Genomic DNA, 72,089 nt, shown 5'->3' on the forward strand with positions numbered 1-72,089 from the left:
TACACGCTACACTCTACACCCTGCACCCTACACGCTACAATCTACACCCTACACCCTACACGCTACACGCTACATGCTACACTCTACACCCTACACGCTACACCCTACACTCTACACCGTACACTACACGCTACACGCTACACTCTACACCCTACACCCTACACGCTACGCGCTACACTCTACACCCTACACGCTACACTCTAAACTCTACATGCTACACGCTACACTCTGCACTCTACACGCTACACGCTACACCCTACACCCTACACGCTACACGCTACACTCTACAACCTACACGCTACACTCCACACGCAACACGCTACACTCTACACCCTACACTCTACACGCTACACGCTACACTCTACACCCTACACTCTACACGCTACACGCTACACTGTACACCCTACATGCAACACGCTACACTCTACACCCTACACGCTACACTCTACACGCTACACGCTACATGATACACTCTACACTCTACACCATACACCCTACACGCTACACACTATACACCCTACACGCTACACTCTACACGCTACACGCTACACGCTACACTCTACACGCTACACTCTACACCCTACATGCAACACGCTACACTCTACACCCTACACCCTACACGCTACACGCTACACCCTACACGCTACACGTTACACTCTACACCCTACACCCTACACACTACACCCTACACGCTACACGTTACACTCTACACCCTACACGCTACACTCTACACCCTGCTCCCTACACGCTACACGCTACACCCTACACGCTACACGCTACACCCTACACACTACACGTTACACTCTACACCCTACACTCTACACCCTACACTCTACACGCTACACTCTACACCCTACACTCTGCACTCTACACCCTACACCCTACACGCTACACTCTACACCCTACACCCTACACGCTACACACTACACGCTACACGCTACACCATACACGCTACACGCTACACCCTACACGCTACATGTTACACTCTACACCCTGCACCCTACACGCTACACGCTACACCCTACACGCTACACCCTACACACTACACGTTACACTCTACACCCTACACTCTACACCCTACACTCTACACGCTACACTCTACACCCTACACTCTGCACTCTACACCCTACACCCTACACACTACATGCTACACTCTACACCCTACACGCTACACGCTACACCCTACACCCTACACCCTACACGCTACAATCTACACGCTACACGCTACACCCTATACGCTAGACGCTACACTCTACACGCTACACGATACACGCTACACCCTACACGCTACACCCTACACTCTACACCCTACACCCTACACGCTACACGCTACACCCTACACGCTACACCCTACACTCTACACCCTACACCCTACACGCTACATGCTACACCCTACACGCTACACGTTACACTCTACACCCTACACCCTACACTCTACACCCTACACCCTACTCTCTACACGCTATATTCTACACCCTACACGCTACACTCTACACCCTACACGCTACACGCTACACTCTACACCCTAGACGCTACACTCTATACCCTACACTCTACACGCTACACCCTACACCCTACACTCTACATGCTACACCCTACACCCTACACTCTACATGCTACACGCTACACGCTACATGCTACACGCTACACCCTACACGCTACACGCTACACACTACATGCTACACCCTACACCCTACACCCTACACGCTACACGCTACACTCTACACCCTACACGCTACACCCTACACCCTACACCCTACACCCTACACGCTACACGCTACACTCTACACCCTACACGCTACACCCTACACTCTACACCCTACACGCTACACCCTACACTCTACACCCTACACGCTATACGCTACACTCTACACCCTGCACGCTACACGCTACACCCTACATGCTACACTCTACACCCTACACGCTACACCCTACACTCTACACCCTACACGCTACACGCTACACTCTACACCCTACACCCTACACTCCACACCCTACACCCTACATGCTACACGCTACACCCTACACGCTACAAATTACACTCTAAACCCTACACTCTACATCCTACACCCTACACTCTACACCCTACACGCTACACTCTACACTCTACACCCTACACCCTACATGCTACACGCTACACGCTACACTCTACACCCTACACGCTACACGCTACACCCTACAAGCTAAACGCTACAAACTACACGCTACATATTACACTCTACACCCTAGCGTGTAGCGTGTAGGGTGTAGAGTGTAGCGTGTAGCATGTAGCGTGTAGGGTGTATGGTGTAGAGTGTAGCATGTAGCGTGTAGGGTGTAGAGTGTAGCGTGTAGGGTGTAGAGTGTAGCATGTAGCGTGTAGGGTGTAGGGTGTAGAGTGTAGAGTGTAGCATGTAGCATGTAGATTGTAGGGTGTACCGTGTAGGGTGTAGAGTGTAGCATGTAGGGTGTAGGGTGTAGAGTGAAGGGTGTAGCGTGTAGAGTGTAGCGTGTAGCGTGTACGGTGTAGGGTGTAGAGTGTAGGGTGTAGCGTGTAGCGTGTAGCTTGTAGGGTGTAGAGTGTAGCGTGTAGCGTGTAGGCTGTAGCGTGTAGGGTGTAGCATGTATCGTGTAGGGTGTAGAGTGTAGCATGTAGCGTGTAGAGTGTAGGGTGTAGCGTGTAGCGTGTGTAGGGTGTAGGGTGTAGAGTGTAGCGTGTAGCGTGTAGGGTGTAGAGTGTAGGGTGTAGGGTGTAGAGTGTAGCGTATAGCGTGTAGGGTGTAGAGTGTAGCGTGTAGAGTGTAGCATGTAGCGTTTAGGGTGTAGAGTGTAGAGTGTAGCGTGTAGGGTGAAGCATGTAGGGTGTAGGGTGTCGGGTATAGCGTGTAGGGTGTAGGGTGTAGAGTGTAGGGTGTAGCGTGTATGGTGTAGAGTGTAGCGTGTAGCGTGTAGAGTGTAGCGTGTAGGGTGTAGGGTGTAGCATGCAGAGTGTAGCGTGTAGGGTGTAGAGTGTAGCGTGTTGCGTGTAGGGTGTAGAGTGTAGCGTGTAGCGTGTAGAGTGTAGCGTGTAGGGTGTAGCGTGTAGCGTGTAGCGTGCAGTGTGTAGAGTGTAGCGTATAGCGTGTAGGGTGTAGAGTGTAGGGTGTAGCATGTAGCGTGTAGAGTGTAGCGTGTAGGGTGTAGGGTGTACAGTGTAGGGTGTAGCGTGTAGCATGTAGGGTGTAGGGTGTAGCGTGTAGCGTGTACCGTGTAGCGTATAGAGTGCAGCGTGTAGGGTGTAGAGTGTAGCGTGTAGTGTGTAGCGTGTAGGGTGTAGGGTGTAGCGTGTAGGGTGTAGAGTGTAGCGTGTAGGGTGTAGAGTGTAACATGTAGCGTGTAGGGTGTAGGGCGTAGCGTGTAGCGTGTACCGTGTAGCGTATAGAGTGTAGTGTGTAGGGTGTAGAGTGTAGCGTGTAGGGTGTAGAGTGTAGCGTGTAGCGTGTAGCGTGTAGCGTGTAGAGTGTAGTGTGTAGGGTGTAGCGTGTAGAGTGTAGTGTGTGGCGTGCAGGGCGTAGGGTGTAGCGTGTAGGGTGTAGGGTGTAGAGAGTAGGGTGTAGCATGTAGGGTGTAGGGTGTAGGGTGTAGCGTGTAGGGTGTAGAGTGTAGCGTGTAGGGTGTACGGTGTAGAGTGTAGGGTATAAGCTGTAGCGTTTAGCGTGTAGAGTGTAGCGTGTAGCGTGTAGCGTGTAGCGTGTAGGGTGTAGAGTGTAGGGTGTAGAGTGTAGCGTGTAGCGTGTAGCGTGTAGCGTGTAGGGTGTAGGGTGTAGCGTGTAGGGTGTAGCATGTAGCGTGTAGCGTGTAGCATGTAGAGTAGGGTGTAGGGTGTAGGGTGTAGAGTGTAGTGTGTAGAGTGTAGAGTGTAGCGTGTAGAGTGTAAAGTGTAGCGTGTAGGGTGTAGCGTGTAGTGTGTAGCGTGTAGCGCGTAGCGTGTAGAGTGTAGGGTATAGAGTGTAGCGTGTAGAGAGTAGGGAGCAGAGTGTAGAGTGTAAAGTGTAGCGTGTAGGGTGTAGCGTGTAGTGTGTAGCGTGTAGCGCGTAGCGTGTAGAGTGTAGGGTATAGAGTGTAGCGTGCAGGGTGTAGGGTGTACAGTGTAGGGTGTAGGGTGTAGCGTGTAGCGTGTAGAGTGTAGGGAGTAGGGTGTAGGGTGTAGCGTGTAGGGTGTAGATTGTAGCGTGTAGCGTGTAGCGTGTAGGGTGTAGCGTGTAGCGTGTAGGGTGTAGCGTGTATCATGTACCGTGTAGCGTGTAGCATGTAGAGTAGGGTGTAGGGTGTAGAGTGTAGCATGTAGGGTGTAGGGTGTAGAGTGTAGGGTGTAGCATGTAGGGTGTAGGGTGTAGGGTGTAGCGTGCAGGGTGTAGAGTGTAGCGTGTAGGGTGTACGGTGTAGAGTGTAGGGTATAAGCTGTAGCGTTTAGCGTGTAGAGTGTAGCGTGTAGCGTGTAGGGTGTAGAGTGTAGGGTGTAGAGTGTAGCGTGTAGCGTGTAGCGTGTAGGGTGTAGGGTGAAGCGTGTAGGGTGTAGCATGTAGCGTGTAGCGTGTAGCATGTAGAGTAGGGTGTAGGGTGTAGGGTGTAGAGTGTAGTGTGTAGAGTGTGGAGTGTAGCGTGTAGAGTGTAAAGTGTAGCGTGTAGGGTGTAGCGTGTAGTGTGTAGCGTGTAGCGCGTAGCGTGTAGAGTGTAGGGTATAGAGTGTAGCGTGTAGAGAGTAGGGAGCAGAGTGTAGAGTGTAGCATGTAGGGTGTAGGGTGTACAGTGTAGGGTGTAGGGTGTAGCGTGTAGCGTGTAGAGTGTAGGGAGTAGGGTGTAGGGTGTAGCGTGTAGGGTGTGGAGTGTAGCGTGTAGCGTGTAGGGTGTAGCGTGTAGCGTGTAGCGTGTATCATGTACCGTGTAGCATGTAGAGTAGGGTGTAGGGTGTAGAGTGTAGCGTGTAGCGTGTAGTGTGTAGCGTGTAGAGTGTAAAGTGTAGCGTGTAGTGTGTAGTGTGTAGCGTGTAGCGCGTAGCGTGTATAGTGTAGGGTATAGAGTGTAGCGTGTAGAGAGTAGGGAGTAGAGTGTAGAGTGTAGCGTGTAGGGTGTAGAGTGTAGCGAGTAGCGTGTAGTGTGTAGGGTGTAGGGTGTAGAGTGTAGGGTGTAGCGTGTAGGGTGTAGAGTGTAGCGTGTAGGGTGTAGCGTGTAGCGTGCAGGGTGTAGCGTGTAGCGTGTAGCGTGTTGGTTGTAGGGTGTAGAGTGTAGGGTGTAGCGTGTAGGGTGTAGCGTGTAGCGTGTAGCGTGTAGAGTGTAGCGTCTAGCGTGTAGCGTATAGTGTGTAGCGTGTAGATTGTAGCGTGTAGGGTGTAGGGTGTAGGGTGTACCGTGTAGGGTGTAGCGTGTAGCGTGTAGCGTGTAGAGTGTAGCATGTAGGGTGTAGCAAGTAGCGTGTATTGTGTAGGGTGTAGAGTGTAGCATGTAGCGTGTAGAGTGTAGGGTGTAGCGTGTAGGGTGTAGAGTGTAGCGTGTAGCGTGTCACTTTTTCCTCTGATGAAGACGCTTGAGTAGCGTCGATACGCGTGGGGTAAAGGGCTTCCTTTGTTTTTTTCCCGAGGGACAGGACTTGGGTAACTTATCTTTACAACTGCTATGGAATTACACCTATTTACTTCATGCATGGCCTGGCATTTTTCCAAGCCTTAGGACAATGGATCCTGATTCTTTGTATTTCATTTCAATTAGATTTTTATTGAGTTTAAACAAAGAAAACGAATAACAAAACATAACTGTATCTGTATAACTGTAGTAAATATTCTATAGCAGGTACAAGTGTACAATCAGGAAAAGAAACCGTCAAATTGCTTTTTTAATTGTGACTATTTACCCCATCTGGCATGAAAACGATCTTTGGATAGAAGATTAGTATAATAAATTTCCTCATATACAAAATGTCTATCGATCAACAATATCAAATGTTTCACGTTGGGCGGGCGAATGTTATTCCACTCTTTCACAATCAAATAGCTTGCGGACATTAGAACATGAGCTGCTAGAAATCTGTCCATTTTGAATTGATGTAGATTAATAAGCAATAAGGCCATATCAGGGCATGGCAATATAGTTTCCCCAGTCAGAAGTGAAATTATTAAGAAAATCTCAGACCAGAAATTTTTCAGAAGGGGACAGGACCAGAAAACATGTAGCAAATCTGCTGACTGACCACATTTCCTCCAACACATCCCATCATGACCCTTAATAAAATGTTTAAGTCTATTGGGAGTTAAATAATATCTCTGAATTAGTTTATAATGGGTTTCCAGGGTATTCGAGCATCTGGAGGCTTTCGTAGCTAATTTGAATGATTGTGTCCATTGAGATGGTGAAATTGTTTTATTTAATCTTTGTGCCCATTTCTCAAAGGAACCCGAGCTGCTAAAAGTATATTTGTCAGTCAATATATTATAGAAGGACCTCAGACAGCTCTTGTTTTTTAGAGGTGGGGTTTTGAAAAAATTAATGGCAGTTTGATTAAGTAATATTTTTTTGGGAGTGTTTAGTTCTAATCTTTTATACTCCTCTTTAAGCAAATAATAATTCATAAATTCACAACTCTCAATCCTAAATCTATCTTTCAGTATTTGAAAGGGAACAAATTTATTAGCTTCCAGCATATCATGGATATACTTAATCCCTAGTGTCGACCACTTTTCAAAACGAAATCTAAGTGTGGGCCTAACCGGGAGCAAGTATGAAATGGGGAGTGGGTAGACAGGATGAGGAGGTCTGTTGGATTTATGAGCTTGAAAATGTATCCAGCTTTGAACTGCCGCCTTGATGATGGGATTATGAATACTCTCAACTTTCTGATGCTTTATAAAGAATCTATATAGATATAAAAGGGGTTCCTGGTTGGGCATGGAGGTTAATTCCATTTTGGGCCATTCCAAATTTTCAGTATTCCTGAACCATAATTTGGTTTGGTCAAGGATACTGGAGTGGTAATATGCGCTTATATCCGGAAGAGCAATTCCCCCGTTCTCTTTAGAACGAATCAAAATTTGTTTTTTTATCCTCGATTTCCCCTTAGGCCATATAAATCTGTTCATTTGTTTAATCAAATTTTGTAAAATAAGATTGGGAAGTGGTAGGGGGACATTCCTAAAGAAATATAGAATTTTAGGAAGGAGAAGCATTTTATACAAGGTAATTTTTCCAAGCCATGAGGAAGGGGATTTTGAAATGGTTTTAATAGTTTGTTCTATTTCGTTATAAACGTGATCAGCGTTGATCTTGTATAGATTGTGTATATCATTCGTCAATAAGATGCCCAGGTAAGGGGTTTGGGTACGGTTCCATATGAAAGGGTAGGAACTGTGTAGTATCTGTTTCGTTTGAGTTGATAAATAGAGAGATAGTACAATAGTTTTGGAATGGTTCAATTTATAGAGAGAAACTCTACCAAAGTCCTTTATAATTTCCCAAGCGTATTTGATTGAGCTAATTGGGTTTGACAAGGTTAGGATAATATCATCCGCATATAATCCAATTTTATGATCTATGTTGCCTGAGGATATACCTTTAATCTCTTCAGAGTCCCTGATGTACTGAGCTAACGGTTCAAGACTAAGGATAAAAATCAGAGGGGAAAGTGGGCATCCCTGCCTCGTGCCGTTAGAGATCGGGAACTGTTCTGACATTATGTTGTTAACAAATACAGCGGCTGAAGGGGCAGAGTATAATGTTTGTATGCTATTGATTAGGTTTGGACTAAAATTTAATTTCTTGAGTACCGCAAATGCAAAGTCCCAGCTCAAACGATCAAACGCTTTTTCAGCGTCTAAAGTGATGAATAAACTGGGAATCTGCCTACGGTTACATAGAGAAAGAAGATTCAACACCCGTCTAGTGCTATCGTATGTTTGTCTTTGTTTGACAAAACCAACCTGATCAGGGTGAACAACATCTGGAATAATGTGTTGTAGTCTATTTGCTATGATTTTTGCATATGCTTTAATGTCGGTATTTAGTAGTGAAATTGGTCTAAAATTTTCAATTTTTGTTGTATCTTTATTGGGTTTAGGAATGACTACTATTGTGGCTTTGAGCATTTCATTGTCACATTTTCCATTCACTCTGATAAAATTGAGTGTCTGGGTAAGGTGGGGGATAAGCAATTTTTGAAACTGTTTGTAGTACTCACTCGTGAAACCGTCTGGACCCGGTGCTTTGTTAATTTTAAAGGCATTAATAACATTCATAACCTCTTTCTCGCTAAAGGGCATATCAAGTGTTTCTCTTTGCTCTGGCGTAAGGCTCCCCAGTTTTATTTTCTCTAGAAATAAATCAATTTGGTCTTGGGAGGGAGGTGAGACATCTATATTATCTTTCAGGTTATATAGTTTAAAGTAATAATCCCTGAAAGCCTTTGCGATGTCCTTTGGTTTTAGAACATCGCCAGAAGCCAATGATATTCTATCAACCACCTTTCTCATCTTTATAGGTTTGAATTTGTTGGCCATCAGCCTAGTTGGTCTATTATTGTCCGTATAGTATCCAGCCCCAAAAAAAGTGGCTTTTTTATCATACTGAGCAATTAATAGATTCCTAAGATCTAGCCTACAAATATGCAATTCTTTGTGTTTATCAAAACTACTATCATTTTGAGCAGAGGCTTCCAGGATTTTAATTTTTTCTATTAGTTCTTTCTGTCTAAACTCTCTTATTTTTTTTTGTTTAGCTCCAAGCTGAATTAATGTTCCCCTAATCACACACTTGTGGGCTTGCCATAATATCTCTGGGTTGATTTCTTGTGTAGAGTTTTCAACAAAATAGTGGGAGATGGTTTGTTCTATTAATTTGGAATTTTCCTGTGTATTGGTTATGAATTTACTGTATTTCCAATTGTATGATTTATTTTCTCTATCTGTATTTTTAAGTCTAAGGAGGATAGGTGCATGGTCTGACCAAGTGATTGGGCCCGTGACAAATTTTTCATATAGATCTAAAACTGAAAGACTTGTGAAAATATGGTCAATCCTAGTGAAGGATTTATTATATGGACAATATCTTGTGAATTCTTTTGAATTAGTATTCAGCACTCTACAGCTGTCTTGTAATCCAGATTGTCTTAGCCAGTAAGATAAATTTTGTTTTTTATAATAGGTCAGCGGGTGGGAGCAATCCAAATGGGGATCAACAATATGATTAAAATCCCCGCCCCATACAACATGACCCTCACTGAAGTCCTCCAGTTTTTTTTTGAATCTATTAAGAAAGCGAATTTGACTTGAATTAGGGGCATGTATATTAGCAATGGTGAAATTAACATCTCCCAATTTTCCCTTAATAGTGATTTGTCTACCTTCCTCGTCCTTCATTGTGTCTATTATTTTAAAAGGTAAATCCTTGTGAATGGCTATCGCAACCCCCGCTTTTTTCTTTTCACTGTTTGAAAAGAATATTTGCGAGAAATATTTATTTCGGAGTCTATGGTTATCAGATTCTAATAAATGAGTTTCCTGAAGCAGGACTATATCAGCTTTAAGTCTACGCATATCTTTCCAAAGAGTAAATCTCTTGTAGGGGTTGTTCAAACCATTCACGTTATAGGACACAATATTTAAAGACATAGTATTGGTGTTTGTAGATTATGTAGTGATGTCTGTATTTACAATTAGAATTGTCCACAGAGAAGATTAATAAGACCAGCAAACCCTGTAGAAACAAAAGAGGCAACCTACACAGAACCTGTATCCCCAACATGACGATGATGATGAACCCTTCCAGATCAGATGAAAGTGAAAGCAAACGACGGTCTCCGCTTAGTAGAGATGCACACAGACCTGCATACAGATAAAAGATAAAAATAACATAATTGCAACCAGCAAAAAAGTGGGTTATAAAACCAACAGTTGATGCACACCGAAGTGTGTGTGTAAATGAGTAAGTACTCATTCAAAGTTTAGGGGGTGAAATTAAGGGCCAAGTGAGTGGGGCCAGCCTAACACAGTTCAAAAACTTTATCTGTTTTTCTTCGTGATCCACGAGGGCTTGACATGTCTTGGAAGATGATCAGAAACTCCGCTGTCTTTGCGTCCAGAACTTGATCTCTCCATGGGTGGCAGGCCTAGATCATGAATAAATTTGTCAGAGTTATTTAAGTCAGTTAGCGCAAAAATGACATCTTCCTTAATCACGATCAATTTGGTTGGAAAACCCCATTTATACAGTATCTTGTTATTCCTAAGATGGTCCGTGACAGGAATATATTCTCTCCGTTTTTGTAATGTGGCTCTTGAAAAGTCTGCGAAAATTTTAATCTTGTTGTAGGGGGTCGGTAAATTTGGCAGTTGCTTGCTTTTCCTGAGAATTTCCTCTTTAATTTGAAAATAGTGGAAACAGGCTATGACGTCCCTGGGAGCTGTAGTTGGTGCGTATTTGGATTTAGGTAATCTGTGAATGCGCTCCAGTGTTAGATCACCCCTAGAAGCTCTAGGAAGAACTGAGTGAAGCATTTTTTGGGTGTATTCTGTAAGATCACGATCTTTGATTGACTCAGGTATCCCTCTAAATTTTAAGTTACTACGCCTGCTCCTATCTTCTTGTTCAATCTGTTTTGATTTTATTTGGGCCACCTCGTCTTCCAGGTTATAATGTGCGTCTATCAATTTATTATGGGACTCCACCAATTCTCCCATTTTCCGTTCAAGGTGGTCCACACGCTGTCCAAGACCATCTATATCTTTGCGGAGGGATAGATTATGAGATTCTAATTGTGACTGGAAAGATTGAGCCAAGAGAAGAATAATGTTCTTAATAAAGATTTCTGAGGCGTTTTTGGTGGAAGCATCCACCTCAGATAGAGCTTGTAAAAGGGTGTCAGCCAGTCCTGGGTTGCTTAGATCCTTAGGAGCAGATATATTAACTGACTCTTTATTTTGTGGGCCCCTTTGTGCTGCAGTAATGGTGATATTCTCTCTGGTGAAGGGAGTATCATGGGTAATAACCGGCACCGCAATAGGGCTGTTATTATTGTCATATGCGGCATTATATTTATCATAAGCAGCCTCCCCTAATAATGGTGGGGTAAAAGGAGCGTCCGAAATTAATGACATATCAGGGCATGATGTAGCCCCCTTAATCGGTGTTAAAGCCCCCTTAACCGGCGTTGTGCATTGGCTGGAAGCGGCTAATTTAGCCAGCGAGCGCTTAACAGTCTTACCGGCGCTGTGAATCTGAGATCGCTCGCTCTCCCTCTCAAGATGGCGGCTCTCGCGAGAGGAGGAGCGAGAACGGGAGCCCCGTGCAGGGCTTTCTCTCACCGGCTCTCCCCGCTTCTTATTACTCACTGTTGCCGCTGATTTCTTCTGCGAGGATCGCTGGTTGGTCCTCGCTTTAAAGGCAGCATGTTTCTGCCTTTGCGGTGTCACTTTGTAAAGCGGGCGCCCGCGGCTAATTCGGGACTTGCCTGCACTTCCTGGATTCGCGTCTTCAGTGTGCGGCGAGCTGCCGCCGCCATCTTGATTTTTCATACTTGTGCTGCAGCGGTCACTGTGAAAGCTTTTTCTCCGCGATTATTGCGGGCAGCCACGCCGGGATGGTACTGTTATGTGCAGCAGCTATTCCGGTGTCGGAGGCTGCAAGTTTTAGTGGAATCACAGCGGTATGCTTTATAGTATCGCTTGGTTAGGTGGCCCCAGATCGGAGCTCACAGCAAAGACGTCCTCACAGTCCCAGCGCTGGCCACGCCCCCAGGGTAGCCTATATTTCAGCTATGCAGTGTAATTACATTTGTGGAAGTCTCTCCCCGCTAGAGAGGCTTATCAGTATGATACACTTATTGTTATTATTTATACATATATTGAACAGCCGCAGTGTCCCCGGGTTATGGTGGGAATCCGGTGCTCGAACTCGTGATGCCTTGTAGTTCTCTGCCGAGAGAAAGGAGCCGCGCTGTTCACTTGTCACATCAGCGGCCGCGCTGCTGCAGCCGTGCGCGAAGGAGTCCCGGCGCGCGCATTGATCTACATTACCGCACGTCAGCAGCTGCTTCTTCTCAGCAGCGCCGGTGATTTCCCCGCTCTGCGCGACTCCCGGTGAGCGGTGCCGCTGTGGAAGTGGTGGTGGGAGCCTCCTGACTCCCACCAAGGACCAGTGAGAGCCGAGTTTAACTTTTAAAGTACCGGGGGTAGCGGGGAGCAGCGGGGACCGTCGGCGGATGTATCAAGCTTACTGCCGGTGTATGAAGAGCTTGATCCCGGCGGGCTTCAGGTGTTATAACACCCCTTTGGTGGTTCGGTGGGCAACAGCTGGGGTCTTTAGGGTCCGGTCAATGAAGGGAGCCTGTTTCTTCTTTATGGATGTCCGCAGGCAGGCCATCTTGGATTTTCATCTCAGTGCTGCAGCGGTCTCTGCTAGTGCCTTTTTCTCCGCGATTGTTGCGGTCAGCCATATCAGACTTGTATCAATAGGTGCAGCAGATATTCCGATGCTGGGGGCTGTAACTTTTTAGTGGAATCTCGGAGATGTGCTTGATATTATCGCTTAATTAGGCGGCCCCAGTGCAGAGCTCACAGCTAAGACATCCTCTCTGTCTCAGCGCTGGCCACGCCCCCCCGATTCTTTGTATTTCCACAAGGCGTCTGTATGCATACATTTATCCAAATAACTAGGATTTTGTAGTACTGCAGCATACCTATTTCCCTGATTACCTTTCTATAGGGGTCTGCTTTCATTTGCTTACCAACTGTGCGCACGCATGCTGTGTTGAACAAAATAGGATCCATGATGTATTTCTTCCAGATACTAGGCTGGAGTATATGTTTCCTGTCATAGTACTCAGGGGGTCACAGTTGGCAGTAAACAATAGGCTTCTTATATGTAGATTTGACTAAGATTGGTGTACCCGCATACCTAGCAATTTTTTCTCTCTGGTTATTTCTCCTGTCTCACATATGCTGTAAAGTATTAGCTTCCTTCATTCCCTCGGGTAAAATTACTTATGGCCTATTCAGCCATACTAGTGTTTTAAATGTTTTTAAATGTATGTTTTGCCTGGTTCTGTTTGTGGATTACTATTTTTGTACAATAAAATTGACTATTTAACGTGGATCCCATTGGTTTGCATATCCTTTTCTTTTTGTGTTTAGTGTGTAGTGTGTAGCTTAACCCTACACGCTACACGCTACACGCTACACTCTACACGCTACACTCTACACCCTACATGCAACACGCTACACTCTACACCCTACACCCTACACGCTACACGCTACACCCTACACGCTACACGTTACACTCTACACCCTACACCCTACACACTACACCCTACACGCTACACGTTACACTCTACACCCTACACGCTACACTCTACACCCTGCTCCCTACACGCTACACGCTACACCCTACACGCTACACGCTACACCCTACACACTACACGTTACACTCTACACCCTACACTCTACACCCTACACTCTACACGCTACACTCTACACCCTACACTCTGCACTCTACACCCTACACCCTACACGCTACAGTCTACACCCTACACCCTACACGCTACACACTACACGCTACACGCTACACCGTACACGCTACACGCTACACCCTACACGCTACATGTTACACTCTACACCCTGCACCCTACACGCTACACCCTACACGCTACACGCTACACCCTACACACTACACGTTACACTCTACACCCTACACTCTACACCCTACACTCTACACGCTACACTCTACACCCTACACTCTGCACTCTACACCCTACACCCTACACACTACACGCTACACTCTACACCCTACACGCTACACGCTACACCCTACACCCTACACCCTACACGCTACAATCTACACGCTACACGCTACACCCTATACGCTAGACGCTACACTCTACACGCTACACGATACACGCTACACCCTACACGCTACACCCTACACTCTACACCCTACACCCTACACGCTACACGCTACACCCTACACGCTACACCCTACACTCTACACCCTACACCCTACACGCTACATGCTACACCCTACACGCTACACGTTACACTCTACACCCTACACCCTACACTCTACACCCTACACCCTACTCTCTACACGCTATATTCTACACCCTACACGCTACACTCTACACCCTACACGCTACACGCTACACTCTACACCCTAGACGCTACACTCTATACCCTACACTCTACACGCTACACCCTACACCCTACACTCTACATGCTACACCCTACACCCTACACTCTACATGCTACACGCTACACGCTACATGCTACACGCTACACCCTACACGCTACACGCTACACACTACATGCTACACCCTACACCCTACACCCTACACGCTACACGCTACACTCTACACCCTACACGCTACACCCTACACCCTACACGCTACACGCTACACTCTACACCCTACACGCTACACCCTTCACTCTACACCCTACACGCTACACCCTACACTCTACACCCTACACGCTATACGCTACACTCTACACCCTGCACGCTACACGCTACACCCTACACGCTACACTCTACACCCTACACGCTACACCCTACACTCTACACCCTACATGCTACACGCTACACTCTACACCCTACACGCTACACCCTACACTCCACACCCTACACCCTACATGCTACACGCTACACCCTACACGCTACAAATTACACTCTAAACCCTACACTCTACATCCTACACCCTACACTCTACACCCTACACGCTACACTCTACACTCTACACCCTACACCCTACATGCTACACGCTACACGCTACACTCTACACCCTACACGCTACACGCTACACCCTACAAGCTAAACGCTACAAACTACACGCTACATATTACACTCTACACCCTAGCGTGTAGCGTGTAGGGTGTAGAGTGTAGCGTGTAGCATGTAGCGTGTAGGGTGTATGGTGTAGAGTGCAGCATGTAGCGTGTAGGGTGTAGAGTGTAGCGTGTAGGGTGTAGAGTGTAGCATGTAGCGTGTAGGGTGTAGGGTGTAGAGTGTAGAGTGTAGCATGTAGCATGTAGATTGTAGGGTGTACCGTGTAGGGTGTAGAGTGTACCATGTAGGGTGTAGGATGTAGAGTGAAGGGTGTAGCGTGTAGAGTGTAGCGTGTAGCGTGTACGGTGTAGGGTGTAGAGTGTAGGGTGTAGCGTGTAGCGTGTAGCTTGTAGGGTGTAGAGTGTAGCGTGTAGCGTGTAGGCTGTAGCGTGTAGGGTGTAGCATGTATCATGTAGGGTGTAGAGTGTAGCATGTAGCGTGTAGAGTGTAGGGTGTAGCGTGTAGCGTGTGTAGGGTGTAGGGTGTAGAGTGTAGCGTGTAGCGTGTAGGGTGTAGAGTGTAGGGTGTAGGGTGTAGAGTGTAGCGTATAGCGTGTAGGGTGTAGGATGTAGAGTGTAGCGTGTAGGGTGTAGTGTAGCGTGTAGAGTGTAGCATGTAGCGTGTAGGGTGTAGAGTGTAGAGTGTAGCGTGTAGGGTGAAGCATGTAGGGTGTAGGGTGTCGGGTATAGCGTGTAGGGTGTAGGGTGTAGAGTGTAGGGTGTAGCGTGTATGGTGTAGAGTGTAGCGTGTAGCGTGTAGAGTGTAGCGTGTAGGGTGTAGGGTGTAGCGTGTAGCATGCAGAGTGTAGCGTGTAGGGTGTAGAGTGTAGCGTGTTGCGTGTAGGGTGTAGATTGTAGCGTGTAGCGTGTAGAGTGTAGAGTGTAGCGTGTAGCGTGTAGAGTGTAGCGGGTAGGGTGTAGAGTGTAGCGAGTAGCGTGTAGGGTGTAGGGTGTAGAGTGTAGGGTGTAGCGTGTAGGGTGAAGAGTGTAGCGTGTAGGGGGTAGGGTGTAGGGTGTAGAGTGTAGCGTGTAGGGTGTAGCGTGTAGCATGTAGCGTGTAGCGTGTAGCATGTAGAGTGTAGCGTGTAGGGTGTAGAGTGTAGCGTGTAGGGTGTAGCGTGTAGCGTGTAGCGTGCAGTGTGTAGAGTGTAGCGTATAGCGTGTAGGGTGTAGAGTGTAGGGTGTAGCATGTAGCGTGTAGAGTGTAGCGTGTAGGGTGTAGGGTGTACAGTGTAGGGTGTAGCGTGTAGCATGTAGGGTGTAGGGTGTAGCGTGTAGCGTGTACCGTGTAGCGTATAGAGTGCAGCGTGTAGGGTGTAGAGTGTAGCGTGTAGTGTGTAGCGTGTAGGGTGTAGGGTGTAGCGTGTAGGGTGTAGAGTGTAGCGTGTAGGGTGTAGAGTGTAACATGTAGCGTGTCGGGTGTAGGGCGTAGCGTGTAGCGTGTACCGTGTAGCGTATAGAGTGTAGTGTGTAGGGTGTAGAGTGTAGCGTGTAGGGTGTAGAGTGTAGCGTGTAGCGTGTAGCGTGTAGCGTGTAGAGTGTAGTGTGTAGGGTGTAGCGTGTAAAGTGTAGTGTGTGGCGTGCAGGGCGTAGGGTGTAGCGTGTAGGGTGTAGGGTGTAGAGTGTAGGGTGTAGCATGTAGGGTGTAGGGTGTAGGGTGTAGCGTGTAGGGTGTAGAGTGTAGCGTGTAGGGTGTACGGTGTAGAGTATAGCGTGTAGAGTGTAGTGTGTGGCGTGTAGGGTGTAGGGTGTAGCGTGTAGGGTGTAGAGTGTAGCGTGTAGGGTGTAGAGTGTAACATGTAGCGTGTAGGGTGTAGGGCGTAGCGTGTAGCGTGTACCGTGTAGCGTATAGAGTGTAGTGTGTAGGGTGTAGAGTGTAGCGTGTAGGGTGTAGAGTGTAGCGTGTAGCGTGTAGCGTGTAGAGTGTAGTGTGTAGGGTGTAGCGTGTAGAGTGTAGTGTGTGGCGTGCAGGGCGTAGGGTGTAGCGTGTAGGGTGTAGGGTGTAGAGTGTAGGGTGTAGCATGTAGGGTGTAGGGTGTAGGGTGTAGCGTGTAGGGTGTAGAGTGTAGCGTGTAGGGTGTACGGTGTAGAGTGTAGGGTATAAGCTGTAGCGTTTAGCGTGTAGAGTGTAGCGTGTAGCGTGTAGCGTGTAGCGTGTAGGGTGTAGAGTGTAGGGTGTAAAGTGTAGCGTGTAGCGTGTAGCGTGTAGGGTGTAGGGTGTAGCGTGTAGGGTGTAGCGTGTAGCGTGTAGTGTGTAGCGTGTAGAGTGTAAAGTGTAGCGTGTAGTGTGTAGTGTGTAGCGTGTAGCGCGTAGCGTGTAGAGTGTAGGGTATAGAGTGTAGCGTGTAGAGAGTAGGGAGTAGAGTGTAGAGTGTAGCGTGTAGGGTGTAGAGTGTAGCGAGTAGCGTGTAGTGTGTAGGGTGTAGAGTGTAGGGTGTAGCGTGTAGGGTGTAGAGTGTAGCGTGTAGGGTGTAGCGTGTAGCGTGCAGGGTGTAGAGTGTAGCGTATAGCGTGTAGGGTGTAGGGTGTAGAGTGTAGGGTGTAGCGTGTAGAGTGTAGCGTGTAGCGTGTAGGGTGTAGGGTGTACAGTGTAGGGTGTAGGGTGTAGCGTGTAGAGTTTAGTGTGTGGCGTGCAGGGCATAGGGTGTAGCGTGTAGGGTGTAGAGTGTAGGGTGTAGCATGTAGGGTGTAAGGTGTAGGGTGTAGGGTGTAGCATGTAGGGTGTACGGTGTAGAGTGTAGGGTATAAGCTGTAGCGTTTAGCGTGTACAGTGTAGCGTGTAGCGTGTAGGGTGTAGCGTGTAGGGTGTAGAGTGTAGGGTGCAGCGTGTAGGGTGTATCGTGTAGCGTGTAGCGTGTAGGGTGTAGGGTGTAGAGTGTAGGGTGTAGCGTGTAGGGTGTCAATTTTTCCTCTGATGAAGACGCTTGAGTAACGTCGATACGCGTGGGGTTCAGGGCTTCCTTTGTTTTTTTCCCGAGGGACAGGACTTGGGTAACTTATCTTTACTACTGCTATGGAATTACACCTATTTACTTCATGCATGGCCTGGCATTTTTCCAAGCCTTAGGACAATGGATCCTGATTCTTTGTATTTCCACAAGGCGTCTGTATGCATACATTTATCCAAATAACTAGGATTTTGTAGTACTGCAGCATACCTATTTCCCTGATTACCTTTCTATAGGGGTCTGCTTTCATTTGCTTACCAACTGTGCGCACGCATGCTGTGTTGAACAAAATAGGATCCATGATGTATTTCTTCCAGATACTAGGCTGGAGTATATGTTTCCTGTCATAGTACTCAGGGGGTCACAGTTGGCAGTAAACAATAGGCTTCTTATATGTAGATTTGACTAAGATTGGTGTACCCGCATACCTAGCAATTTTTTCTCTCTGGTTATTTCTCCTGTCTCACATATGCTGTAAAGTATTAGCTTCCTTCATTCCCTCGGGTAAAATTACTTATGGCCTATTCAGCCATACTAGTGTTTTAAATGTTTTTAAATGTATGTTTTGCCTGGTTCTGTTTGTGGATTACTATTTTTGTACAATAAAATTGACTATTTAACGTGGATCCCATTGGTTTGCATATCCTTTTCTTTTTGTGTTTAGTGTGTAGTGTGTAGCTTAACCCTACACGCTACACGCTACACGCTACACTCTACACGCTACACTCTACACCCTACATGCAACACGCTACACTCTACACCCTACACCCTACACGCTACACGCTACACCCTACACGCTACACGTTACACTCTACACCCTACACCCTACACACTACACCCTACACGCTACACGTTACACTCTACACCCTACACGCTACACTCTACACCCTGCTCCCTACACGCTACACGCTACACCCTACACGCTACACGCTACACCCTACACACTACACGTTACACTCTACACCCTACACTCTACACCCTACACTCTACACGCTACACTCTACACCCTACACTCTGCACTCTACACCCTACACCCTACACGCTACAGTCTACACCCTACACCCTACACGCTACACACTACACGCTACACGCTACACCGTACACGCTACACGCTACACCCTACACGCTACATGTTACACTCTACACCCTGCACCCTACACGCTACACCCTACACGCTACACGCTACACCCTACACACTACACGTTACACTCTACACCCTACACTCTACACCCTACACTCTACACGCTACACTCTACACCCTACACTCTGCACTCTACACCCTACACCCTACACACTACACGCTACACTCTACACCCTACACGCTACACGCTACACCCTACACCCTACACCCTACACGCTACAATCTACACGCTACACGCTACACCCTATACGCTAGACGCTACACTCTACACGCTACACGATACACGCTACACCCTACACGCTACACCCTACACTCTACACCCTACACCCTACACGCTACACGCTACACCCTACACGCTACACCCTACACTCTACACCCTACACCCTACACGCTACATGCTACACCCTACACGCTACACGTTACACTCTACACCCTACACCCTACACTCTACACCCTACACCCTACTCTCTACACGCTATATTCTACACCCTACACGCTACACTCTACACCCTACACGCTACACGCTACACTCTACACCCTAGACGCTACACTCTATACCCTACACTCTACACGCTACACCCTACACCCTACACTCTACATGCTACACCCTACACCCTACACTCTACATGCTACACGCTACACGCTACATGCTACACGCTACACCCTACACGCTACACGCTACACACTACATGCTACACCCTACACCCTACACCCTACACGCTACACGCTACACTCTACACCCTACACGCTACACCCTACACCCTACACGCTACACGCTACACTCTACACCCTACACGCTACACCCTTCACTCTACACCCTACACGCTACACCCTACACTCTACACCCTACACGCTATACGCTACACTCTACACCCTGCACGCTACACGCTACACCCTACACGCTACACTCTACACCCTACACGCTACACCCTACACTCTACACCCTACATGCTACACGCTACACTCTACACCCTACACGCTACACCCTACACTCCACACCCTACACCCTACATGCTACACGCTACACCCTACACGCTACAAATTACACTCTAAACCCTACACTCTACATCCTACACCCTACACTCTACACCCTACACGCTACACTCTACACTCTACACCCTACACCCTACATGCTACACGCTACACGCTACACTCTACACCCTACACGCTACACGCTACACCCTACAAGCTAAACGCTACAAACTACACGCTACATATTACACTCTACACCCTAGCGTGTAGCGTGTAGGGTGTAGAGTGTAGCGTGTAGCATGTAGCGTGTAGGGTGTATGGTGTAGAGTGCAGCATGTAGCGTGTAGGGTGTAGAGTGTAGCGTGTAGGGTGTAGAGTGTAGCATGTAGCGTGTAGGGTGTAGGGTGTAGAGTGTAGAGTGTAGCATGTAGCATGTAGATTGTAGGGTGTACCGTGTAGGGTGTAGAGTGTACCATGTAGGGTGTAGGATGTAGAGTGAAGGGTGTAGCGTGTAGAGTGTAGCGTGTAGCGTGTACGGTGTAGGGTGTAGAGTGTAGGGTGTAGCGTGTAGCGTGTAGCTTGTAGGGTGTAGAGTGTAGCGTGTAGCGTGTAGGCTGTAGCGTGTAGGGTGTAGCATGTATCATGTAGGGTGTAGAGTGTAGCATGTAGCGTGTAGAGTGTAGGGTGTAGCGTGTAGCGTGTGTAGGGTGTAGGGTGTAGAGTGTAGCGTGTAGCGTGTAGGGTGTAGAGTGTAGGGTGTAGGGTGTAGAGTGTAGCGTATAGCGTGTAGGGTGTAGGATGTAGAGTGTAGCGTGTAGGGTGTAGTGTAGCGTGTAGAGTGTAGCATGTAGCGTGTAGGGTGTAGAGTGTAGAGTGTAGCGTGTAGGGTGAAGCATGTAGGGTGTAGGGTGTCGGGTATAGCGTGTAGGGTGTAGGGTGTAGAGTGTAGGGTGTAGCGTGTATGGTGTAGAGTGTAGCGTGTAGCGTGTAGAGTGTAGCGTGTAGGGTGTAGGGTGTAGCGTGTAGCATGCAGAGTGTAGCGTGTAGGGTGTAGAGTGTAGCGTGTTGCGTGTAGGGTGTAGATTGTAGCGTGTAGCGTGTAGAGTGTAGAGTGTAGCGTGTAGCGTGTAGAGTGTAGCGGGTAGGGTGTAGAGTGTAGCGAGTAGCGTGTAGGGTGTAGGGTGTAGAGTGTAGGGTGTAGCGTGTAGGGTGAAGAGTGTAGCGTGTAGGGGGTAGGGTGTAGGGTGTAGAGTGTAGCGTGTAGGGTGTAGCGTGTAGCATGTAGCGTGTAGCGTGTAGCATGTAGAGTGTAGCGTGTAGGGTGTAGAGTGTAGCGTGTAGGGTGTAGCGTGTAGCGTGTAGCGTGCAGTGTGTAGAGTGTAGCGTATAGCGTGTAGGGTGTAGAGTGTAGGGTGTAGCATGTAGCGTGTAGAGTGTAGCGTGTAGGGTGTAGGGTGTACAGTGTAGGGTGTAGCGTGTAGCATGTAGGGTGTAGGGTGTAGCGTGTAGCGTGTACCGTGTAGCGTATAGAGTGCAGCGTGTAGGGTGTAGAGTGTAGCGTGTAGTGTGTAGCGTGTAGGGTGTAGGGTGTAGCGTGTAGGGTGTAGAGTGTAGCGTGTAGGGTGTAGAGTGTAACATGTAGCGTGTCGGGTGTAGGGCGTAGCGTGTAGCGTGTACCGTGTAGCGTATAGAGTGTAGTGTGTAGGGTGTAGAGTGTAGCGTGTAGGGTGTAGAGTGTAGCGTGTAGCGTGTAGCGTGTAGCGTGTAGAGTGTAGTGTGTAGGGTGTAGCGTGTAAAGTGTAGTGTGTGGCGTGCAGGGCGTAGGGTGTAGCGTGTAGGGTGTAGGGTGTAGAGTGTAGGGTGTAGCATGTAGGGTGTAGGGTGTAGGGTGTAGCGTGTAGGGTGTAGAGTGTAGCGTGTAGGGTGTACGGTGTAGAGTATAGCGTGTAGAGTGTAGTGTGTGGCGTGTAGGGTGTAGGGTGTAGCGTGTAGGGTGTAGAGTGTAGCGTGTAGGGTGTAGAGTGTAACATGTAGCGTGTAGGGTGTAGGGCGTAGCGTGTAGCGTGTACCGTGTAGCGTATAGAGTGTAGTGTGTAGGGTGTAGAGTGTAGCGTGTAGGGTGTAGAGTGTAGCGTGTAGCGTGTAGCGTGTAGAGTGTAGTGTGTAGGGTGTAGCGTGTAGAGTGTAGTGTGTGGCGTGCAGGGCGTAGGGTGTAGCGTGTAGGGTGTAGGGTGTAGAGTGTAGGGTGTAGCATGTAGGGTGTAGGGTGTAGGGTGTAGCGTGTAGGGTGTAGAGTGTAGCGTGTAGGGTGTACGGTGTAGAGTGTAGGGTATAAGCTGTAGCGTTTAGCGTGTAGAGTGTAGCGTGTAGCGTGTAGCGTGTAGCGTGTAGGGTGTAGAGTGTAGGGTGTAAAGTGTAGCGTGTAGCGTGTAGCGTGTAGGGTGTAGGGTGTAGCGTGTAGGGTGTAGCGTGTAGCGTGTAGTGTGTAGCGTGTAGAGTGTAAAGTGTAGCGTGTAGTGTGTAGTGTGTAGCGTGTAGCGCGTAGCGTGTAGAGTGTAGGGTATAGAGTGTAGCGTGTAGAGAGTAGGGAGTAGAGTGTAGAGTGTAGCGTGTAGGGTGTAGAGTGTAGCGAGTAGCGTGTAGTGTGTAGGGTGTAGAGTGTAGGGTGTAGCGTGTAGGGTGTAGAGTGTAGCGTGTAGGGTGTAGCGTGTAGCGTGCAGGGTGTAGAGTGTAGCGTATAGCGTGTAGGGTGTAGGGTGTAGAGTGTAGGGTGTAGCGTGTAGAGTGTAGCGTGTAGCGTGTAGGGTGTAGGGTGTACAGTGTAGGGTGTAGGGTGTAGCGTGTAGAGTTTAGTGTGTGGCGTGCAGGGCATAGGGTGTAGCGTGTAGGGTGTAGAGTGTAGGGTGTAGCATGTAGGGTGTAAGGTGTAGGGTGTAGGGTGTAGCATGTAGGGTGTACGGTGTAGAGTGTAGGGTATAAGCTGTAGCGTTTAGCGTGTACAGTGTAGCGTGTAGCGTGTAGGGTGTAGCGTGTAGGGTGTAGAGTGTAGGGTGCAGCGTGTAGGGTGTATCGTGTAGCGTGTAGCGTGTAGGGTGTAGGGTGTAGAGTGTAGGGTGTAGCGTGTAGGGTGTCAATTTTTCCTCTGATGAAGACGCTTGAGTAACGTCGATACGCGTGGGGTTCAGGGCTTCCTTTGTTTTTTTCCCGAGGGACAGGACTTGGGTAACTTATCTTTACTACTGCTATGGAATTACACCTATTTACTTCATGCATGGCCTGGCATTTTTCCAAGCCTTAGGACAATGGATCCTGATTCTTTGTATTTCCACAAGGCGTCTGTATGCATACATTTATCCAAATAACTAGGATTTTGTAGTACTGCAGCATACCTATTTCCCTGATTACCTTTCTATAGGGGTCTGCTTTCATTTGCTTACCAACTGTGCGCACGCATGCTGTGTTGAACAAAATAGGATCCATGATGTATTTCTTCCAGATACTAGGCTGGAGTATATGTTTCCTGTCATAGTACTCAGGGGGTCACAGTTGGCAGTAAACAATAGGCTTCTTATATGTAGATTTGACTAAGATTGGTGTACCCGCATACCTAGCAATTTTTTCTCTCTGGTTATTTCTCCTGTCTCACATATGCTGTAAAGTATTAGCTTCCTTCATTCCCTCGGGTAAAATTACTTATGGCCTATTCAGCCATACTAGTGTTTTAAATGTTTTTAAATGTATGTTTTGCCTGGTTCTGTTTGTGGATTACTATTTTTGTACAATAAAATTGACTATTTAACGTGGATCCCATTGGTTTGCATATCCTTTTCTTTTTGTGTTTAGTGTGTAGTGTGTAGCTTAACCCTACACGCTACACGCTACACGCTACACTCTACACCCTACACCCTACACTCTACACCGTACACTCTACACGCTACATGCTACACTCTACACCCTACACCCTAAACGCTACACGCTACACTCTACACCCTACACGCTACACTCTACACTCTACACGCTACACGCTACACTCTACACCCTACACTCTACACGCTACACGCTACACGCTACACCCTACACTCTACACGCTACACGCTACACTCTACACGCTACACGCTACATGCTACACTCTACACTCTACACCCTACACCCTACACGCTACACGCTATACTCTACACCCTACACTCTACACGCTACACGCTACACTCTACACTCTACACGCTACACGCTACACTCTACACCCTACACGCAACACGCTACACTCTATACCCTACACGCTACACTCTGCACGCTACACGCTACACCCTACACGCTATACTCTGCACGCTACACGCTACACTCTACACCATACACGCTACACCCTACACTCTACACTCTACACCCTACACGCTATACCCGACACCCTACACCCTACATGCTTCACCCTAAACGCTACACTCTACACTCTACACCCTACACCCTACACGCTACATGCTACACCCTACACGCTACACTCTACACCCTACACTCTACACGCTACACACTACACGCTACACGTTACACTCTACACCCTACACCCTACACGCTACACGCTACACCCTACACGCTACACGTTACACTCTACACCCTACACGCTACACTCTACACCCTGCACCCTACACGCTACAATCTACACCCTACACCCTACACGCTACACGCTACACGCTACACTCTACACCCTACACGCTACACCCTACACTCTACACCGTACACTACACGCTACACGCTACACTCTACACCCTACACCCTACACGCTACGCGCTACACTCTACACCCTTCACGCTACACTCTAAACTCTACATGCTACACGCTACACGCTACACCCTACACGCTACACGTTACACTCTACACCCTACACGCTACACTCTACACCCTGCACCCTACACGCTACAATCTACACCCTACACCCTACACGCTACACGCTACACGCTACACTCTACACCCTACACGCTACACCCTACACTCTACACCGTACACTACACGCTACACGCTACACTCTACACCCTACACCCTACACGCTACGCGCTACACTCTACACCCTACACGCTACACTCTAAACTCTACACGCTACACGATACACGCTACACCCTACACGCTACACCCTACACTCTACACCCTACACCCTACACTCTACACGCTACACCCTACACGCTACACGCTACACCCTACACACTACACGTTACACTCTACACCCTACACTCTACACCCTGCACCCTACACGCTACGCGCTACACCCTACACGCTACACGCTACACCCTACACACTACACGTTACACTCTACACCCTACACTCTACACCCTACACTCTACACGCTACACTCTACACCCTACACTCTGCACTCTACACCCTACACCCTACACACTACACGCTACACTACACCCTACACGCTACACCCTACACTCTACACCCTACACCCTACACGCTACATGCTACACCCTACACGCTACACGTTACACTCTACACCCTACACCCTACACTCTACACCCTACTCTCTACACGCTATATTCTACACCCTACACGCTACACCCTACACCCTACACTCTACATGCTACACCCTACACTCTACATGCTACACGCTACACGCTACATGCTACACGCTACACCCTACACGCTACACGCTACACACTACATGCTACACCCTACACCCTACACCCTACACGCTACACGCTACACTCTACACCCTACACGCTACACCCTACACCCTACACCCTACACGCTACACGCTACACTCTACACCCTACACGCTACACCCTACACTCTACACCCTACACGCTACACCCTACACTCTACACCCTACACGCTATACGCTACACTCTACACCCTGCACGCTACACGCTACACCCTACACGCTACACTCTACATGCTACACCCTACACCCTACACCCTACACGCTACACGCTACACTCTACACCCTACACGCTACACCCTACACCCTACACCCTACACGCTACACCCTACACTCTACACCCTACACGCTACACGCTACACTCTACACCCTACACGCTACACCCTACACTCCACACCCTACACCCTACATGCTACACGCTACACCCTACACGCTACAAATTACACTCTAAACCCTACACTCTACATCCTACACCCTACACTCTACACCCTACACGCTACACTCTACACTCTACACCCTACACCCTACATGCTACACGCTACACGCTACACTCTACACCCTACACGCTACACGCTACACCCTACAAGCTAAACGCTACAAACTACACGCTACATATTACACTCTACACCCTAGCGTGTAGCGTGTAGGGTGTAGAGTGTAGCGTGTAGCATGTAGCGTGTAGGGTGTATGGTGTAGAGTGTAGCATGTAGCGTGTAGGGTGTAGAGTGTAGCGTGTAGGGTGTAGAGTGTAGCATGTAGGGTGTAGGGTGTAGAGTGAAGGGTGTAGCGTGTAGAGTGTAGCGTGTAGCGTGTACGGTGTAGAGTGTAGGGTGTAGAGTGTAGGGTGTAGCGTGTAGCGTGTAGCTTGTAGGGTGTAGAGTGTAGCGTGTAGCGTGTAGGCTGTAGCGTGTAGGGTGTAGCATGTATCGTGTAGGGTGTAGAGTGTAGCATGTAGCGTGTAGAGTGTAGGGTGTAGCGTGTAGCGTGTGTAGGGTGTAGGGTGTAGAGTGTAGCGTGTAGCGTGTAGGGTGTAGAGTGTAGGGTGTAGGGTGTAGAGTGTAGCGTATAGCGTGTAGGGTGTAGGATGTAGAGTGTAGCGTGTAGGGTGTAGAGTGTAGCGTGTAGAGTGTAGCATGTAGCGTGTAGGGTGTAGAGTGTAGAGTGTAGCGTGTAGGGTGAAGCATGTAGGGTGTAGGGTGTCGGGTATAGCATGTAGGGTGTAGGGTGTAGAGTGTAGGGTGTAGCGTGTATGGTGTAGAGTGTAGCGTGTAGCGTGTAGAGTGTAGCGTGTAGGGTGTAGGGTGTAGCGTGTAGCATGCAGAGTGTAGCGTGTAGGGTGTAGAGTGTAGCGTGTTGCGTGTAGGGTGTAGAGTGTAGCGTGTAGAGTGTAGCGTGTAGCGTGTAGAGTGTAGCGGGTAGGGTGTAGAGTGTAGCGAGCAGCGTGTAGGGTGTAGGGTGTAGCGTGTAGGGTGAAGAGTGTAGCGTGTAGGGGGTAGGGTGTAGGGTGTAGAGTGTAGCGTGTAGGGTGTAGCGTGTAGCATGTAGCGTGTAGCGTGTAGCATGTAGAGTGTAGCGTGTAGGGTGTAGAGTGTAGCGTGTAGGGTGTAGCGTGTAGCGTGTAGCGTGCAGTGTGTAGAGTGTAGCGTATAGAGTGTAGGGTGTAGAGTGTAGGGTGTAGCATGTAGCGTGTAGAGTGTAGCGTGTAGGGTGTAGGGTGTACAGTGTAGGGTGTAGCGTGTAGCATGTAGGGTGTAGGGTGTAGCGTGTAGCGTGTACCGTGTAGCGTATAGAGTGCAGCGTGTAGGGTGTAGAGTGTAGCGTGTAGTGTGTAGCGTGTAGGGTGTAGGGTGTATCGTGTAGGGTGTAGAGTGTAGCGTGTAGGGTGTAGAGTGTAACATGTAGCGTGTAGGGTGTAGGGCGTAGCGTGTAGCGTGTACCGTGTAGCGTATAGAGTGTAGTGTGTAGGGTGTAGAGTGTAGCGTGTAGGGTGTAGAGTGTAGCGTGTAGCGTGTAGCGTGTAGAGTGTAGTGTGTAGGGTGTAGCGTGTAGAGTGTAGTGTGTGGCGTGCAGGGCGTAGGGTGTAGCGTGTAGGGTGTAGGGTGTAGAGTGTAGGGTGTAGCATGTAGGGTGTAGGGTGTAGGGTGTAGCGTGTAGGGTGTAGAGTGTAGCGTGTAGGGTGTACGGTGTAGAGTGTAGGGTATAAGCTGTAGCGTTTAGCGTGTAGAGTGTAGCGTGTAGCGTGTAGCGTGTAGGGTGTAGAGTGTAGGGTGTAGAGTGTAGCGTGTAGGGTGTAGCATGTAGCGTGTAGCGTGTAGCATGTAGAGTAGGGTGTAGGGTGTAGGGTGTAGCGTGTAGGGTGTAGCATGTAGCGTGTAGCGTGTAGCATGTAGAGTAGGGTGTAGGGTGTAGGGTGTAGAGTGTAGTGTGTAGAGTGTAGAGTGTAGCGTGTAGAGTGTAAAGTGTAGCGTGTAGGGTGTAGCGTGTAGTGTGTAGTGTGTAGCGCGTAGCGTGTAGAGTGTAGGGTATAGAGTGTAGCGTGTAGAGAGTAGGGAGCAGAGTGTAGAGTGTAGCGTGCAGGGTGTAGGGTGTACAGTGTAGGGTGTAGGGTGTAGCGTGTAGCGTGTAGAGTGTAGGGAGTAGGGAGTAGGGTGTAGGGTGTAGCGTGTAGGGTGTAGATTGTAGCGTGTAGCGTTTAGCTTGTAGGGTGTAGCGTGTAGCGTGTAGGGTGTAGCGTGTATCATGTACCGTGTAGCGTGTAGCATGTAGAGTAGGGTGTAGGGTGTAGAGTGTAGCATGTAGGGTGTAGGGTGTAGAGTGTAGGGTGTAGCATGTAGGGTGTAGGGTGTAGGGTGTAGCGTGCAGGGTGTAGAGTGTAGCGTGTAGGGTGTACGGTGTAGAGTGTAGGGTATAAGCTGTAGCGTTTAGCGTGTAGAGTGTAGGGTGTAGAGTGTAGCGTGTAGCGTGTAGCGTGTAGGGTGTACGGTGAAGCGTGTAGGGTGTAGCATGTAGCGTGTAGCGTGTAGCATGTAGAGTAGGGTGTAGGGTGTAGGGTGTAGAGTGTAGTGTGTAGAGTGTGGAGTGTAGCGTGTAGAGTGTAAAGTGTAGCGTGTAGGGTGTAGCGTGTAGTGTGTAGCGTGTAGCGCGTAGCGTGTAGAGTGTAGGGTATAGAGTGTAGCGTGTAGAGAGTAGGGAGCAGAGTGTAGAGTGTAGCATGTAGGGTGTAGGGTGTACAGTGTGGGGAGTAGGGTGTAGGGTGTAGCGTGTAGGGTGTGGAGTGTAGCGTGTAGCGTGTAGGGTGTAGCGTGTAGCGTGTAGGGTGTAGCGTGTATCATGTACCGTGTAGCGTGTAGCATGTAGAGAAGGGTGTAGGGTGTAGAGTGTAGCGTGTAGCGTGTAGTGTGTAGCGTGTAGAGTGTAAAGTGTAGCGTGTAGTGTGTAGTGTGTAGCGTGTAGCGTGTAGAGTGTAGGGTATAGAGTGTAGCGTGTAGAGAGTAGGGAGTAGAGTGTAGAGTGTAGCGTGTAGGGTGTAGAGTGTAGCGAGTAGCGTGTAGTGTGTAGGGTGTAGGGTGTAGAGTGTAGGGTGTAGCGTGTAGGGTGTAGAGTGTAGCGTGTAGGGTGTAGCGTGTAGCGTGCAGGGTGTAGAGTGTAGCGTATAGCGTGTAGGGTGTAGGGTGTAGAGTGTAGGGTGTAGCGTGTAGAGTGTAGCGTGTAGCGTGTAGGGTGTAGGGTGTACAGTGTAGGGTGTAGCGTGTAGAGTGTAGTGTGTGGCGTGCAGGGCATAGGGTGTAGCGTGTAGGGTGTAGGGTGTAGAGTGTAGGGTGTAGCATGTAGGGTGTAGGGTGTAGGGTGTTGCGTGTAGGGTGTAGAGTGTAGCGTGTAGGGTGTAGCGTGTAGAGTGTAGCGTGTAGCGTGTAGGGTGGAGAGTGTAGAGTGTAGGGTGTAGCGTGTAGGGTGTAGAGTGTAGCGTGTAGGGTGTAGAGTGTAGCGTGTAGCGTGCAGGGTGTAGAGTGTAGCGTATAGCGTGTAGGGTGTAGGATGTAGAGTGTAGCGTGTAGGGTGTAGAGTGTAGCGTGTAGAGTGTAGCATGTAGCGTGTAGGGTGTAGAGTGTAGAGTGTAGCGTGTAGGGTGAAGCATGTAGGGTGTAGGGTGTCGGGTATAGAGTGTAGGGTGTAGGGTGTAGAGTGTAGCGTGCAGAGTGTAGCGTGTAGGGTGTAGAGTGTAGCGTGTTGCGTGTAGGGTGTAGAGTGTAGCGTGTAGCGTGTAGAGTGTAGAGTGTAGCGTGTAGCGTGTAGAGTGTAGCGGGTAGGGTGTAAAGTGTAGCGAGTACACGGTACACGCTACACGCTACGCCCTACACCCTACACGCTACATGTTACACTCTACACCCTACACGCTACACTCTACACCCTACACGCTACACCCTACACCCTACACGCTACACACTACACGCTACACTCTACACCCTACACGCTATACTCTACACCATACACGCTACACGCTACACTCTACACCCTACACCCTACACGCTATACCCGACACCCTACACCCTACATGCTTCACCCTACACGCTACACTCTACACCCTACACGCTACACCCTACACTCTACACCCTACACCCTACACACTACACGCTACTCGCTACACTCTACACCCTACACACTACACTCTACACTCTACTCCCTACTCTCTACACGCTACACTCTATACCCTACACTCTACACGCTACGCGCTACACGCTACACACTATACACTACACGCTACACTTTACACTCTACACGCTACACACTACACGCTACACGCTACACTCTACACCCTACACCCTACTCTACATGCTACACGCTACACGGTACATGATACACGCTACACCCTACACGCTACACGCTACACCCTACACGCTACACGCTACACTCCACACCCTACACGCTACACCCTACACCCTACTCCCTACACTCTACACGCTACACGCTACACCCTACACCCTACACTGTACACCCTACACCCTACATGCTATTCTCTACACTCTGCTCCCTACTCTCTACACGCTACACTCTATACCCTACACTCTACACGCTACGCGCTACACGCTACACACTACACGCTACACCCTACACGCTACACTTTACACTCTACACGCTACACTCCACACTCTACACACTACACTCTACACCCTACACCCTACTCTACATGCTACACGCTACACGCTACATGCTACACCCTACACGCTTCACCCTACACCCTACACGCTACACGCTACACGCTACACTCTACACCCTACACTCTACACCCTACACGCTACACGCTACACTCTACACGCTAAACGCTACAGCTTATACCCTACACTCTACACCGTACACCCTACACGCTACACTCTACACCCTGCACGCTACACCCTACACCCTACACCCTACATGCTACACCCTACACTCTACACCCTACACCCTACATGCTACACTCTACACCCTACACCCTACTCTACATGCTACATGCTACACGGTACATGATACACGCTACACCCTACACGCTACACGCTACACCCTACACGCTACACGCTACACTCTACACCCTACACGCTACACCCTACACCCTACTCCCTACACTCTACACGCTACACGCTACACCCTACACCCTACACTGTACACCCTACACCCTGCACGCTACACTCTACACTCTGCTCCCTACTCTCTACACGCTACACTCTATACCCTACACTCTACACGCTACGCGCTACACGCTACACACTACACGCTACACCCTACACGCTACACTTTACACTCTACACGCTACACTCTACACTCTACACACTACACTCTACACCCTACACCCTACTCTACATGCTACACGCTACACGCTACATGCTACACCCTACACGCTACACCCTACACCCTACACGCTACACGCTACACGCTACACTCTACACCCTACACTCTACACCCTACACGCTACACGCTACACGCTACACGCTACACTCTACACGCTAAACGCTACAGCTTATACCCTACACTCTACACCGTACACCCTACACGTTACACTCTACACCCTACACGCTACACCCTACACTCTACACCCTACATGCTACACCCTACACTCTACACCCTACACCCTACACGCTACACCCTACGCCCTGCACGCCACACACTACACTCTACACGCTACACCCTACACGCTACACTCTACACGCTACACGCTACACGCTACACTCTACACCCTACACGCTACACTCTACACCCTACACACTACACTCTACACGCTACACGGTACACGCTACACGCTACGCCCTACACCCTACACGCTACATGTTACACTCTACACCCTACACGCTACACTCTACACCCTACACGCTACACCCTACACCCTACACGCTACACACTACACGCTACACTCTACACCCTACACGCTGCACTCTATACGCTACACGGTACACGCTACACGCTACACCCTACACTGTACACCCTACACTCTACACGCTACACTCTACACGCTACATGCTACACCCTACACTCTACACCCTACACGCTATACGCTACACTCTACACCCTGCACGCTACACGCTACACGCTACACCCTACACGCTACACTCTACACACAACACGCTACACTCTACATGCTACACGCTACACGCTACATGCTACACGCTACACCCTACACGCTACACTCTACACCCTACACCCTACACCCTACACGCTACACTCTACACCCTACACGCTACACCCTACACTCTACACCCTACACGCTACTCGCTACACTCTACACCCTACCCGCTACACTCTACACGCTACACGCTACACTCTACACTCTACACGCTACACGCTACACTCTACACCCTACACGCAACACGCTACACTCTACACCCTACACGCTACACTCTGCACGCTACACTCTACACCCTACACCCTACACTCTATACCCGACACCCTACACCCTACATGCTTCACCCTACACGCTACACTCTACACTCTACACCCTACACGCTACATGCTACACTCTACACGCTACACTCTACACCCTACACGCTACACTCTACATCCTACACCCTACACGCTATACGCTACACTCTACACCCTGCACGCTACACGCTACACTCTACACCCTACACGCTACACTCTACACCCTACACGCTACACCCTACACTCTACACTCTCCACCCTACACGCTACACGCTACACTCTACACGCTACACCCTACACGCTACACTCTACACCCTACACGCAACACCCTACACCCTACACCCTACATGCTACACCCTACACTCTACACCCTACACCCTACACGCTACACCCTATGCCCTGCACGCCACACACTACACTCTACACGCTACACCCTACACTGTACACCCTACACCCTACACGCTACACGCTACACTCTACACGCTACACCCTACACTCTACACCCTACACCCTACACGCTATACGCTACACTCTACACCCTGCACGCTACACGCTACACCCTACACGCTACACTCTACACCCTACACGCTACACCCTACACTCTACACCCTACACCCTACACACTACACGCTACTCGCTACACTCTACACCCTACACGCTACACTCTACACTCTACTCCCTACTCTCTACACGCTACACTCTATACCCTACACTCTACACGCTACACGCTACACACTACACACTACACGCTACACTTTACACTCTACACGCTACACACTACACGCTACACGCTACACTCTACACCCTACACCCTTCTCTACATGCTACACGCTACACGGTACATGATACACGCTACACCCTACACGCTACACGCTACACCCTACACGCTACACGCTACACTCCACACCCTACACGCTACACCCTACACCCTACTCCCTACACTGTACACCCTACACCCTACATGCTACACTCTACACTCTGCTCCCTACTCTCTACACGCTACACTCTATACCCTACACTCTACACGCTACGCGCTACACGCTACACACTACACGCTACACCCTACACGCTACACTTTACACTCTACACGCTACACTCCACACTCTACACACTACACTCTACACCCTACACCCTACACCCTACTCTACATGCTACACGCTACACGCTACATGCTACACCCTACACGCTTCACCGTACACCCTACACGCTACACGCTACACGCTACACTCTACACCCTACACTCTACACCCTACACGCTACACGCTACACGCTACACTCTACACGCTAAACGCTACAGCTTATACCCTACACTCTACACCGTACACCCTACACGCTACACTCTACACCCTGCACGCTACACCCTACACCCTACACCCTACATGCTACACCCTACACTCTACACCCTACACCCTACATGCTACACTCTACACCCTACACCCTACTCTACATGCTACACGCTACACGGTACATGATACACGCTACACCCTACACGCTACACGCTACACCCTACAAGCTAAACGCTACACGCTACAATCTACACCCTACACGCTACACCCTACACCCTACTCCCTACTCCCTACACTCTACACGCTACACGCTACACCCTACACCCTACACTGTACACCCTACACCCTGCACGCTACACTCTACACTCTGCTCCCTACTCTCTACACGCTACACTCTATACCCTACACTCTACACGCTACGCGCTACACACTACACACTACACGCTACACCCTACACGCTACACTTTACACTCTACACGCTACACTCTACACTCTACACACTACACTCTACACCCTACACCCTACACCCTACTCTACATGCTACACGCTACACGCTACATGCTACACCCTACACGCTACACCCTACACCCTACACCCTACTCTACATGCTACACGCTACACGCTACATGCTACACCCTACACGCTACACTCTACACCCTACACTCTACACCCTACACGCTACACGCTACACGCTACACTCTACACGCTAAACGCTACAGCTTATACCCTACACTCTACACCGTACACCCTACACGCTACACTCTACACCCTACACGCTACACCCTACACCCTACACCCTACATGCTACACCCTACACTCTACACCCTACACCCTACACGCTACACCCTACGCCCTGCACGCCACACACTACACTCTACACGCTACACCCTACACACTACACTCTACACGCTACACGCTACACGCTACACTCTACACCCTACACGCTACACTCTACACCCTACACACTACACTCTATACGCTACACGGTACACGCTACACGCTACGCCCTACACCCTACACGCTACATGTTACACTCTACACCCTACACGCTACACTCTACACCCTACACGATACACCCTACACCCTACACGCTACACACTACACGCTACACTCTACACCCTACACGCTGCACTCTATACGCTACACGGTACACGCTACACGCTACACCCTACACCCTACATGCTACACGCTACACCCTACACTGTACACCCTACACCCTACACGCTACACTCTACACGCTACATGCTACACCCTACACTCTACACCCTACACTCTATACGCTACACTCTACACACTGCACGCTACACGCTACACGCTACACCCTACACGCTACACTCTACACCCTACACGCTACACTCTACATGCTACACGCTACACGCTACATGCTACACGCTACACCCTACACGCTACACTCTACACCCTACACCCTACCCCCTACACGCTACACTCTTCACCCTACACGCTACACCCTACACCCTACACGCTGCTCGCTACACTCTACACCCTACCCGCTACACTCTACACGCTACACGCTACACTCTACACGCTACACTCTACACCCTACACGCAACACGCTACACTCTACACCCTACACGCTACACTCTGCATGCTACACGCTACACCCTACACCCTACACGCTACACTCTACACGCTACACGCTACACTCTACACCATACACGCTACACCCTACACTCTACACCCTACACCCTACATGCTATACCCGACACCCTACACCCTACATGCTTCACCCTACACGCTACACTCTACACTCTACACCCTACACGCTACATGCTACACTCTACACGCTACACTCTACACCCTACACGCTACACTCTACATCCTACACCCTACACGCTATACGCTACACTCTACACCCTACACCCTACACTCTACACCCTACACGCTACACGCTACACTCTACACCCTACACCCTACACACGCTACACGCTACACCCTACACTCTACACGCTACATGCTACACTCTACACCCTACACGATACATGCTACACCCTACACGCTACAGCCTACACGCTACACGCTACACTCTACACCCTACAAGCTACACGCTACACGCTACACCCTACACTCTACACCCTACACTCTACACCGTACACGCTACACGCTACACTCTACACGCTACACCCTTCACTCTACACCCTACACCCTACATGCTACACTCTACACCCTACACGCTACACTCTACACCCTACACGCTACATGCTACACTCTACACCATACACCCTACACGCTACATGCTACACGCTACACTCTACACCCTACACGCTACACGCTAGGGTGTAGAGTGTAATATGTAGCGTGTAGTTTGTAGCGTTTAGCTTGTAGGGTGTAGCGTGTAGCGTGTAGGGTGTAGAGTGTAGCGTGTAGCGTGTAGCATGTAGGGTGTAGGGTGTAGAGTGTAGAGTGTAGCGTGTAGGGTGTAGAGTGTAGGGTGTAGGATGTAGAGTGTAGGGTTTAGAGTGTAATTTGTAGCGTGTAGGGTGTAGCGTGTAGCATGTAGGGTGTAGGGTGTGGAGTGTAGGGTGTAGCGTGTAGGGTGTAGAGTGTAGCGTGTAGCGTGTAGGGTGTAGAGTGTAGGGTGTAGCGTGTAGGGTGTAGGGTGTAGGGTGTAGCGTGTAGGGTGTAGAGTGTAGCGTGTAGCGTGTAGGGTGTAGGGTGTAGGGTGTAGCATGTAGAGTGTAGCGTGTAGGGTGTAGCGTGTAGCGTGCAGGGTGTAGAGTGTAGCGTATAGCGTGTAGGGTGTAGAGTGTAGGGTGTAGCGTGTAGGGTGTAGAGTGTAGGGTGTAGCGTGTAGGGTGTAGAGTGTAGCGTGTAGCGTGTAGGGTGTAGGGTGTAGCGTGTAGGGTGTAGAGTGTAGCGTGTAGCGTGTAGGGTGTAGGGTGTAGGGTGTAGCATGTAGTGTGTAGCGTGTAGCGTGTAGGGTGTAGCGTGTAGCATGTAGCGTGTAGCGTGTAGCATGTAGAGTGTAGGGTGTAGCATGTAGAGTGTAGGGTGTAGGGTGTAGCGTGTAGGGTGTAGAATATAGCGTGTAGAGAGTAGGGTGTAGAGTGTAGGGTGTAGGGTGTAGAGTGTAACGTGTAGCGTGTAGGGTGTAGCATGTAGCGTGTAGGGTGTAGGGTGTAGAGTGTAGGGTGTAGCGTGTAGGGTGTAGTGTAGCGTGTAGTGTGTAGGGTGTAGGGTGTAGAGTGCAGAGTGTAGGGTGTAGAGTGTAGCGTGTAGAGTGTAGGGTGTAGAGTGTAGGGTGTAGAGTGTAACGTGTAGTGTGTAGGGTGTAGCGTGTAGCGTGTAGGGTGTAGCGCGTAGCGTGTAGGGTGCAGGGTGTAGAGTGTAGGGTGTAGAGTGTAACGTGTAGTGTGTAGGGTGTAGCGTGTAGCGTGTAGGGTGTAGCGTGTAGAGTGTAGGGTGTAGGGTGTAGAGTGTAGGGTGTAGCGTGTAGGGTGTAGCGTGTATCGTGTAGCGTGTAGAGTTTAGAGTGTAGCGTGTAGGGTGTAGAGTGTAGCGCGTAGCGTGTAGGGTGTAGGGTGTAGAGTGTAGCGTGTAGCGTGTAGTGTACGGTGTAGAGTGTAGGGTGTAGCGTGTAGGGTGTAGAGTGTAGCGTGTAGCGTGTAGCGTGTAGGGTGTAGGGTGTAGATTGTAGCGTGTAGGGTGCAGGGTGTAGAGTGTAGCGTGTAGGGTGTAGAGTGTAACGTGTAGCGTGTAGGGTGTAGCGTGTAGCGTGTAGCATGTAGAGTTTAGAGTGTAGCGTGAAGGGTGTAGAGTGTAGCGCGTAGCGTGTAGGGTGTAGGGTGTAGAGTGTAGCGTGTAGCGTGTAGTGTACGGTGTAGAGTGTAGGGTGTAGCGTGTAGGGTGTAGAGTGTAGCGTGTAGCGTGTAGCGTGTAGGGTGTAGGGTGTAGATTGTAGCGTGTAGGGTGCAGGGTGTAGAGTGTAGCGTGTAGGGTGTAGAGTGTAACGTGTAGCGTGTAGGGTGTAGCGTGTAGCGTGTAGGGTGTAGGGTGTAGAGTGTAACGTGTAGCGTGTAGTGTGTAGCGTGTAGAGTGTAGGGTGTAGAGTGTAGCGTGTAGGGTGTAGCATGTAGCGTGTAGGGTGTAGGGTGTAGAGTGTAGAGTGTAGCGTTTAGGGTGAAGCATGTAGGGTGTAGGGTGTCGGGTATAGCGTGTAGGGTGTAGAGTGTAGAGTGTAGGGTGTAGCGTGTATGGTGTAGAGTGTAGCGTGTAGCGTGCAGAGTATAGCGTGTAGGGTGTAGCGTGTAGCGTGCAGAGTGTAGCGTGTAGGGTATAGAGTGTAGCGTGTTGCGTGTAGGGTGTAGAGTGTAGCGTGTAGCGTGTAGAGTGTAGAGTGTAGCGTGTAGCGTGTAGAGTGTAGGGTGTAGAGTATAGCGTGTAGCGTGTAGGGTGTAGGGTGTAGAGTGTAGAGTGTAGCATGTAGCGTGTAGCGTGTAGAGTGTAGCGTGTAGCGTGTAGAGTGTAGGGTGTAGCGTGTAGCGTGTAGCGTGTAGAGTGTAGGGTGTAGAGTGTAGCGTGTAGCGTGTAGAGTGTAGAGTGTAGCGTGTAGGGTGTAGAGTGTAGCGTGTAGCGTTTAGGGTGTAGGGTGTAGAGTGTAGCGTGTAGAGTGTACGGTGTAGAGTGTAGGGTGTAGCGTGTAGGGTGTAGAGTGTAGCGTGTAGCGTGTAGCGTGTAGGGTTAAGCTACACACTACACACTAAACACAAAAAGAAAAGGATATGCAAACCAATGGGATCCACGTTAAATAGTCAATTTTATTGTACAAAAATAGTAATCCACAAACAGAACCAGGCAAAACATACATTTAAAAACATTTAAAACACTAGTATGGCTGAATAGGCCATAAGTAATTTTACCCGAGGGAATGAAGGAAGCTAATACTTTACAGCATATGTGAGACAGGAGAAATAACCAGAGAGAAAAAATTGCTAGGTATGCGGGTACACCAATCTTAGTCAAATCTACATATAAGAAGCCTATTGTTTACTGCCAACTGTGACCCCCTGAGTACTATGACAGGAAACATATACTCCAGCCTAGTATCTGGAAGAAATACATCATGGATCCTATTTTGTTCAACACAGCATGCGTGCGCACAGTTGGTAAGCAAATGAAAGCAGACCCCTATAGAAAGGTAATCAGGGAAATAGGTATGCTGCAGTACTACAAAATCCTAGTTATTTGGATAAATGTATGCATACAGACGCCTTGTGGAAATACAAAGAATCAGGATCCATTGTCCTAAGGCTTGGAAAAATGCCAGGCCATGCATGAAGTAAATAGGTGTAATTCCATAGCAGTAGTAAAGATAAGTTACCCAAGTCCTGTCCCTCGGGAAAAAAACAAAGGAAGCCCTGAACCCCACGCGTATCGACGTTACTCAAGCGTCTTCATCAGAGGAAAAATTGACACCCTACACGCTACACCCTACACTCTACACCCTACACCCTACACGCTACACGCTACACGATACACCCTACACGCTGCACCCTACACTCTACACCCTACACGCTACACCCTACACGCTACACGCTACACTGTACACGCTAAACGCTACAGCTTATACCCTACACTCTACACCGTACACCCTACATGCTACACCCTACACCCTACACCTTACACCCTACATGCTACACCCTACACTCTACACCCTACACGCTACACCCTATGCCCTGCACGCCACACACTAAACTCTACACGCTACACCCTACACCCTACACTGTACACCCTACACCCTACACGCTACACGCTACACTCTACACGCTACACCCTACACTCTACACCCTACACCCTACACGCTATACGCTACACTCTACACCCTGCACGCTACACGCTACACCCTACACGCTACACTCTACACCCTACACGCTACACCCTACACTCTACACCCTACACACTACACGCTACTCGCTACACTCTACACCCTACACGCTACACTCTACACTCTACTCCCTACTCTCTACACGCTACACTCTATACCCTACACTCTACACGCTACGCGCTACACGCTACACACTACACACTACACGCTACACTTTACACTCTACACGCTACACACTACACGCTACACGCTACACCCTACACGCTACACCCTACACCCTACACGCTACACGCTACACGCTACACTTTACACCCTACACTCTACACCCTACACGCTACACGCTACACGCTACACGCTACACTCTACACGCTAAACGCTACAGCTTATACCCTACACTCTACACCGTACACCCTACACGCTACACTCTACACCCTACACGCTACACCCTACACCCTACACCCTACATGCTACACCCTACACTCTACACCCTACACCCTACACGCTACACCCTACGCCCTGCACGCCACACACTACACTCTACACGCTACACCCTACACACTACACTCTACACGCTACACGCTACACGCTACACTCTACACCCTACACGCTACACTCTACACCCTACACACTACACTCTATACGCTACACGGTACACGCTACACGCTACGCCCTACACCCTACACGCTACATGTTACACTCTACACCCTACACGCTACACTCTACACCCTACACGCTACACCCTACACCCTACACGCCACACACTACACTCTACACGCTATACTCTACACCGTACACCCTACACGCTACACTCTACACCCTACACGCTACACCCTACACCCTACACCCTACATGCTACACCCTACACTCTACACCCTACACCCTACACGCTACACCCTACGCCCTGCACGCCACACACTACACTTTACACGCTACACCCTACACACTACACTCTACACGCTACACGCTACACGCTACACGCTACACTCTACACCCTACACGCTACACTCTACACCCTACACACTACACTCTATACGCTACACGGTACACGCTACACGCTACGCCCTACACCCGACACGCTACATGTTACACTCTACACCCTACACGCTACACTCTACACCCTACACGCTACACCCTACACCCTACACGCTACACACTACACGCTACACTCTACACCCTACACGCTGCACTCTATACGCTACACGGTACACGCTACACGCTACACCCTACACCCTACATGCTACACGCTACACCCTACACTGTACACCCTACACCCTACACGCTACACTCTACACGCTACATGCTACACCCTACACTCTACACCCTACACGCTATACGCTACACTCTACACACTGCACGCTACACGCTACACGCTACACCCTACACGCTACACTCTACACCCTACACGCTACACTCTACATGCTACACGCTACACGCTACATGCTACACGCTACACCCTACACGCTACACTCTACACCCTACACCCTACCCCCTACACGCTACACTCATCACCCTACACGCTACACCCTACACTCTACACCCTACACCCTACACGCTACTCGCTACACTCTACACCCTACCCGCTACACTCTACACGCTACACGCTACACTCTACACTCTACACGCTACACGCTACAATCTACACCCTACACGCAACACGCTACACTCTACACCCTACACGCTACACTCTGCATGCTACACGCTACACCCTACACCCTACACGCTACACTCTACACGCTACACGCTACACTCTACACCATACACGCTACACCCTACACTCTACACCCTACACCCTACACGCTATACCCGACACCCTACACCCTACATGCTTCACCCTACACGCTACACTCTACACTCTACACCCTACACGCTACATGCTACACTCTACACGCTACACTACACCCTACACGCTACACTCTACATCCTACACCCTACACGCTATACGCTACACTCTACACCCTACACCCTACACTCTACACCCTACACGCTACACGCTACACTCTACACCCTACACCCTACACACGCTACACGCTACACCCTACACTCTACACGCTACATGCTACACTCTACACCCTACATGATACATGCTACACCCTACACGCTACAGCCTACACGCTACACGCTACACTCTACACCCTACAAGCTACACGCTACACGCTACACCCTACACTCTACACCCTACACCGTACACGCTACACGCTACACTCTACACGCTACACCCTTCACTCTACATCCTACACCCTACATGGTACACTCTACACCCTACACGGTACACCCTACAATCTACATGCTACATGCTACACTCTACACTCTACACCCTACACCCTACACGCTACATGCTACACTCTACACCCTACACGCTACACTCTACACCCTACACGCTACATGCTGCACTCTACACCATACACCCTACACGCTACATGCTACACGCTACACTCTACACCCTACACGCTACACGCTAGGGTGTAGAGTGTAATATGTAGCGTGTAGTTTGTAGCGTTTAGCTTGTAGGGTGTAGCGTGTAGCGTGTAGGGTGTAGAGTGTAGCGTGTAGCGTGTAGCATGTAGGGTGTAGGGTGTAGAGTGTAGAGTGTAGCGTGTAGGGTGTAGAGTGTAGGGTGTAGGATGTAGAGTGTAGGGTTTAGAGTGTAATTTGTAGCGTGTAGGGTGTAGCGTGTAGCATGTAGGGTGTAGGGTGTGGAGTGTAGGGTGTAGCGTGTAGGGTGTAGAGTGTAGCGTGTAGCATGTAGGGTGTAGAGTGTAGGGTGTAGCGTGTAGGGTGTAGAGTGTAGCGTGTAGGGTGTAGCGTGTAGCGTGCAGGGTGTAGAGTGTAGCGTATAGCGTGTAGGGTGTAGAGTGTAGGGTGTAGCGTGTTGGGTGTAGAGTGTAGGGTGTAGCGTGTAGGGTGTAGAGTGTAGCGTGTAGCGTGTAGGGTGTAGGGTGTAGCGTGTAGGGTGTAGAGTGTAGCGTGTAGCGTGTAGGGTGTAGGGTGTAGGGTGTAGCATGTAGTGTGTAGCGTGTAGCGTGTAGGGTGTAGCGTGTAGCATGTAGCGTGTAGCGTGTAGCATGTAGAGTGTAGGGTGTAGCATGTAGAGTGTAGGGTGTAGGGTGTAGCGTGTAGAGTGTAGGGTATAGAGTGTAGCGTCTAGGGTGTAGAGTGTAGCGTGTAGCGTGTAGGGTGTAGAGTGTAGCGTGTAGGGTGTAGAATATAGCGTGTAGAGAGTAGGGTGTAGGGTGTAGAGTGTAGGGTGTAGGGTGTAGAGTGTAACGTGTAGCGTGTAGGGTGTAGCATGTAGCGTGTAGGGTGTAGGGTGTAGAGTGTAGGGTGTAGCGTGTAGGGTGTAGCGTGTAGCGTGTAGGGTGTAGGGTGTAGAGTGTAGGGTGTAGCGTGTAGGGTGTAGCGTGTATCGTGTAGCGTGTAGAGTGTAGCGTCTAGCGTATAGGGTGTAGCGTGTAGCGTGTAGATTGTAGCGTGTAGGGTGTAGGGTGTAGGGTGTAGCGTGTAGCGTGTAGGGTGTAGAGTGTAGCGTGTAGTGTGTAGGGTGTAGGGTGTAGAGTGCAGAGTGTAGGGTGTAGAGTGTAGCGTGTAGAGTGTAGGGTGTAGAGTGTAGGGTGTAGAGTGTAACGTGTAGTGTGTAGGGTGTAGCGTGTAGCGTGTAGGGTGTAGCGTGTAGGGTGCAGGGTGTAGAGTGTAACATGTAGCGTGTAGGGTGTAGCGTGTAGCGTGTACGGTGTAGCGTGTAGCGTGTAGTGTGTAGCGTGTAGGGTGTAGGGTGTAGAGTGTAGCGTGTAGGGTGTAGGGTGTAGAGTGCAGAGTGTAGGGTGTAGAGTGTAGCGTGTAGAGTGTAGGGTGTAGAGTGTAGGGTGTAGAGTGTAACGTGTAGTGTGTAGGGTGTAGCGTGTAGCGTGTAGGGTGTAGCGTGTAGCGTGTAGGGAGCAGGGTGTAGAGTGTAGCGTGTAGGGTGTAGAGTGTAACGTGTAGCGTGTAGGGTGTAGTGTGTAGGGTGTAGGGTGTAGAGTGTAACGTGTAGCGTGTAGGGTGTAGCGTGTAGCGTGTAGGGTGTAGGGTGTAGAGTGTAGCGTGTTGCATGTAGGGTGTAGAGTGTAGCGTGTAGAGTGTAGCGTGTAGCGTGTAGCGTGTAGGGTTAAGCTACACACTACACACTAAACACAAAAAGAAAAGGATATGCAAACCAATGGGATCCACGTTAAATAGTCAATTTTATTGTACAAAAATAGTAATCCACAAACAGAACCAGGCAAAACATACATTTAAAAACATTTAAAACACTAGTATGGCTGAATAGGCCATAAGTAATTTTACCCGAGGGAATGAAGGAAGCTAATACTTTACAGCATATGTGAGACAGGAGAAATAACCAGAGAGAAAAAATTGCTAGGTATGCGGGTACACCAATCTTAGTCAAATCTACATATAAGAAGCCTATTGTTTACTGCCAACTGTGACCCCCTGAGTACTATGACAGGAAACATATACTCCAGCCTAGTATCTGGAAGAAATACATCATGGATCCTATTTTGTTCAACACAGCATGCGTGCGCACAGTTGGTAAGCAAATGAAAGCAGACCCCTATAGAAAGGTAATCAGGGAAATAGGTATGCTGCAGTACTACAAAATCCTAGTTATTTGGATAAATGTATGCATACAGACGCCTTGTGGAAATACAAAGAATCGGGGGGGCGTGGCCAGCGCTGAGACAGAGAGGATGTCTTAGCTGTGAGCTCTGCACTGGGGCCGCCTAATTAAGCGATAATATCAAGCACATCTCCGAGATTCCACTAAAAAGTTACAGCCCCCAGCATCGGAATATCTGCTGCACCTATTGATACAAGTCTGATATGGCTGACCGCAACAATCGCGGAGAAAAAGGCACTAGCAGAGACCGCTGCAGCACTGAGATGAAAATCCAAGATGGCCTGCCTGCGGACATCCATAAAGAAGAAACAGGCTCCCTTCATTGACCGGACCCTAAAGACCCCAGCTGTTGCCCACCGAACCACCAAAGGGGTGTTATAACACCTGAAGCCCGCCGGGATCAAGCTCTTCATACACCGGCAGTAAGCTTGATACATCCGCCGACGGTCCCCGCTGCTCCCCGCTACCCCCGGTACTTTAAAAGTTAAACTCGGCTCTCACTGGTCCTTGGTGGGAGTCAGGAGGCTCCCACCACCACTTCCACAGCGGCACCGCTCACCGGGAGTCGCGCAGAGCGGGGAAATCACCGGCGCTGCTGAGAAGAAGCAGCTGCTGACGTGCGGTAATGTAGATCAATGCGCGCGCCGGGACTCCTTCGCGCACGGCTGCAGCAGCGCGGCCGCTGATGTGACAAGTGAACAGCGCGGCTCCTTTCTCTCGGCAGAGAACTACAAGGCATCACGAGTTCGAGCACCGGATTCCCACCATAACCCGGGGACACTGCGGCTGTTCAATATATGTATAAATAATAACAATAAGTGTATCATACTGATAAGCCTCTCTAGCGGGGAGAGACTTCCACAAATGTAATTACACTGCATAGCTGAAATATAGGCTACCCTGGGGGCGTGGCCAGCGCTGGGACTGTGAGGACGTCTTTGCTGTGAGCTCCGATCTGGGGCCACCTAACCAAGCGATACTATAAAGCATACCGCTGTGATTCCACTAAAACTTGCAGCCTCCGACACCGGAATAGCTGCTGCACATAACAGTACCATCCCGGCGTGGCTGCCCGCAATAATCGCGGAGAAAAAGCTTTCACAGTGACCGCTGCAGCACAAGTATGAAAAATCAAGATGGCGGCGGCAGCTCGCCGCACACTGAAGACGCGAATCCAGGAAGTGCAGGCAAGTCCCGAATTAGCCGCGGGCGCCCGCTTTACAAAGTGACACCGCAAAGGCAGAAACATGCTGCCTTTAAAGCGAGGACCAACCAGCGATCCTCGCAGAAGAAATCAGCGGCAACAGTGAGTAATAAGAAGCGGGGAGAGCCGGTGAGAGAAAGCCCTGCACGGGGCTCCCGTTCTCGCTCCTCCTCTCGCGAGAGCCGCCATCTTGAGAGGGAGAGCGAGCGATCTCAGATTCACAGCGCCGGTAAGACTGTTAAGCGCTCGCTGGCTAAATTAGCCGCTTCCAGCCAATGCACAACGCCGGTTAAGGGGGCTTTAACACCGATTAAGGGGGCTACATCATGCCCTGATATGTCATTAATTTCGGACGCTCCTTTTACCCCACCATTATTAGGGGAGGCTGCTTATGATAAATATAATGCCGCATATGACAATAATAACAGCCCTATTGCGGTGCCGGTTATTACCCATGATACTCCCTTCACCAGAGAGAATATCACCATTACTGCAGCACAAAGGGGCCCACAAAATAAAGAGTCAGTTAATATATCTGCTCCTAAGGATCTAAGCAACCCAGGACTGGCTGACACCCTTTTACAAGCTCTATCTGAGGTGGATGCTTCCACCAAAAACGCCTCAGAAATCTTTATTAAGAACATTATTCTTCTCTTGGCTCAATCTTTCCAGTCACAATTAGAATCTCATAATCTATCCCTCCGCAAAGATATAGATGGTCTTGGACAGCGTGTGGACCACCTTGAACGGAAAATGGGAGAATTGGTGGAGTCCCATAATAAATTGATAGACGCACATTATAACCTGGAAGACGAGGTGGCCCAAATAAAATCAAAACAGATTGAACAAGAAGATAGGAGCAGGCGTAGTAACTTAAAATTTAGAGGGATACCTGAGTCAATCAAAGATCGTGATCTTACAGAATACACCCAAAAAATGCTTCACTCAGTTCTTCCTAGAGCTTCTAGGGGTGATCTAACACTGGAGCGCATTCACAGATTACCTAAATCCAAATACGCACCAACTACAGCTCCCAGGGACGTCATAGCCTGTTTCCACTATTTTCAAATTAAAGAGGAAATTCTCAGGAAAAGCAAGCAACTGCCAAATTTACCGACCCCCTACAACAAGATTAAAATTTTCGCAGACTTTTCAAGAGCCACATTACAAAAACGGAGAGAATATATTCCTGTCACGGACCATCTTAGGAATAACAAGATACTGTATAAATGGGGTTTTCCAACCAAATTGATCGTGATTAAGGAAGATGTCATTTTTGCGCTAACTGACTTAAATAACTCTGACAAATTTATTCATGATCTAGGCCTGCCACCCATGGAGAGATCAAGTTCTGGACGCAAAGACAGCGGAGTTTCTGATCATCTTCCAAGACATGTCAAGCCCTCGTGGATCACGAAGAAAAACAGATAAAGTTTTTGAACTGTGTTAGGCTGGCCCCACTCACTTGGCCCTTAATTTCACCCCCTAAACTTTGAATGAGTACTTACTCATTTACACACACACTTCGGTGTGCATCAACTGTTGGTTTTATAACCCACTTTTTTGCTGGTTGCAATTATGTTATTTTTATCTTTTATCTGTATGCAGGTCTGTGTGCATCTCTACTAAGCGGAGACCGTCGTTTGCTTTCACTTTCATCTGATCTGGAAGGGTTCATCATCATCGTCATGTTGGGGATACAGGTTCTGTGTAGGTTGCCTCTTTTGTTTCTACAGGGTTTGCTGGTCTTATTAATCTCCTTCTCTGTGGACAATTCTAATTGTAAATACAGACATCACTACATAATCTACAAACACCAATACTATGTCTTTAAATATTGTGTCCTATAACGTGAATGGTTTGAACAACCCCTACAAGAGATTTACTCTTTGGAAAGATATGCGTAGACTTAAAGCTGATATAGTCCTGCTTCAGGAAACTCATTTATTAGAATCTGATAACCATAGACTCCGAAATAAATATTTCTCGCAAATATTCTTTTCAAACAGTGAAAAGAAAAAAGCGGGGGTTGCGATAGCCATTCACAAGGATTTACCTTTTAAAATAATAGACACAATGAAGGACGAGGAAGGTAGACAAATCACTATTAAGGGAAAATTGGGAGATGTTAATTTCACCATTGCTAATATACATGCCCCTAATTCAAGTCAAATTCGCTTTCTTAATAGATTCAAAAAAAAACTGGAGGACTTCAGTGAGGGTCATGTTGTATGGGGCGGGGATTTTAATCATATTGTTGATCCCCATTTGGATTGCTCCCACCCGCTGACCTATTATAAAAAACAAAATTTATCTTACTGGCTAAGACAATCTGGATTACAAGACAGCTGTAGAGTGCTGAATACTAATTCAAAAGAATTCACAAGATATTGTCCATATAATAAATCCTTCACTAGGATTGACCATATTTTCACAAGTCTTTCAGTTTTAGATCTATATGAAAAATTTGTCACGGGCCCAATCACTTGGTCAGACCATGCACCTATCCTCCTTAGACTTAAAAATACAGATAGAGAAAATAAATCATACAATTGGAAATACAGTAAATTCATAACCAATACACAGGAAAATTCCAAATTAATAGAACAAACCATCTCCCACTATTTTGTTGAAAACTCTACACAAGAAATCAACCCAGAGATATTATGGCAAGCCCACAAGTGTGTGATTAGGGGAACATTAATTCAGCTTGGAGCTAAACAAAAAAAAATAAGAGAGTTTAGACAGAAAGAACTAATAGAAAAAATTAAAATCCTGGAAGCCTCTGCTCAAAATGATAGTAGTTTTGATAAACACAAAGAATTGCATATTTGTAGGCTAGATCTTAGGAATCTATTAATTGCTCAGTATGATAAAAAAGCCACTTTTTTTGGGGCTGGATACTATACGGACAATAATAGACCAACTAGGCTGATGGCCAACAAATTCAAACCTATAAAGATGAGAAAGGTGGTTGATAGAATATCATTGGCTTCTGGCGATGTTCTAAAACCAAAGGACATCGCAAAGGCTTTCAGGGATTATTACTTTAAACTATATAACCTGAAAGATAATATAGATGTCTCACCTCCCTCCCAAGACCAAATTGATTTATTTCTAGAGAAAATAAAACTGGGGAGCCTTACGCCAGAGCAAAGAGAAACACTTGATATGCCCTTTAGCGAGAAAGAGGTTATGAATGTTATTAATGCCTTTAAAATTAACAAAGCACCGGGTCCAGACGGTTTCACGAGTGAGTACTACAAACAGTTTCAAAAATTGCTTACCTTTACCCACCTTACCCAGACACTCAATTTTATCAGAGTGAATGGAAAATGTGACAATGAAATGCTCAAAGCCACAATAGTAGTCATTCCTAAACCCAATAAAGATACAACAAAAATTGAAAATTTTAGACCAATTTCACTACTAAATACCGACATTAAAGCATATGCAAAAATCATAGCAAATAGACTACAACACATTATTCCAGATGTTGTTCACCCTGATCAGGTTGGTTTTGTCAAACAAAGACAAACATACGATAGCACTAGACGGGTGTTGAATCTTCTTTCTCTATGTAACCGTAGGCAGATTCCCAGTTTATTCATCACTTTAGACGCTGAAAAAGCGTTTGATCGTTTGAGCTGGGACTTTGCATTTGCGGTACTCAAGAAATTAAATTTTAGTCCAAACCTAATCAATAGCATACAAACATTATACTCTGCCCCTTCAGCCGCTGTATTTGTTAACAACATAATGTCAGAACAGTTCCCGATCTCTAACGGCACGAGGCAGGGATGCCCACTTTCCCCTCTGATTTTTATCCTTAGTCTTGAACCGTTAGCTCAGTACATCAGGGACTCTGAAGAGATTAAAGGTATATCCTCAGGCAACATAGATCATAAAATTGGATTATATGCGGATGATATTATCCTAACCTTGTCAAACCCAATTAGCTCAATCAAATACGCTTGGGAAATTATAAAGGACTTTGGTAGAGTTTCTCTCTATAAATTGAACCATTCCAAAACTATTGTACTATCTCTCTATTTATCAACTCAAACGAAACAGATACTACACAGTTCCTACCCTTTCATATGGAACCGTACCCAAACCCCTTACCTGGGCATCTTATTGACGAATGATATACACAATCTATACAAGATCAACGCTGATCACGTTTATAACGAAATAGAACAAACTATTAAAACCATTTCAAAATCCCCTTCCTCATGGCTTGGAAAAATTACCTTGTATAAAATGCTTCTCCTTCCTAAAATTCTATATTTCTTTAGGAATGTCCCCCTACCACTTCCCAATCTTATTTTACAAAATTTGATTAAACAAATGAACAGATTTATATGGCCTAAGGGGAAATCGAGGATAAAAAAACAAATTTTGATTCGTTCTAAAGAGAACGGGGGAATTGCTCTTCCGGATATAAGCGCATATTACCACTCCAGTATCCTTGACCAAACCAAATTATGGTTCAGGAATACTGAAAATTTGGAATGGCCCAAAATGGAATTAACCTCCATGCCCAACCAGGAACCCCTTTTATATCTATATAGATTCTTTATAAAGCATCAGAAAGTTGAGAGTATTCATAATCCCATCATCAAGGCGGCAGTTCAAAGCTGGATACATTTTCAAGCTCATAAATCCAACAGACCTCCTCATCCTGTCTACCCACTCCCCATTTCATACTTGCTCCCGGTTAGGCCCACACTTAGATTTCGTTTTGAAAAGTGGTCGACACTAGGGATTAAGTATATCCATGATATGCTGGAAGCTAATAAATTTGTTCCCTTTCAAATACTGAAAGATAGATTTAGGATTGAGAGTTGTGAATTTATGAATTATTATTTGCTTAAAGAGGAGTATAAAAGATTAGAACTAAACACTCCCAAAAAAATATTACTTAATCAAACTGCCATTAATTTTTTCAAAACCCCACCTCTAAAAAACAAGAGCTGTCTGAGGTCCTTCTATAATATATTGACTGACAAATATACTTTTAGCAGCTCGGGTTCCTTTGAGAAATGGGCACAAAGATTAAATAAAACAATTTCACCATCTCAATGGACACAATCATTCAAATTAGCTACGAAAGCCTCCAGATGCTCGAATACCCTGGAAACCCATTATAAACTAATTCAGAGATATTATTTAACTCCCAATAGACTTAAACATTTTATTAAGGGTCATGATGGGATGTGTTGGAGGAAATGTGGTCAGTCAGCAGATTTGCTACATGTTTTCTGGTCCTGTCCCCTTCTGAAAAATTTCTGGTCTGAGATTTTCTTAATAATTTCACTTCTGACTGGGGAAACTATATTGCCATGCCCTGATATGGCCTTATTGCTTTATTAATCTACATCAATTCAAAATGGACAGATTTCTAGCAGCTCATGTTCTAATGTCCGCAAGCTATTTGATTGTGAAAGAGTGGAATAACATTCGCCCGCCCAACGTGAAACATTTGATATTGTTGATCGATAGACATTTTGTATATGAGGAAATTTATTATACTAATCTTCTATCCAAAGATCGTTTTCATGCCAGATGGGGTAAATGGTCACAATTAAAAAAGCAATTTGACGGTTTCTTTTCCTGATTGTACACTTGTACCTGCTATAGAATATTTACTACAGTTATACAGATACAGTTATGTTTTGTTATTCGTTTTCTTTGTTTAAACTCAATAAAAATCTAATTGAAATGAAATACAAAGAATCAGGATCCATTGTCCTAAGGCTTGGAAAAATGCCAGGCCATGCATGAAGTAAATAGGTGTAATTCCATAGCAGTTGTAAAGATAAGTTACCCAAGTCCTGTCCCTCGGGAAAAAAACAAAGGAAGCCCTTTACCCCACGCGTATCGACGCTACTCAAGCGTCTTCATCAGAGGAAAAAGTGACACGCTACACGCTACACTCTACACTCTACACGCTACACTCTACACCCTACACGCTACACCCTACACTCTACACGCTACATGCTACACTCTACACCCTACACAATACACGCTACTTGCTACACCCTACATGCTACACTCTACACGCTACACGCTACACGCTACACCCTACACGGTACACCCTACACCCTACACCCTACACGCTACAATCTACACGCTACACACTATACGCTACACGCTAGACGCTACACTCTACACGCTACACGCTACACGCTACACCCTACACGCTACACCCTACACTCTACACCCTACAACCAACACGCTACACGCTACACGCTACACCCTGCACGCTACACGCTACACCCTACACGCTACACTCTACACCCTACACGCTACACCCTACACTCTACACCCTACACCCTACACACTACACGCTACTCGCTACACTCTACACCCTACACGCTACACTCTACACTCTACTCCCTACTCTCTACACGCTACACTCTATACCCTACACTATACACGCTACGCGCTACACGCTACACACTACACACTACACGCTACACTTTACACTCTACACGCTACACACTACACGCTACACGCTACACTCTACACCCTACACCCTACTCTACATGCTACACGGTACATGATACACGCTACACGCTACACGCTACACCCTACACGCTACACGCTACACTCCACACCCTACACGCTACACCCTACACCCTACTCCCTACACTCTACACGCTACACGCTACACCCTACACCCTACACTGTACACCCTACACCCTACATGCTACACTCTACACTCTGCTCCCTACTCTCTACACGCTACACTCTATACCCTACACTCTACACGCTACGCGCTACACGCTACACACTACACGCTACACCCTACACGCTACACTTTACACTCTACACGCTACACTCCACACTCTACACACTACACTCTACACCCTACACCCTACACCCTACTCTACATGCTACACGCTACACGCTACATGCTACACCCTACACGCTTCACCCTACACCCTACACGCTACACGCTACACGCTACACTCTACACCCTACACTCTACACCCTACACGCTACACGCTACACGCTACACTCTACACGCTAAACGCTACAGCTTATACCCTACACTCTACACCGTACACCCTACACGCTACACTCTACACCCTGCACGCTACACCCTACACCCTACACCCTACATGCTACACCCTACACTCTACACCCTACACCCTACATGCTACACTCTACACCCTACACCCTACTCTACATGCTACACGCTACACGGTACATGATACACGCTACACCCTACACGCTACACGCTACACCCTACACGCTACACGCTACACGCTACAATCTACACCCTACACGCTACACCCTACACCCTACTCCCTACACTCTACACGCTACACGCTACACCCTACACCCTACACTGTACACCCTACACCCTGCACGCTACACTCTATACCCTACACTCTACACGCTACGCGCTACACGCTACACACTACACGCTACACCCTACACGCTACACTTTACACTCTACACTCTGCTCCCTACTCTCTACACGCTACACTCTATACCCTACACTCTACACGCTACGCGCTACACGCTACACACTACACGCTACACCCTACACGCTACACTTTACACTCTACACGCTACACTCTACACTCTACACACTACACTCTACACCCTACACCCTACACCCTACTCTACATGCTACACGCTACACGCTACATGCTACACCCTACACGCTACACCCTACACCCTACACGCTACACGCTACACGCTACACGCTACACTCTACACCCTACACTCTACACCCTACACGCTACACGCTACACGCTACACGCTACACTCTACACGCTAAACGCTACAGCTTATACCCTACACTCTACACCGTACACCCTACACGCTACACTCTACACCCTACACGCTACACCCTACACCCTACACCCTACATGCTACACCCTACTCTCTACACCCTACACCCTACACGCTACACCCTACGCCCTGCACGCCACACACTACACTCTACACGCTACACCCTACACACTACACTCTACACGCTACACGCTACACGCTACACGCTACACTCTACACCCTACACGCTACACTCTACACCCTACACACTACACTCTATACGCTACACGGTACACGCTACACGCTACGCCCTACACCCTACACGCTACATGTTACACTCTACACCCTACACGCTACACTCTACACCCTACACGCTACACCCTACACCCTACACGCTACACACTACACGCTACACTCTACACCCTACACGCTGCACTCTATACGCTACACGGTACACGCTACACGCTACACCCTACACCCTACATGCTACACGCTACACCCTACACTGTACACCCTACACCCTACACGCTACACTCTACACGCTACATGCTACACCCTACACTCTACACCCTACACGCTATACGCTACACTCTACACACTGCACGCTACACGCTACACGCTACACCCTACACGCTACACTCTACACGCTACACGCTACACTCTACACCCTACACGCAACACGCTACACTCTACACCCTACACGCTACACTCTGCATGCTACACCCTACACCCTACACGCTACACTCTACACGCTACACGCTACACTCTACACCATACACGCTACACCCTACACTCTACACCCTACACCCTACACGCTATACCCGACACCCTACACCCTACATGCTTCACCCTACACGCTACACTCTACACTCTACACCCTAAACGCTACATGCTACACTCTACACGCTACACTCTACACCCTACACGCTATACGCTACACTCTACACCCTACACCCTACACTCTACACCCTACACGCTACACGCTACACTCTACACCCTACACCCTACACACGCTACACGCTACACCCTACACTCTACACGCTACATGCTACACTCTACACCCTACACGATACATGCTACACCCTACACGCTACAGCCTACACGCTACACGCTACACTCTACACCCTACAAGCTACACGCTACACGCTACACCCTACACTCTACACCCTACACCGTACACGCTACACGCTACACTCTACACGCTACACCCTTCACTCTACACCCTACACCCTACATGCTACACTCTACACCCTACACGGTACACCCTACAATCTACATGCTACATGCTACACTCTACACTCTACACCCTACACCCTACACGCTACATGCTACACTCTACACCCTACACGCTACACTCTACACCCTACACGCTACATGCTACACTCTACACCATACACCCTACACGCTACATGCTACACGCTACACTCTACACCCTACACGCTACACGCTAGGGTGTAGAGTGTAATATGTAGCGTGTAGTTTGTAGCGTTTAGCTTGTAGGGTGTAGCGTGTAGCGTGTAGGGTGTAGAGTGTAGCGTGTAGCGTGTAGCATGTAGGGTGTAGGGTGTAGAGTGTAGAGTGTAGCGTGTAGGGTGTAGAGTGTAGGGTGTAGGATGTAGAGTGTAGGGTTTAGAGTGTAATTTGTAGCGTGTAGGGTGTAGCGTGTAGCATGTAGGGTGTAGGGTGTGGAGTGTAGGGTGTAGGGTGTAGAGTGTAGCGTGTAGCGTGTAGGGTGTAGAGTGTAGGGTGTAGCGTGTAGGGTGTAGAGTGTAGCATGTAGGGTGTAGCGTGTAGCGTGCAGGGTGTAGAGTGTAGCGTATAGCGTGTAGGGTGTAGAGTGTAGGGTGTAGCGTGTAGGGTGTAGAGTGTAGGGTGTAGCGTGTAGGGTGTAGAGTGTAGCGTGTAGCGTGTAGGGTGTAGGGTGTAGGGTGTAGGGTGTAGCGTGTAGGGTGTAGAGTGTAGCGTGTAGCGTGTAGGGTGTAGGGTGTAGGGTGTAGCATGTAGTGTGTAGCGTGTAGCGTGTAGGGTGTAGCGTGTAGCATGTAGCGTGTAGCGTGTAGCATGTAGAGTGTAGGGTGTAGGGTGTAGCATGTAGAGTGTAGGGTGTAGGGTGTAGCGTGTAGAGTGTAGGGTATAGAGTGTAGCGTCTAGGGTGTAGAGTGTAGCGTGTAGCGTGTAGGGTGTAGAGTGTAGCGTGTAGGGTGTAGAATATAGCGTGTAGAGAGTAGGGTGTAGGGTGTAGAGTGTAGGGTGTAGGGTGTAGAGTGTAACGTGTAGCGTGTAGGGTGTAGCATGTAGCGTGTAGGGTGTAGGGTGTAGAGTGTAGGGTGTAGCGTGTAGGGTGTAGCGTGTAGCGTGTAGGGTGTAGGGTGTAGAGTGTAGGGTGTAGCGTGTAGGGTGTAGCGTGTATCGTGTAGCGTGTAGAGTGTAGCGTCTAGCGTATAGGGTGTAGCGTGTAGCGTGTAGATTGTAGCGTGTAGGGTGTAGGGTGTAGGGTGTAGCGTGTAGCGTGTAGGGTGTAGAGTGTAGCATGTAGTGTGTAGGGTGTAGGGTGTAGAGTGCAGAGTGTAGGGTGTAGAGTGTAGCGTGTAGAGTGTAGGGTGTAGAGTGTAGGGTGTAGAGTGTAACGTGTAGTGTGTAGGGTGTAGCGTGTAGGGTGTAGCGTGTAGCGTGTAGGGTGCAGGGTGTAGAGTGTAACATGTAGCGTGTAGGGTGTAGCGTGTAGCGTGTATGGTGTAGCGTGTAGCGTGTAGTGTGTAGCGTGTAGGGTGTAGGGTGTAGAGTGTAGCGTGTAGGGTGTAGGGTGTAGAGTGCAGAGTGTAGGGTGTAGAGTGTAGCGTGTAGAGTGTAGGGTGTAGAGTGTAGGGTGTAGAGTGTAACGTGTAGTGTGTAGGGTGTAGCGTGTAGCGTGTAGGGTGTAGCGTGTAGCGTGTAGGGAGCAGGGTGTAGAGTGTAGCGTGTAGGGTGTAGAGTGTAACGTGTAGCGTGTAGGGTGTAGTGTGTAGGGTGTAGGGTGTAGAGTGTAACGTGTAGCGTGTAGGGTGTAGCGTGTAGCGTGTAGGGTGTAGGGTGTAGAGTGTAGCGTGTTGCATGTAGGGTGTAGAGTGTAGCGTGTAGAGTGTAGCGTGTAGCGTGTAGCGTGTAGAGTGTAGCGTGTAGGGTGTAGAGTATAGTGTGTAGCGTGTAGGGTGTATGGTGTAGAGTGTAGAGTGTAGCATGTAGCGTGTAGCGTGTAGAGTGTAGCGTGTAGGGTGTAGAGTGTAGCGTGTTGCATGTAGGGTGTACAGTGTAGCGTGTAGCGTGTAGAGTGTAGGGTGTAGAGTGTAGCGTGTAGCGTGTAGAGTGTAGGGTGTAGAGTGTAGCGTGTTGCGTGTGGAGTGTAGCGTGTAGGTTGTAGAGTGTAGCGTGTAGCGTGTAGGGTGTAGGGTGTAGCGTGTAGCGTGTAGAGTGCAGAGTGTAGCGTGTAGCATGTAGAGTTTAGAGTGTAGCGTGTAGGGTGTAGAGTGTAGCGCGTAGCGTGTAGGGTGTAGGGTGTAGAGTGTAGCGTGTAGCGTGTAGTGTACGGTGTAGAGTGTAGGGTGTAGCGTGTAGGGTGTAGAGTGTAGCATGTAGCGTGTAGCGTGTAGGGTGTAGGGTGTAGATTGTAGCGTGTAGGGTGCAGGGTGTAGAGTGTAGCGTGTAGGGTGTAGAGTGTAACGTATAGCGTGTAGGGTGTAGCGTGTAGCGTGTAGGGTGTAGGGTGTAGAGTGTAACGTGTAGCGTGTAGGGTGTAGCGTGTAGCGTGTAGGGTGTAGCGTGTAGCGTGTAGTGTGTAGCGTGTAGAGTGTAGGGTGTAGAGTGTAGCGTGTAGGGTGTAGCATGTAGCGTGTAGGGTGTAGGGTGTAGAGTGTAGAGTGTAGCGTTTAGGGTGAAGCATGTAGGGTGTAGGGTGTCGGGTATAGCGTGTAGGGTGTAGGGTGTAGAGTGTAGGGTGTAGCGTGTATGGTGTAGAGTGTAGCGTGTAGCGTGCAGAGTATAGCGTGTAGGGTGTAGCGTGTAGCGTGCAGAGTGTAGCGTGTAGGGTATAGAGTGTAGCGTGTTGCGTGTAGGGTGTAGAGTGTAGCGTGTAGCGTGTAGAGTGTAGAGTGTAGCGTGTAGAGTGTAGGGTGTAGAGTATAGCGTGTAGCGTGTAGGGTGTAGGGTGTAGAGTGTAGAGTGTAGCATGTAGCGTGTAGCGTGTAGAGTGTAGCGTGTAGCGTGTAGAGTGTAGGGTGTAGCGTGTAGCGTGTAGCGTGTAGAGTGTAGGGTGTAGAGTGTAGCGTGTAGCGTGTAGAGTGTAGAGTGTAGCGTGTAGGGTGTAGAGTGTAGCGTGTAGCGTTTAGGGTGTAGGGTGTAGAGTGTAGCGTGTAGCGTGTAGAGTGTACGGTGTAGAGTGTAGGGTGTAGCGTGTAGGGTGTAGAGTGTAGCGTGTAGCGTGTAGCGTGTAGGGTTAAGCTACACACTACACACTAAACACAAAAAGAAAAGGATATGCAAACCAATGGGATCCACGTTAAATAGTCAATTTTATTGTACAAAAATAGTAATCCACAAACAGAACCAGGCAAAACATACATTTAAAAACATTTAAAACACTAGTATGGCTGAATAGGCCATAAGTAATTTTACCCGAGGGAATGAAGGAAGCTAATACTTTACAGCATATGTGAGACAGGAGAAATAACCAGAGAGAAAAAATTGCTAGGTATGCGGGTACACCAATCTTAGTCAAATCTACATATAAGAAGCCTATTGTTTACTGCCAACTGTGACCCCCTGAGTACTATGACAGGAAACATATACTCCAGCCTAGTATCTGGAAGAAATACATCATGGATCCTATTTTGTTCAACACAGCATGCGTGCGCACAGTTGGTAAGCAAATGAAAGCAGACCCCTATAGAAAGGTAATCAGGGAAATAGATATGCTGCAGTACTACAAAATCCTAGTTATTTGGATAAATGTATGCATACAGACGCCTTGTGGAAATACAAAGAATCAGGATCCATTGTCCTAAGGCTTGGAAAAATGCCAGGCCATGCATGAAGTAAATAGGTGTAATTCCATAGCAGTTGTAAAGATAAGTTACCCAAGTCCTGTCCCTCGGGAAAAAAACAAAGGAAGCCCTTTACCCCACGCGTATCGACGCTACTCAAGCGTCTTCATCAGAGGAAAAAGTGACACGCTACACGCTACACTCTACACTCTACACGCTACACTCTACACCCTACACGCTACACCCTACACTCTACACGCTACATGCTACACTCTACACCCTACACAATACACGCTACTTGCTACACCCTACATGCTACACTCTACACGCTACACGCTACACGCTACACCCTACACGGTACACCCTACACCCTACACCCTACACGCTACAATCTACACGCTACACACTATACGCTACACGCTAGACGCTACACTCTACACGCTACACGCTACACGCTACACCCTACACGCTACACCCTACACTCTACACCCTACAACCAACACGCTACACGCTACACGCTACACCCTACACGCTACACCCTACACTCTACACCCTACACCCTACACGCTACACGCTACACGCTACACCCTACACGCTACACCCTACACTCTACACCCTACACGCTACACCCTACACGATACACGTTACACTCTACACCCTACACCCTACACTCTACACCCTACACCCTACTCTCTACACTCTACACTCTACACCCTACACGCTACACTCTACACCCTACACCCTACACGCTACACGCTACACTCTACACGCTAAACGCTACAGCTTATACCCTACACTCTACACCGTACACCCTACATGCTACACTCTAAACCCTACACGCTACACCCTACACCCTACACCCTACATGCTACACCCTACACTCTACACCCTACACCCTACACGCTACACCCTACGCCCTGCACGCCACACACTACACTCTACACGCTACACCCTACACCCTACACTGTACACCCTACACCCTACACGCTACACGCTACACTCTACACGCTACACCCTACACTCTACACCCTACACCCTACACGCTATACGCTACACTCTACACCCTACACCCTACACACTACACGCTACTCGCTACACTCTACACCCTACACGCTACACTCTACACTCTACTCCCTACTCTCTACACGCTACACTCTATACCCTACACTCTACACGCTACGCGCTACACGCTACACACTACACACTACACGCTACACTTTACACTCTACACGCTACACACTACACGCTACACGCTACACTCTACACCCTACACCCTACACTCTGCACCCTACACCCTACTCTCTACACTCTACACTCTACACCCTACACGCTACACTCTACACCCTACACCCTACACGCTACACGCTACACTCTACACGCTAAACGCTACACCCTACACTCTACACCCTACACGCTACACCCTACACGCTACACGTTACACTCTACACCCTACACCCTACACTCTACACCCTACACCCTACTCTCTACACTCTACACTCTACACCGTACACGCTACACTCTACACCCTACACCCTACACGCTACACGCTACACTCTACACGCTAAACGCTACAGCTTATACCCTACACTCTACACCGTACACCCTACATGCTACACTCTACACCCTACACGCTACACCCTACACCCTACATGCTACACCCTACACTCTACACCCTACACCCTACACGCTACACCATACGCCCTGCACGCCACACACTACACTCTACACGCTACACCCTACACCCTACACTGTACACCCTACACCCTACACGCTACACGCTACACTCTACACGCTACACCCTACACTCTACACCCTACACCCTACACGCTATACGCTACACTCTACACCTGCACGCTACACGCTACACCCTACACGCTACACTCTACACCCTACACGCTACACCCTACACCCTACACCCTACACACTACACGCTACTCGCTACACTCTACACCCTACACGCTACACTCTACACTCTACTCCCTACTCTCTACACGCTACACTCTATACCCTACACTCTACACGCTACGCGCTACACGCTACACACTACACACTACACGCTACACTTTACACTCTACACGCTACACACTACACGCTACACGCTACACTCTACACCCTACACCCTACACTCTACACCCTACACCCTACTCTCTACACTCTACACTCTACACCCTACACGCTACACTCTACACCCTACACCCTACACGCTACACGCTACACTCTACACGCTAATTGCTACAGCTTATACCCTACACTCTACACCGTACACCCTACATGCTACACTCTACACCCTACACGCTACACCCTACACCCTACACCCTACATGCTACACCCTACACTCTACACCCTACACCCTACACGCTACACCCTACGCCCTGCACGCCACACACTACACTCTACACGCTACACCCTACACCCTACACTGTACACCCTACACCCTACACGCTACACGCTACACTCTACACGCTACACCCTACACTCTACACCCTACACCCTACACGCTATACGCTACACTCTACACCTGCACGCTACACGCTACACCCTACACGCTACACTCTACACCCTACACGCTACACCCTACACTCTACACCCTACACCCTACACACTACACGCTACTCGCTACACTCTACACCCTACACGCTACACTCTACACTCTACTCCCTACTCTCTACACGCTACACTCTATACCCTACACTCTACACGCTACGCGCTACACGCTACACACTACACACTACACGCTACACTTTACACTCTACACGCTACACACTACACGCTACACGCTACACTCTACACCCTACACCCTACTCTACATGCTACACGCTACACGGTACATGATACACGCTACACCCTACTCGCTACACGCTACACCCTACACGCTACACGCTACACTCCACACCCTACACGCTACACCCTACACCCTTCTCCCTACACTCTACACGCTACACGCTACACCCTACACTGTACACCCTACACCCTACACGCTACACTCTACACTCTGCTTCCTACACGCTACACCCTACACCCTTCTCCCTACACTCTACACGCTACGCGCTACACGCTACACACTACACGCTACACCCTACACGCTACACTTTACACTCTACACGCTACACTCCACACTCTACACACTACACTCTACACCCTACACCCTACAACCTACTCTACACGCTACACGCTACACGCTACACTCTACACGCTAAACGCTACAGCTTATACCCTACACTCTACACCGTACACCCTACATGCTACACTCTACACCCTACACGCTACACCCTACACCCTACACCCTACATGCTACACCCTACACTCTACACCCTACACCCTACACGCTACACCCTACGCCCTGCACGCCACACACTACACTCTACACGCTACACCCTACACCCTACACTGTACACCCTACACCCTACACGCTACACGCTACACTCTACACGCTACACCCTACACTCTACACCCTACACCCTACACACTACACGCTACTCGCTACACTCTACACCCTACACGCTACACTCTACACTCTACTCCCTACTCTCTACACGCTACACTCTATACCCTACACTCTACACGCTACGCGCTACACGCTACACACTACACACTACACGCTACACTTTACACTCTACACGCTACACACTACACGCTACATGCTACACTCTACACCCTACACCCTACTCTACATGCTACACGCTACACGGTACATGATACACGCTACACCCTACTCGCTACACGCTACACCCTACACGCTACACGCTACACTCCACACCCTACACGCTACACCCTACACCCTTCTCCCTACACTCTACACGCTACACGCTACACCCTACACCCTACACTGTACACCCTACACCCTACACGCTACACTCTACACTCTGCTCCCTACCCTCTACACGCTACACTCTATACCCTACACTCTACACGCTACGCGCTACACGCTACACACTACACGCTACACCCTACACGCTACACTTTACACTCTACACGCTACACTCCACACCCTACACCCTACACCCTACTCTACATGCTACACGCTACACGCTACATGCTACACCCTACACGCTTCACCCTACACCCTACACGCTACACGCTACACGCTACACTCTACACCCTACACTCTACACCCTACACGCTACACGCTACACGCTACACTCTACACGCTAAACGCTACAGCTTATACCCTACACTCTACACCGTACACCCTACACACTACACTCTACACCCTACACGCTACACCCTACACCCTACACCCTACATGCTACACCCTACACTCTACACCCTACACCCTACACGCTACACTCTACACCCTACACCCTACTCTACATGCTACACGCTACACGGTACATGATACACGCTACACCCTACACGCTACACGCTACACCCTACACGCTACACGCTACACGCTACACTCTACACCCTACATGCTACACCCTACACCCTACTCCCTACACTCTACATGCTACACGCTACACCCTACACCCTACACTGTACACCCTACACTCTGCACGCTACACTCTACACTGCTCCCTACTCTCTACACGCTACACTCTATACCCTACACTCTACACGCTACGCGCTACACGCTACACCCTACACGCTACACTTTACACTCTACACGCTACACTCCACACTCTACACACTACACTCTACACCCTACACCCTACACCCTACTCTACATGCTACACGCTACACGCTACATGCTACACCCTACACGCTTCACCCTACACCCTACACGCTACACGCTACACGCTACACTCTACACCCTACACTCTACACCCTACACGCTACACGCTACACGCTACACTCTACACGCTAAACGCTACAGCTTATACCCTACACTCTACACCGTACACCCTACACGCTACACTCTACACCCTGCACGCTACACCCTACACCCTACATGCTACACCCTACACTCTACACCCTACACCCTACATGCTACACTCTACACCCTACACCCTACTCTACATGCTACACGCTACACGGTACATGATACACGCTACACCCTACACGCTACACGCTACACCCTACACGCTACACGCTACACGCTACAATCTACACCCTACACGCTACACCCTACACCCTACTCCCTACACTCTACACGCTACACGCTACACCCTACACCCTACACTGTACACCCTACACCCTGCACGCTACACTCTACACTCTGCTCCCTACTCTCTACACGCTACACTCTATACCCTACACTCTACACGCTACGCGCTACACGCTACACACTACACGCTAAACCCTACACTTTACACTCTACACGCTACACTCTACACTCTACACACTACACTCTACACCCTACACCCTACACCCTACTCTACATGCTACACGCTACACGCTACATGCTACACGCTACACTCTACACCCTACACTCTACACCCTACACGCTACACGCTACACGCTACACGCTACACTCTACACGCTAAACGCTACAGCTTATACCCTACACTCTACACCGTACACCCTACACGCTACACTCTACACCCTACACGCTACACCCTACACCCTACACCCTACATGCTACACCCTACACTCTACACCCTACACCCTACACGCTACACCCTACGCCCTGCACGCCACACACTACACTCTACACGCTACACCCTACACACTACACTCTACACGCTACACGCTACACGCTACACGCTACACTCTACACCCTACACGCTACACTCTACACCCAACACACTACCCTCTATACGCTACACGGTACACGCTACACGCTACGCCCTACACCCTACACGCTACATGTTACACTCTACACCCTACACGCTACACTCTACACCCTACACGCTACACCCTACACCCTACACGCTACACACTACACGCTACACTCTACACCCTACACGCTGCACTCTATACGCTACACGGTACACGCTACACGCTACACCCTACACCCTACATGCTACACGCTACACCCTACACTGTACACCCTACACCCTACACGCTACACTCTACACGCTACATGCTACACCCTACACTCTACACCCTACACGCTATACGCTACACTCTACACACTGCACGCTACACGCTACACGCTACACCCTACACGCTACACTCTACACCCTACACGCTACACTCTACATGCTACACGCTACATGCTACATGCTACACGCTACACCCTACACGCTACACTCTACACCCTACACCCTACCCCCTACACGCTACACTCTTCACCCTACACGCTACACCCTACACTCTACACCCTACACCCTACACGCTACTCGCTACACTCTACACCCTACCCGCTACACTCTACACGCTACACGCTACACTCTACACTCTACACGCTACACGCTACACTCTACACCCTACACGCAACACGCTACACTCTACACCCTACACGCTACACTCTGCATGCTACACGCTACACCCTACACCCTACACGCTACACTCTACACGCTACACTCTACACCATACACGCTACACCCTACACTCTACACCCTACACCCTACACGCTATACCCGACACCCTACACCCTACATGCTTCACCCTACACGCTACACTCTACACTCTACACCCTACACGCTACATGCTACACTCTACACGCTACACTCTACACCCTACACGCTACACTCTACATCCTACACCCTACACGCTATACGCTACACTCTACACCCTACACCCTACACTCTACACCCTACACGCTACACGCTACACTCTACACCCTACACCCTACACACGCTACACGCTACACCCTACACTCTACACGCTACATGCTACACTCTACACCCTACACGATACATGCTACACCCTACACGCTACAGCCTACACGCTACACGCTACACTCTACACCCTACAAGCTACACGCTACACGCTACACCCTACACTCTACACCCTACACCGTACACGCTACACGCTACACTCTACACGCTACACCCTTCACTCTACACCCTACACCCTACATGCTACACTCTACACCCTACACGGTACACCCTACAATCTACATGCTACATGCTACACTCTACACTCTACACCCTACACCCTACACGCTACATGCTACACTCTACACCCTACACGCTACACTCTACACCCTACACGCTACATGCTACACTCTACACCATACACCCTACACGCTACATGCTACACGCTACACTCTACACCCTACACGCTACACGCTAGGGTGTAGAGTGTAATATGTAGCGTGTAGTTTGTAGCGTTTAGCTTGTAGGGTGTAGCGTGTAGCGTGTAGGGTGTAGAGTGTAGCGTGTAGCGTGTAGCATGTAGGGTGTAGGGTGTAGAGTGTAGAGTGTAGCGTGTAGGGTGTAGAGTGTAGGGTGTAGGATGTAGAGTGTAGGGTTTAGAGTGTAATTTGTAGCGTGTAGGGTGTAGCGTGTAGCATGTAGGGTGTGGAGTGTAGGGTGTAGCGTGTAGGGTGTAGAGTGTAGCGTGTAGCGTGTAGGGTGTAGAGTGTAGGGTGTAGCGTGTAGGGTGTAGAGTGTAGCGTGTAGGGTGTAGCGTGTAGCGTGCAGGGTGTAGAGTGTAGCGTATAGCGTGTAGGGTGTAGAGTGTAGGGTGTAGCGTGTAGGGTGTAGAGTGTAGGGTGTAGTGTGTAGGGTGTAGAGTGTAGCGTGTAGCGTGTAGGGTGTAGGGTGTAGGGTGTAGCGTGTAGGGTGTAGAGTGTAGCGTGTAGCGTGTAGGGTGTAGGGTGTAGGGTGTAGCATGTAGTGTGTAGCGTGTAGCGTGTAGGGTGTAGCGTGTAGCATGTAGCGTGTAGCGTGTAGCATGTAGAGTGTAGGGTGTAGGGTGTAGCATGTAGAGTGTAGGGTGTAGGGTGTAGCGTGTAGAGTGTAGGGTATAGAGTGTAGCGTCAAGGGTGTAGAGTGTAGCGTGTAGCGTGTAGGGTGTAGAGTGTAGCGTGTAGGGTGTAGAATATAGCGTGTAGAGAGTAGGGTGTAGGGTGTAGAGTGTAACGTGTAGCGTGTAGGGTGTAGCATGTAGCGTGTAGGGTGTAGGGTGTAGAGTGTAGGGTGTAGCGTGTAGGGTGTAGCGTGTAGCGTGTAGGGTGTAGGGTGTAGAGTGTAGGGTGTAGCGTGTAGGGTGTAGCGTGTATCGTGTAGCGTGTATAGTGTAGCGTCTAGCGTATAGGGTGTAGCGTGTAGCGTGTAGATTGTAGCGTGTAGGGTGTAGGGTGTAGGGTGTAGCGTGTAGCGTGTAGGGTGTAGAGTGTAGCGTGTAGTGTGTAGGGTGTAGGGTGTAGAGTGCAGAGTGTAGGGTGTAGAGTGTAGCGTGTAGAGTGTAGGGTGTAGAGTGTAGGGTGTAGAGTGTAACGTGTAGTGTGTAGGGTGTAGCGTGTAGCGTGTAGGGTGTAGCGTGTAGCGTGTAGGGTGCAGGGTGTAGAGTGTAACATGTAGCGTGTAGGGTGTAGCGTGTAGCGTGTATGGTGTAGCGTGTAGCGTGTAGTGTGTAGCGTGTAGGGTGTAGGGTGTAGAGTGTAGCGTGTAGGGTGTAGGGTGTAGAGTGCAGAGTGTAGGGTGTAGAGTGTAGCGTGTAGAGTGTAGGGTGTAGAGTGTAGGGTGTAGAGTGTAACGTGTAGTGTGTAGGGTGTAGCGTGTAGCGTGTAGGGTGTAGCGTGTAGCGTGTAGGGAGCAGGGTGTAGAGTGTAGCGTGTAGGGTGTAGAGTGTAACGTGTAGCGTGTAGGGTGTAGTGTGTAGGGTGTAGGGTGTAGAGTGTAACGTGTAGCGTGTAGGGTGTAGCGTGTAGCGTGTAGGGTGTAGGGTGTAGAGTGTAGCGTGTTGCATGTAGGGTGTAGAGTGTAGCGTGTAGAGTGTAACGTGTAGCGTGTAGCGTGTAGAGTGTAGCGTGTAGGGTGTAGAGTATAGTGTGTAGCGTGTAGGGTGTATGGTGTAGAGTGTAGAGTGTAGCATGTAGCGTGTAGCGTGTAGCGTGTAGAGTGTAGGGTGTAGAGTGTAGCGTGTTGCGTGTGGAGTGTAGCGTGTAGCGTGTAGGTTGTAGAGTGTAGCGTGTAGCGTGTAGGGTGTAGGGTGTAGCGTGTAGCGTGTAGAGTGTAGAGTGTAGCGTGTAGCATGTAGAGTTTAGAGTGTAGCGTGTAGGGTGTAGAGTGTAGCGCGTAGCGTGTAGGGTGTAGGGTGTAGAGTGTAGCGTGTAGCGTGTAGTGTACGGTGTAGAGTGTAGGGTGTAGCGTGTAGGGTGTAGTGTGTAGCGTGTAGCGTGTAGCGTGTAGGGTGTAGGGTGTAGATTGTAGCGTGTAGGGTGCAGGGTGTAGAGTGTAGCGTGTAGGGTGTAGAGTGTAACGTGTAGCGTGTAGGGTGTAGCGTGTAGCGTGTAGGGTGTAGGGTGTAGAGTGTAACGTGTAGCGTGTAGGGTGTAGCGTGTAGCGTGTAGGGTGTAGCGTGTAGCGTGTAGTGTGTAGCGTGTAGAGTGTAGGGTGTAGAGTGTAGCGTGTAGGGTGTAGAATGTAGCGTGTAGGGTGAAGCGCGTAGCGTGTATAGTGTAGGGTATAGAGTGTAGCGTGTAGAGAGTAGGGAGCAGAGTGTAGTGTAGCGTGCAGGGTGTAGGGTGTACAGTGTAGGGTGTAGGGTGTAGCGTGTAGCGTGTAGAGTGTAGGGAGTAGGGTGTAGGGTGTAGCGTGTAGGGTGTAGATTGTAGCGTGTAGCGTGTAGCGTGTAGGGTGTAGCGTGTAGCGTGTAGGGTGTAGCGTGTATCATGTACCGTGTAGCGTGTAGCATGTAGAGTAGGGTGTAGGGTGTAGAGTGTAGCATGTAGGGTGTAGGGTGTAGAGTGTAGGGTGTAGCATGTAGGGTGTAGGGTGTAGGGTGTAGCGTGCAGGGTGTAGAGTGTAGCGTGTAGGGTGTACGGTGTAGAGTGTAGGGTATAAGCTGTAGCGTTTAGCGTGTAGAGTGTAGCGTGTAGCGTGTAGCGTGTAGGGTGTAGAGTGTAGGGTGTAGAGTGTAGCGTGTAGCGTGTAGCGTGTAGGGTGTAGGGTGAAGCGTGTAGGGTGTAGCATGTAGCGTGTAGCGTGTAGCATGTAGAGTAGGGTGTAGGGTGTAGGGTGTAGAGTGTAGTGTGTAGAGTGTGGAGTGTAGCGTGTAGAGTGTAAAGTGTAGCGTGTAGGGTGTAGCGTGTAGTGTGTAGCGTGTAGCGCGTAGCGTGTAGAGTGTAGGGTATAGAGTGTAGCGTGTAGAGAGTAGGGAGCAGAGTGTAGAGTGTAGCATGTAGGGTGTAGGGTGTACAGTGTAGGGTGTAGGGTGTAGCGTGTAGCGTGTAGAGTGTAGGGAGTAGGGTGTAGGGTGTAGCGTGTAGGGTGTGGAGTGTAGCGTGTAGCGTGTAGGGTGTAGCGTGTAGCGTGTAGGGTGTAGCGTGTATCATGTACCGTGTAGCGTGTAGCATGTAGAGTAGGGTGTAGGGTGTAGAGTGTAGCGTGTAGCGTGTAGTGTGTAGCGTGTAGAGTGTAAAGTGTAGCGTGTAGTGTGTAGTGTGTAGCGTGTAGCGCGTAGCGTGTAGAGTGTAGGGTATAGAGTGTAGCGTGTAGAGAGTAGGGAGTAGAGTGTAGAGTGTAGCGTGTAGGGTGTAGAGTGTAGCGAGTAGCGTGTAGTGTGTAGGGTGTAGGGTGTAGAGTGTAGGGTGTAGCGTGTAGGGTGTAGAGTGTAGCGTGTAGGGTGTAGAGTGTAGGGTGTAGCGTGTAGAGTGTAGCGTGTAGGGTGTAGGGTGTACAGTGTAGGGTGTAGGGTGTAGCGTGTAGAGTTTAGTGTGTGGCGTGCAGGGCATAGGGTGTAGCGTGTAGGGTGTAGAGTGTAGGGTGTAGCATGTAGGGTGTAGGGTGTAGGGTGTAGGGTGTAGCATGTAGGGTGTACGGTGTAGAGTGTAGGGTATAAGCTGTAGCGTTTAGCGTGTAGAGTGTAGCGTGTAGGGTGTAGCGTGTAGGGTGTAGAGTGTAGGGTGTATCGTGTAGCGTGTAGCGTGTAGGGTGTATCGTGTAGCGTGTAGCGTGTAGGGTGTAGGGTGTAGAGTGTAGGGTGTAGCATGTAGGGTGTAGCGTGTAGCGTGTAGCGTGTAGCGTGTAGGGTGTAGGGTGTAGAGTGTAGGATGTAGCGTGTAGGGTGTAGCGTGTATCGTGTAGCGTGTAGAGTGTAGCGTCTAGCGTGTAGCGTATAGTGTGTAGCGTGTAGCGTGTAGATTGTAGCGTGTAGGGTGTAGGGTGTAGGGTGTAGCGTGTAGCGTGTAGGGTGTAGGGTGTAGGGTGTAGCGTGTAGCGTGTAGCGTGTAGAGTGTAGCATGTAGGGTGTAGCAAGTAGCGTGTACCGTGTAGGGTGTAGCGTGTAGCGTGTAGCGTGTAGCGTGTAGCATGTAGGGTGTAGCAAGTAGCGTGTATTGTGTAGGGTGTAGAGTGTAGCGTGTAGCGTGTAGGGTGTCAATTTTTCCTCTGATGAAGACGCTTGAGTAGCGTCGATACGCGTGGGGTTCAGGGCTTTGTTTTTTTCCCGAGGGACAGGACTTGGGTAACTTATCTTTACTACTGCTATGGAATTACACCTATTTACTTCATGCATGGCCTGGCATTTTTCCAAGCCTTAGGACAATGGATCCTGATTCTTTGTATTTCCACAAGGCGTCTGTATGCATACATTTATCCAAATAACTAGGATTTTGTAGTACTGCAGCATACCTATTTCCCTGATTACCTTTCTATAGGGGTCTGCTTTCATTTGCTTACCAACTGTGCGCACGCATGCTGTGTTGAACAAAATAGGATCCATGATGTATTTCTTCCAGATACTAGGCTGGAGTATATGTTTCCTGTCATAGTACTCAGGGGGTCACAGTTGGCAGTAAACAATAGGCTTCTTATATGTAGATTTGACTAAGATTGGTGTACCCGCATACCTAGCAATTTTTTCTCTCTGGTTATTTCTCCTGTCTCACATATGCTGTAAAGTATTAGCTTCCTTCATTCCCTCGGGTAAAATTACTTATGGCCTATTCAGCCATACTAGTGTTTTAAATGTTTTTAAATGTATGTTTTGCCTGGTTCTGTTTGTGGATTACTATTTTTGTACAATAAAATTGACTATTTAACGTGGATCCCATTGGTTTGCATATCCTTTTCTTTTTGTGTTTAGTGTGTAGTGTGTAGCTTAACCCTACACGCTACACGCTACACGCTACACTCTACACCCTACACCCTACACTCTACACCGTACACTCTACACGCTACATGCTACACTCTACACCCTACACCCTAAACGCTACACGCTACACTCTACACCCTACACGCTACACTCTACACTCTACACGCTACACGCTACACTCTACACCCTACACTCTACACGCTACACGCTACACGCTACACCCTACACTCTACACGCTACACGCTACACTCTACACGCTACACGCTACATGCTACACTCTACACTCTACACCCTACACCCTACACGCTACACGCTATACTCTACACCCTACACTCTACACGCTACACGCTACACTCTACACTCTACACGCTACACGCTACACTCTACACCCTACACGCAACACGCTACACTCTATACCCTACACGCTACACTCTGCACGCTACACGCTACACCCTACACGCTATACGCTGCACGCTACACGCTACACTCTACACCATACACGCTACACCCTACACTCTACACTCTACACCCTACACGCTATACCCGACACCCTACACCCTACATGCTTCACCCTAAACGCTACACTCTACACTCTACACCCTACACGCTACATGCTACACCCTACACGCTACACTCTACACCCTACACTCTACACGCTACACACTACACGCTACACGCTACACCCTACACGCTACACGCTACACCCTACACGCTACACGTTACACTCTACACCCTACACCCTACACGCTACACGCTACACCCTACACGCTACACGTTACACTCTACACCCTACACGCTACACTCTACACCCTGCACCCTACACGCTACAATCTACACCCTACACCCTACACGCTACACGCTACACGCTACACTCTACACCCTACACGCTACACGCTACACTCTACACCATACACCCTACACGCTACGCGCTACACTCTACACCCTACACGCTACACTCTAAACTCTACATGCTACACGCTACACTCTACACTCTACACGCTACACGCTACACCCTACACCCTACACGCTACACGCTACACTCTACAACCTACACGCTACACGCTACACTCCACACGCAACACGCTACACTCTACACCCTACACTCTACGCGCTACACGCTACACTCTACACCCTACACTCTACACGCTACACGCTACACTGTACACCCTACATGCAACACGCTACACTCTACACCCTACACGCTACACTCTACACGCTACACGCTACATGCTACACTCTACACTCTACACCATACACCCTACACGCTACACACTATACTCTACACCCTACACGCTACACTCTACACGCTACACGCTACACGCTACACTCTACACGCTACACTCTACACCCTACATGCAACACGCTACACTCTACACCCTACACCCTACACGCTACACGCTACACCCTACATGCTACACGTTACACTCTACACCCTACACCCTACACACTACACCCTACACGCTACACGTTACACTCTACACCCTACACGCTACACTCTACACCCTGCTCCCTACACGCTACACGCTACACCCTACACGCTACACGCTACACCCTACACACTACACGTTACACTCTACACCCTACACTCTACACCCTACACTCTACACGCTACACTCTACACCCTACACTCTGCACTCTACACCCTACACCCTACACGCTACACTCTACACCCTACACCCTACACGCTACACACTACACACTACACGCTACACCATACACGCTACACCCTACACTCTACACGCTACACTCTACACCCTACACTCTGCACTCTACACCCTACACCCTACACACTACACGCTACACTACACCC

This window comes from Ranitomeya variabilis, chromosome 6 (genome assembly GCF_051348905.1).
Source record: "Ranitomeya variabilis isolate aRanVar5 chromosome 6, aRanVar5.hap1, whole genome shotgun sequence".
Classification (NCBI taxonomy): Eukaryota; Metazoa; Chordata; class Amphibia; order Anura; family Dendrobatidae; genus Ranitomeya; species Ranitomeya variabilis.